The sequence below is a fragment of the Taudactylus pleione genome, unplaced genomic scaffold (genome assembly GCF_031769625.1).
Source record: "Taudactylus pleione unplaced genomic scaffold, aTauple2 ptg000245l, whole genome shotgun sequence".
In the NCBI taxonomy this organism is placed as follows: domain Eukaryota; kingdom Metazoa; phylum Chordata; class Amphibia; order Anura; family Myobatrachidae; genus Taudactylus; species Taudactylus pleione.
The window spans coordinates 528,722-600,810 of NW_028284647.1; the positions used below are offsets into that span (position 1 = coordinate 528,722).

The 72,089-nt window shown below is 47.1% G+C and overlaps 3 protein-coding genes across 4 annotated transcripts; 2 read left to right on the top strand and 1 right to left on the bottom strand.

Annotated features, from left to right (window-relative positions):
* Positions 1–17,266: 17,266 nt before the first annotated feature.
* Positions 17,267–25,782, bottom strand: LOC148516597 (solute carrier family 2, facilitated glucose transporter member 1-like). The gene is made up of 10 exons (XM_088479776.1): positions 25,756–25,782; positions 25,126–25,224; positions 23,189–23,349; positions 21,283–21,523; positions 20,868–21,030; positions 20,295–20,476; positions 19,642–19,746; positions 18,402–18,503; positions 17,704–17,907; positions 17,267–17,377 (listed from the first exon to the last, which is right to left on the bottom strand). The coding sequence occupies exons 1-10, from the start codon at positions 25,780–25,782 to the stop codon at positions 17,267–17,269; spliced, it is 1,395 nt and encodes a 464-aa protein (XP_088335902.1).
* Positions 25,783–57,087: 31,305 nt separating this feature from the next.
* On the top strand, positions 57,088–59,591 carry LOC148516598 (tripartite motif-containing protein 6-like). The gene is made up of 3 exons (XM_088479777.1): positions 57,088–57,186; positions 57,284–57,847; positions 59,547–59,591. The coding sequence occupies exons 1-3, from the start codon at positions 57,088–57,090 to the stop codon at positions 59,589–59,591; spliced, it is 708 nt and encodes a 235-aa protein (XP_088335903.1).
* A 3,433-nt stretch (positions 59,592–63,024) lies between these two features.
* CREBZF (CREB/ATF bZIP transcription factor) lies at positions 63,025–67,554 on the top strand. Of its 2 annotated transcripts, XM_088479795.1 has the most exons (3): positions 63,025–64,038; positions 64,520–64,594; positions 65,687–67,552. In XM_088479795.1, exons 1-2 carry the CDS (start codon positions 63,122–63,124, stop codon positions 64,533–64,535), a joined length of 933 nt encoding a protein of 310 aa, XP_088335921.1. In that variant the 5' UTR covers positions 63,025–63,121; the 3' UTR covers positions 64,536–64,594; positions 65,687–67,552. The 2 variants fall into 2 exon arrangements, with proteins under 2 accessions (XP_088335921.1, XP_088335922.1); XM_088479796.1 differs by having other exon boundaries at positions 63,025–64,594; positions 65,687–67,554.
* The last annotated feature ends 4,535 nt before the right edge of the window (positions 67,555–72,089 follow it).

The window sequence follows — 72,089 nt, forward strand, 5'->3', positions numbered from 1 at the left end:
TCTTACCACAAAAATCTACATGAGTGACAGAGTGGACATTGCCAAATTAGTCCGCTGGTACGAGCGCTTGCACTTTATTATTTGTGGTTTTGGTCACATGGTCTGGAGACATATCTGGTTGCACAAAGCACTGTGCACTTTTGTTGCTGTGATTCTTTGGATTTCGTGCACAAACACTGTGCACTTTAGGTTTTGATAGGTGGTGGTTTATTATATTTAAGAAGAGATTTTATGTAAATGGTACACAACTAATGCACTGTATTATATATTTTCTACCCTAGTGGCTGCAAAAATATCTCTCTGGAGTCTTAATTGAAAGAAATTTGGATCTTAAACACTAGATGGCGCTGAAATTTCACAATTGCCGAACAATATATATATATATATATATATATCTATATATATATATATCTGTCCAAATATGCGACACAGGTTATAACATGGCATATGCTAAATACCCATATAATTGGATTGCTGCATCTCCCCACTTCCAATTTGCCTGATATCTCCCAGGGTAGAATTTCTGTGAAAATAGAGGAGGGGGGCGCACCATAGTGCATAAAAAATATTCACAAGTTTCATAGTAATGTTCACATGAAATTGCTTAACTCTTTGGGCTGGTTACCACATGGCTTCATACTACATCAGTCGGGGCAAGCTGCTTCCACCACAATCTCCTCGGACTCCCACACTACGCCGGTCACCTCCAATAGAATTTCATCTGAGCCCTCTGACAAAGTCGGTGACGAAATGCATCAGGGCCATACCAGTACGGGACTTTGTGACATTGTGGTTGCGAGTTGCTCCAGCATGGAGGAACTTCTATTGGAGGTGATTTACGTGGTGTAAGAGTACGAACATTACTATGAAGCTTGTGAATATTTTTTACGTCTGCGCTATGAAAGAAATTATAGAGATATATATATACACATAGACACATATATAACAAATATACTTATACTGTTATGTATAGGGCTACATTTAAATACCTAAATAACTACACTAAAGTTTTATTTTCATGTGGCTGTACAAAACATTATTAGTGCATAATTTCCCGATAGCGTGGCTAAACCTGACGCCTATGTTAATCCCTACGTCGGGACCCCGACAGGACTCCGGACCGATCGTCCAGTGCCGGAGGTAAGTATCAATATAGCCGGGGATGGGGGGTTAGGTTTTGGCACCCCCCAGGGGGACTTAGGGTTAGGCACCTCCCTGGGGAGGGTTAGGCTAGGGGAAAGAGGCGTTAGGTTTAAGCACTGGGGGGAGGTTAGGGTTAAGGTGCCCATACACCTACACGATTTCGGGCCGATTGCCCGATTTTCAATGAGTCATAAGATGGATCTTGTGAAAATCGTGTATTTTAGTAAGATACGATCCGATGCGCGCTCCCGCAGCTCCTATAATCGGATCGTATAATCAGATGTGCAGCACATCTTGTCCATCGTATCGTGTGCAGATAGTGCCGTTTATTTTGTTCATGCGATCCATCGTGCAGCAATTCAAGTCATTTCAATGACTGTCTCCCTAATGAGCCTGTGAGACACAGGATCGATCTTACGACAGATCGTGTGCTAAGAAAAACAACAAACATGCTGCCGAGACTGCCAGGGAGCTCCGGGGAGTCGTATAGGAATAGGATCTTATGCTGGTCGGGTAGGTATATGGGCAGCATTAGGCACCCCACCCCGGGAGGGTGGGTTAGGTTTAGGCACTAATGGGGGGAGGGAAGGGTTAGGCACTAGGAGGGTAGGTTATGAGGGGAGAGGGGAGGGTTAGATTACTTACCTTAGCATTCGGGATTTCCTCCACGTCAGGCAATCGCTGTCGGGATTTGAACCAGCGGCTACACAGTCACCGGCATTTCAATCCCATTCCATATATAATATATATATATGTATATACAGTGCCAGATTAAGGTCCACATGGGCCTGGAGCTGAAATTTATGAATGGCCTATTGTGTGGCGCTGCAGAGGAGTGTGATAACTTCTGTGGCAGTGTGACCAGTGATGTGGTCTACACAGGGGGCATGGCTATGTCCATGGGGGCAAAACTTGCGCCTACCTTTAACAAATTTATAGTGGAGCTATAACAAAAAAGTTTTGTTTCTTTTGTGAAAGTGCAAACACAGCTGCCATCCGCGGCCTGCGGCACCTCTGGAGGTTATGATTGATCATAATCACCCCTCATAGATGCAGCAGCTCCCTATATGCATACACACAGAGACATATATATATATATATATATATACACACACACTGTATATAAAGACTAATATATATATCAATGGGTTGGGTATGGGTTTCCAGCGCCGGCATCCCGCCAGGGTTAGGATAACAACACTTGCTGGTCAGTATCCTGACCCTCCCCCCTAGTGCCTAATCCTATAGTGCCTAATCCTAACCTCTCCTCTCTGCACCCGTAAACCTAACCCTCTCTACTTAGTGTCCAACCCTCCCCCTAATGCTTAACCCTAAGCCCGGTACTTAGTCAGAATGCCGGCGGTCAGGATGCTGGGACCAGGATTCTGACAGGTATGAGGATTCCAGCGCTGGCATTGTAAGCACCGGAATCCCGACTGTCGGTATAATGACCGCATCCAATACCAGTGAAGGCGACACTCTGACTGCAATTGTGGATCACACAAGACCCCCAAGATGCTTTCAATGTTTCAGAATTCTTTACTTAGGTTCTTTAATCATGAAAGAACCTAAAGCCAGGTACACACTAGGTCGATGTTGGACTGACCCGCAACCTGCTGATTTTTAAGTGTATACACACTTGCCAATCATCTGCCCGATGACCCGGCCTTGACAGCTGCACAGCAGATCGGATATGTCTGTGAACCATGTCGTTCACAGACATATCCGCTGTACACACATGGTGATGCACTATGGATATATCGCCTGTTCAGTGAAATGGGGGATATATCTATCAGTGTGTACCCAGCTTAAGTAAAGAGTTATTGTATTTTGAAAGCAATTGGATGTCCTGTGTGGTCCATAATCACCATCAGGGTCGCATTTATTGGCATAATTGTGTGGATGCCAACCTATTGCAGAAGTTGGCAATAAAGGAGGACACTGGCGCAAATTCTATTTACGAGCATGCAGGGGCGTTTTAAGAGAGGAGGGGGCCCGTGTGCACTCCTCGTGCGGGGCCCCCTCCTCTCTCCCTGGTGGCTGGCCGCCGACTGACGCGGCTGGCTAGCCACTGGAGCATTAGTCGACTCCGGGCACTAGAGTGTGCCCGGAGTCTACTACAAATGCGCAGAACACCGGAAAATGGGCGGGGCAGCCATTTTTCCGGTGTTCTGAGCAGCAGTGACCCCCGACGCGGGACCTCGGACAGGTAAGTTTAAAAAAAATATGGGTGCAGTGTGTGCGGTGCAGGGCCCCCCTGGACCCGGGGGCCCCACACCGCACACACTGCACTCATTATAGATACACCACTGCGAGTATGGGAGTGCCAAGTTCAACAACTGATCTATATATATATATATATATATATATATATATACCCACACATATACAAAAACATATACATATATATATTTACATACATGTGCACACATATACAAAAACATATACATATATATATACACACACACACATTTTATATATATATATATATACATACACACACACATTTGTGTATATATACACATATATACATACACACACATACACACACTTAATAGATGCCAGACATTACACTGACCTGTGGGAAGGAACGCTGGTTATGCATGCTGGCTTCTTCTCACAGCAGCTCAGCCTCTGCACTCTGCTCAAAAGGCTAACCTTATAGTTTAATTTCATTGCGCAGGGAGAAGGGGAGTAGTGGCCCCTTGGGTGAAACGGCTGGGCTTCAGATGACCCAGGGAACCGGAGCCAATTTCACATGGTCAGGGAAGCTAGTACGACCGGCGGGGCGGAGCTTTGGGCGGCATGGGGGCGGAGCTTCGGGCGGCATGGGGGCGGAGCCTCAGACTGCAGGGCCAGGGAGAGAAATTGGACAGTCAGTGACGGAGCTTCGGACTGCCGATGCACGGAGGGGGGTGAATGGACCAGACTTCGAATCCTCCATCACTGCAATGTCGGATTCAAAGTAGTGCAGACAGTGTTCACAGGGATTTTTTTTTCCTGTCTGCACTGCGTTGGGCCTATTTGAATGGTTGGCCTGGAGCTGGAGCTCCACCCGGCCCATTAGTAATCCGGCCCTGGTGAGACCCATGTGGTAAATGCCTGGTGCCTTTGGAGAGGTCAGCGATACCTGCAAGGTTCCCAGTCTGCCCTTGGAACCAATTGAGTGGAACTCAGGACCTCATTCAGAGTCGGTCGTTGCGGCCGCACGGTCGTACGCCACCGATGTTCGCTAAACTGCGCATGCGTAAAGTTCACAATGCGCGTGCGCAAACTAGCTGTTATGATCAGAAATTTCTCTCTCCTTGAACACAGCCAGGTCGTTAGTTTGAGTGACAGGATTAGGCATTTGTGGGTGGTAACAGGGGAAGGTGCTTGTGAACGGGGGAGTGGAGATCCGAACGCAGGCGTGCCTGACTTTGCAAATGGCATTTTATGGGAGTGCATAATTAACAAAGTAGTGTCATAGCACACGTGACATGGGAGGTTTTTACACTGACATGATCGTAGTGCTTAAGAGAGGGTATGGTCAACCTTAAGCTCTACGACCAGTTTCGATGGTTCCCGATGGTCTCGATTAATCCTTATATGCCCGGAGATGACGTGTAATGCGTACGAGAAGGGGGCGTATTTTTTAGTGTTACGGCCGCATCCTCCCCTTGGTCGTCCAGCTACCGATCCGATCTCAAGGACACAACTTGCGAGTGCATCATTTGCATATCCGGCCCCTTTTCCCTTACAACCGTGCGGCCGCAACGACCGACTCTGAATGAGGTCCTCAATCCCCACCATGAAAGTAGGGATAAGTGGCTGGAACCAGTGTTTGAGAACTCCCTGAGTATTTCCTCAGCAGCTCTCTCATTGGCGGTCCCTGCATTGTGCTGTCCTGCGCTGCAGTAGCAACAGGGCAGACAGACATGGAGATACACTGACAGCAGATGCTGCTTCTATCTATTTCTGAGAGCCATTGTGCCTGCTCTCTCATTCCCTGTTCACTACTTTGTATAATAGGGAACAGCAGAGGCAGCGACTTATAAGTGCTTCACTCTTTTACCTATAACACTACTTTGTCACAAGGCTAAAGATTTTGGGCCTGATTCAGAGCCGCTCGCTATTTGCGGTCGTTTGTTCTAAAACAAGGGGTGGCTATTCAAATGAACCGTTCGCTAATTGCGGTCTGTTCACGCCTCTAAGTCTGAACGAGCGAGCAAAACTTGCGTTTGTAATTTTGAAAAATACGCCCCCTGGCCGCTCGCATCCTACGTCATGTCCGCTATTTATTAGATTAATCGAGCACATCGAACAGCGTATCAACTGCTCGCTATTCTTGTGGCTGGTTTTTTCAACCGCTATTTTGCTATCAGTTCGGGGTAAAAAAAAAACAAGTGACATGGTCAATGACGCTGCTGTATTAATTATGCACTCCCTTAAAACGCCCGTTTTGACCTTTAAGCACGCCTGCGATCTAATTCCACACCCCCGTTTTCAAGCACCTTCCCCTTTTACCACCCACATACGCCTCCTTCTGTCACTCAAAATAGCAGGCATTCGCTATATAGCGAATAAACGATTTTCGGCCGCACTGACTGGTTCGCGCATGCGTATTACAATCCATACGCATGCGCAGATGTGCGAACATCGGTCAGAACGAACGAGCGGCCGCTTACGAGCGGCTCTGAATCAGGCCCTTTATCTTCTAATGAATATTACACTAGTAAATGTGATAAGTGTTCTATGTTTGTAAGCAAATGTACAGGTATGTATTGTATACTAATTAAACATCACTGTATAAGAAATACATCCTGATTATAGGCACTCTCCTGGTAGGCCAAAACCTGGGAAATACTGAAAAAATGCATTACCTGCTACAGACAAGCTTTTGTGAGCTAAACAGCATGTTCATACCTGGGAATACTGAATAAATGCTTGTGATTTACCTGTGATTCACAATTGATATATGCTATGCACAAACCTGGCATATACTGAACATTTATTTGCATACATTTGGTCCTATGTGGTTTAGCACTACCTAATAAGCACTCTGTTTAGATATAGACCCTTATTGCAGGCTATTCTTTGGTATGCTGAAACCTGGGATAGAATACATACTCTACCTGCAACATATAGGCCCTCATTCAGAGCCGCTCGTTAGCGGCAGTACGCTCGTTCTGAGCGATGTTTGCACATCTGCGCATGCGTACGGTTTTTAGTACGCATGCGCGAACCAGTCAGTGCGGCCGAAAATCATTTGTACGCAATATAGCGAGTGCCTGCTATTTTGAGTGACAGAATGAGGCGTATGTGGGTGGTAACAGGGGAAGGTGCTTGAAAATGGGGAGTGGAGATCCGATCGCAGGCGTGCTTAAAGGTCAAAACGGGCGTTTTATGGGTGTGCATATTTAAAACAGCAGCGTCATTGACCACGTCACTGGGTTATTTTATAGCCAGAACTGCTCGCAAATTTGTGGTAGCAAACACCAACCACAAGAATAGCGAACAGTTCATACGCTGGTCGATGTACTCGATTAATCTAATAAATAGCGGACATGACGTATGGTGCGAGCGGCCAGGGGGCGTTTTTAACAAATAAACGAGCGTATGTTTTGCTCGCTCGTTCAGACTTAGAGGTGTGAACAGACTGCAATGTGCGAACGGATCATTTGAATAGCCACCCCTTGTTTTTGAACGAACGACCGCAAATAGCGAACGGCTCTGAATGAGGGCCATGGTTTTCTGTGATTCTTTTATGATTAACATGATGTAATATCGTATGCTTAGGTCTGGGATATTCTGAATACATGCCTTATGATTTTCCTATGATTCACAGGACTAAATATGGTATTATCGGGGGCGTGGCCTGGCAACCATCTTGACCAGACGTGTTGGACTGGTGCTCCGTGTCCTAAGCACCAAAGATCTGGTTCCTCACCTCTTCATACCTCACTGTGGTCACTCTGACTGTCCTCAACTGTCCTCACATACCTGCGGGGGCCTGACTGACGGTTCTGGTGCCTCTCTGGGTATCCTGCTGCCTCACCGCGGATCGAGGCCTGTGACTGCCGCCCAAGCCGGGGACTAAATTTCTGAGCGGTGACTCACACGAGTGAGCGCCGCTACGTGTGATCGGGCAAGACATCGCGGCGGAGGTGCCGCTCCCTTTACCTGCTGCTGGGTGGTGAGCGACTGCAGGAGCACAATACACCCCCCGCTCGGGACTTCCTCCCCTCGGCCTGCCGCTCTTGTCCACATCCAGCATCTGACCTCCGGAGACGCCCGCCATCTTGGCTTACCATATCCCCTGCAGCCACAGGCATCTGTAACGCTGCTGTTATCAGGAGGGGAGAAGAAAAGCGGCTTGAACAGACGGATGGCCCCACGGTGATCCACTGCACAGGCACCTGGGGTAAGAGAGGTCTGCACCTCTGAGTTGCTTATAGGGACTTCCCTTCTACTCTCCATCCAGCTTCTCTTCCCTGCTGCAAACCACTAAAATATAAATACCTACCTGGAACTCCCGCTATAAGAGACTTTGCTGTGACACTCCAGCGGATCTCCCCCTCAGCGAGTACTCCCTGCAGGGTCCCCTGACCTGTGCCCTTGGAGTAGTACTGCGTCAGCCCCTACTTTATAAGCGGTAAATCGTCATCTGTGCTGATATGTTGCAGGACTTGTGATTACCCACCACAAAGAAAGAGAGCCAGTGGAAAGTACCCAACAAAAAATATTGTGCCACTTTGTCGGATAACAGATATATTCCTTACGCAAGCAAACCCATACGTGTTTTTCCTTTCTTCCAATATATCTCCTTTCATTCCTATGAGTGTGTATTGATACTATAACATATTTGGGTTTGGAGCTCCCCCGTGTGGCCACGCTTGTAACTTCACGCCTCCCTATTTACAAAAGTCCTCCTGATTGATCTCACAACAGGTGTCTATAACATATTGTATTGCCTAATATTACTATTATATCTCATATATTGCGGAGATAGATGTTGTTTTCTATCGGCTGACACGTACGCTACTAGATGGCCATGAACCCCTGATTCACCCGTATACTATGGGGATTGGTACGTGGTGACCGCGTCCTGGGAATGTACCTTCTGAGGCTATCCATGTATTAATATTTTTGTACTACATATCTGCTGTGCTTGCTCTTTCCTCTTTCTCCATGTGTGTGCTTTTTTTTTTGTCTCTTCTGTCTCTATCTCTCTGATGGGAAAAACTAGGAAGACAGTGCGGACACCTAGTGCAAAGAAGACTGCGGATACATCATTGCAACCTAATCTATTTCGCTATCTTACCCCTGACGGTGGTGCTTTTGAAGATAACGCACGTTCTGATTCTAACCCATCTACATCGTCTGATAATACTGGACTTATGGAGTCTCCAACTCATACTGGTTCCAGAGATATATCAGATACCGCTATGGCTGAGGTTCTAACGCACTTACGCTCTCTCCCCACGAAACAAGACTTTCTAGACCTTGATAGGAAAATTGGGGCCACAGTCAAGGCGGAAATTGCTACTCTTCAAAAAGAAATTGCTCATGTTGCTCACCGGGTGTCTGACATGGAGACACACATGGAGGAAGTTAGTTCTTTTCAACAAAAAGTTCGGGACATTGTATCTACGCATGCACAAGAGATGAGAGTGATGCAACGGAGATTAGATGATCTCGATAATAGAGGTCGCCGTAACAATTTACGTATCCGGGGAATCCCGGAGGATGTCCAAGGTCCTGCTATCGTTGACGCACTAACCAAAATGTTCAATGAACTCACAGATGCAGAACCAGATAATACCATTCTTTTCGATCGTGCACACCGGGCCCTAAGACCAAAGGGTCTCCAATCTGAGGCTCCCAGAGACATTATTTGTCGACTTCACTACCATCATCTTAAGGAAGAGATTCTCAGCAAAGTACGCAAACTGGATGGTGTTGAATTTAACGGCAGTAAAGTTCAAATTTTCCCTGATCTCTCCTGGAATACACTCCATCAACGGCGTCTTCTTAAGCCTCTTACTGACATTCTTAAACAGAAAGGTGTCCGTTTTCGCTGGGGATTTCCTCTGAGTGTCCAAGTCATGCACGATGGTCGCCAACTCGTCTTACAGACACCGGAAGACCTGGATAATTTCTGTGACGCACTCTCTATTTCAATACCTCCTCTCCAAGATTGGTTCCACCTGTTCTCACGTCTGGACCCACCCGTCTCACCTGTTGCAAAAGCTCCTTGGACAACAGTGAGGGGGCAGAGGCATACCTCAACTTCTCCATGAGTTGAAAGGACAGCCTCTGGCACCTGACCACTTGCGATATTTAAATGTGATTTTTTTTCTTTGCTTTTTTGCTTCTTTGTTGGGCTTAGACGGGATACATGTCCGGAATTGCATCCTTTTGATATTGTTGGGGGTCAGTTCGCTCACTGATCATTTGATGATTATAGATTCTTATAATTGTCCTGGTACTACCCTAACAGTTTAATGCTTTCTATTTGTCATTTGTACGAAAGGAAAGAATTTACTTATGTTTTTCGTTCTCACCACACAGCAGATTTTGTAAGGTTGTGTATGTTTTAGTAAGTTTCTTTACGAAATTCTCCTAGAATTGTTCTATGGATGTGCCTCATACATTTATGATACTAATGTAGATGGTACTGTTATTCTTATTATGTAGATATATGTATGTATATATATATATATATATATATATATATTTTTTTTTTTCTCTCTCTTTGATATTGCCGTTTACAGGATATATGTTAGTTCTTTATTACCGGGGGGTGGTTATGGCTGCCTTACCCCAGTTGGGTCGTTCCGCATTTTCGACCTTGGAGCATGGGCCGACTACCGTCTCCTGCTTGCTCCAGTAGCGGAAATTTTTCCTCATGGATATATTTCTCTGTTTCTTCTAATAAGAGTCTTTTTCTGTTTCTCTTGCATAATTTTATTTCTTTTTTTTATTCTTGTTTTTATTTTAATATTTTTGTTTTTATTTTTTCCCTTTTTAGTCGCTACATCTCTATTGCCCATGTAAACCTTTATAAGATTTATATAATGCCTCACTCTTTATCTATGATTAACTTCTTCCACAGCCACTGCCATGGCCTCCCTTAAGTCAGAAAACATAAAATGATGTTCCTTTAATGTTAAAGGTCTTAATATTCCTGAGAAACGGTCCACTTTACTGCGAGAACTTCACCTAGAGAGAGTAGATGTAGCCTTTGTGCAAGAAACACACTTTAAACAGCTAGTTGCTCCTAAGCTTGGGAATTATTATTACCCCCATGTGTTTTGTAGTAATAACTCTCAGAGTAAATCTCTGGGAGTGGCTATACTTCTTTCCCGTAGGCTCGCTGTTACAGATATATCTCATCATATCCTAATGGAAGGAAGATGTCAGATATTGAAATGTAAGTTATATAATCAAGTATACACTATTGTAAATGTTTATTCTCCCAATCAGAAACAGAGGCAATTTTTTAACAAGGTCTTGAAACTTTTGGAACCATTGAGAGAGGGATGTGTAATAATAGGTGGGGACTTTAATTGGTCTTTGGACCCTGTGTTAGACTGTTCTTTGGGATCGCCCCGAGTCTCCTTGCGGGACCATCGCAGAGTACGTCAACTCTTTTCTGAATACCAATTGATAGATTTATGGAGGACTCAACATCCAACGGTTAGAGATTATACGTTTTACTCTAACCCGCACTCTGTATATTCACGTATTGATTACTTTCTTGTAGATCATAGAAACCTTCAATATTTTCCCCATAGTCAAATAGGTCATATTACTTGGTCTGACCATGCCCCAATTTTTGCAAATATATGTTTTCCTAACTCGACACCCAGACCATGGACATGGCGCTTTAATGAGATCTTACTTACTGACCCCTGTACTAAAAACGATCTTCTCAAAGCCATCACTGAATATATCGATATTAATGACACTCCAGATGTGTCTAAGATAATGGTGTGGGAGGCACACAAATGTGTGATTAGAGGACACTGTATCCAACTGGGTTCTAGATTAAAAAGGGAAAGGATGGCTCAGCGGCAACAACTTCTAGCCCATATTAAGTCCCTGGAAACATCCCATAAATCCTCTTTAGATGCAACTACATTGAGAGAACTTACTGAAGCAAGACAGGCTCTTAATAAGCTTCTTCAGGATAAAACTAAATTGGATTTACAGAAATGCAGGCATAAATTTTATCAATGGGGAAATAAGCCTGGCAAAATGCTTGCTAGAGCTCTAAAAACTCAGAGGTTAAAATCTTCTGTCTCTAATGTTCGGGATTCAGGGGGGAATGTTGTCCATACCTTTCCTCAGATTGCATCTGCCTTTCAAAACTATTATTTGAAACTTTATAATTTAAGTAAGGAGCAATCGCCTACCCATTCATTAACGCCTCATGAAGCGATCAGAAATTACCTCTCTTCAGTTGATTTCCCACAACTTGATGAGAGTGATCTGACTTCTCTCGATCGCCCCTTTACTTACGAGGAACTAGATCTTGCACTATCAAATACCCCTCTTGGGAAAAGCCCTGGCCCCAATGGTTTTCCTGTAAGTTACTATAAGACGTTTCGAGCTATGCTGTTGCCCCTTTTTTTGAAAGCCTGTAATGAAGTTTCCGATAGGGTAGGTTTTTCCCCTCAGACACTTGAAGCACATATTTCAATAATCCCTAAAGAGGGGAAGGACCCTGCCCAGTGTGCTAGCTATAGGCCTATTTCTTTATTAAATAATGATTTAAAATTATATGCTAAAATGCTGGCAAATAGGCTGGGTTCTCTTCTCCCTGGCTTGATACATGAAGACCAAGTTGGATTTATTCGCGGTAGAGAGGCTAAAGACAATACCTCTAAGATTATTGATATAATCCATTTTGTTAGAGGTACTGGGTCCCCTGTTATCCTACTCTCAACAGATGCGGAGAAGGCCTTCGACAGGATTGATTGGCAGTTCATGGAAGGCCTTCTTCGATATATGGGGTTAGGCTCTCACTGTCTTCATCGTATTTTAGCCCTTTATAAATTTCCCACGGCCAGAGTACGGGTCAATGGGGCCCTTTCAGAGCCTTTTCCGATCAATAATGGTACACGTCAAGGATGCCCACTGTCTCCTCTTATATTTGTACTTTGCATGGAGGCATTGGCGAGGGCTATCCGGTGTAATGGGGATATTAAAGGTGTGCAGATTGGAGACCATGAGTACAAATTGGCACTATTTGCTGACGATCTCCTTGCTACTATCTCTTTGCCAGTGACCTCTCTCCCTGCCATCATGCATGAGTTTGATAGATTCAGTAGGATCTCTAATTTTAAAATCAATTATTCCAAATCCATTGCCATGAATGTATCAGCACCTGACAGCACTGTGACAAGTCTTAGAGGTGCTTTTCCCTTTGTTTGGACTTCTTCTAGTCTTAAATATTTGGGTGTTCTTCTATCCCCTTCAAATAATAATTTGTACCAGTTACATTTTCCCCCTCTTATTCAACAATTTAAGACAGACTTTCAGAGATGGTCTCTATTGAAGCTATCCTGGTTGGGTAAAATTAATACGGTTAAGATGTCTATTTTACCTAAGGTCTTATACCTGATACAAGTGTTGCCTATTACCATACCAGTTTCCTTTTTTCGGGAATTGCAAAGCTTAGTGGGACAATTTGTTTGGGGCTCAAGTAGATCCAGACTATCACAGGCTGTATTAACGCAAAGCCGTTTGAGAGGTGGTTTACAATTACCCCACTTCCTTACTTATTACCATGCAGTCCACTTGTCTAGGATTGTTGAAATGTCTCGTCTACCTGCAACCAAACAATGGGCATGTGTAGTAGGTCATACAGTAGGTAAACCACCTCATGTCCTTCCTTGGATTGTTAAATGTCCATCTTTATCTCACCCGACACTAGGCCCCACTCTACGCTGTTGGAATAAATTTAGAAACCTCCCCTTGTTTAGCCCATGCGCCTCCTTACCTACTCCGCTGGTAGATAACCCGGATTTTCCCCCAGGCCTTATGGCATCTAATCTATCTAGTTGGTCCACAAAAGGTATTACACGAATATCCCATCTAGTGACAGCTAGTGGAATACGATCCTTTACAGATCTCCAGCAAATATATAATCTCCCGGCTCGTTCTTTTTGGGTATTTCTTCAACTAAGACATTATGTGAATTCTCTTAAGGCTAATGAACCCCGCTGGACTCCAACTAAATTTGAAGTTTTATGTATGGCAGTAGACCCCCCAAGACACCTTATTTCTTCCATATATCAAATATGTCTTGAGTGCTCTAACCCATCTCTACCCTCTTATGTCTCTGCTTGGCATAGTGAACTAGGGAGGGACCTAACTGAGGTTCAGTGGTCACAAATATTTGATTTTACTTTTGCTAGTTCCTCTTCACTCCAAGTTCTAGAAACCCAATATAAGATTTTGGCAAGGTGGTATAGATGCCCTGTTCACATCCACCGGATGTTTCCAAATTTATCTGATTTATGCTGGCGTTGTCAACAGGCAGTGGGCACTCCTTTCCATATTTGGTGGCAATGCCCGGTGATAGCCGAATTCTGGAGGAAGGTTCGACAATTATCGGAATTAATCATTGGTCTTCCTTTATCTGATAAACCTGAATTTTGGTTGCTAAATTTATCTGACCTTCCAATATCCATATATAAAAAATCCGTGTTGCGTCATCTGGTGAATGCTGCGAGGGCTACTTTACCGTGTTATTGGAGGTCTTCGACTTGTCCTCCCATCTCTCGATGGTTCCAGAGAATAGATCAGTATATGCATATGGAAGATCTCTCATTGTCTAAATCATCTCCCCTAGATTTTACTGACATTTGGTATTGCTGGCTGAACTTTAAAGAGACGGCTGAGTACAAAACAAATACTTAAGTGCTTCTTAGGATACTTTTCCCCATTATTTTATTATCTTTCTTTCTCTCTATTATTTTCTTTCTTAAATTCTTATGTTTCTTATTTTAGTTGAATAGTTATTTTGATTTTTGCTTTTATATTGTTTTTTGTTTTTCATTCTACTTCAGTTAGTAATATTTGACAGCACGTTTAAAACTAAGCGATTTAAGACTTATTCTTTCTTGCTCCTTTATTTTATGTTGTATGAGTATATTTGTCCACTGAATACATATTGTTATTTGACTTTATTTGATGTTTCTGTGGGCCGTTGTAGGCCATATATGTACTGTGCTGTTTTCGTTTTCAATAAAAACAGATTACATAAATATGGTATTTTCAAAATTGGAATATACTGATTACATGCTCTATTTGGAACATATGGTCCTATGTGGTTTACCTGTAAATTTATAGATGACTTCACACTTTTGATTAACGTTCTTATGTATATTCATTGAACTATCTAAACCTTATAGACTCGAAGGCAGTGTGTAACGCAGATATTTTGTTTTTGTTTGTGCTCATTACTGTGTAAAGGTATTGCACAATTATTGACCCTGAGAGACCGATTACTTGCTAAGGCCCTCATTCAGAGCCATACGCTCTGAGCAGAGCGCACGCTCTGAATGAGGGCCGGCCTCCATAACTATGGAGCGTCCTCCTGGACGCTCGTATAGCTGTGGGTCACCACCCACAGCCTATACGAGCGTGCAGTTTGATGGCCACGATGGTCTTTACCATCGCGACCATCGAAATTGCGAGCCGGAGCCTGCGGTTGAGGTTTTCAACCGCAAGCTCCGGAGTGATTTTGGCTCTATCAGAGCCAAAATCACTCCCACTGACATCACTAGTGATGTCAGTGGGCCGGCTTCTGACGGGAGGCGTTCCCTTAGGAACGCCCCCGTCAGGGAGGCACGCCCCCGGCACGCCCACCAAAGGGGGCGTGCTGTCAATCAACATTGACAGCACGCCCCCTTTGATCAGACACAACGAGCGAAGGAAAGTCCTTAGCTCATCGCGTCTGGCGCATGCTCAGTGCAGAACATCGACCCACTTGCGAGCGGACAGCCGCTCGCGAGTGGGTCTGAATCAGGGCCTAAGTTTGATATATATTGTTCAATTTGTGAGTAGCTGTCTTTTCTTTTAATCTGAGTGTTCTTTGACTTTCTATTTATTCTTATTTCCGTCACATATATATTCGCTGTCTCTCACATATCTCATATTGTCAGACTGCTCCTTCATTTAGAGAATCTTTCTGCTTTTACCAATAGGACAAGTAGCCCAGGGTTATGCTGAGATTACTGCCAATATCTGGATTAATTGAGGTTACTCATTGTGATGATAACTCACCAGAACTTTGGCCTTTCTTCTCCATGGTTGTCTGTTATAAGTGTACTGTAGGTCAAAACAATTATTTAATAACATTTAATGTTATATACCGTGTAATATGCTGTGATATTGTGTGCCCAGCTTTAGTAGCACCTGTCACTCCTATGTGTGTTTCTGTGTATGTATCTGTTTGGCTTCTGGGAGCACCCGGCCTGTTTTATATACTCTCTAGTATCTACATAAGGTGGTAGACATAACACCCTTTACCAGTGCCAGGACAACACCCCCCTGTACAGCTCAGGGGACAGGACAGTGGGTAATTCAGGTAAATTGGTAGCCCATCTGGAAACAGATGCTGCAGACCGATTGTCAGAGCTGGGTCACCGGGGCCTAAATCCTCAAGGCGAAGTCTAGGTCCAGCACCCAGTCCCCAATAACCAGAACGCTGTAGCACAAACACTCTAGGAGAGGACCCGCAGAGCAACAACCACCTCAATAGAGTATAGATGGTATAGTGTAGTGAGTACCAAAGTAGGTCAGGAGCTGCAATTCTGAGTATAATCAGTGTAATGTATTACAGAAGTAAACTGAAGTACAGTGAGGATAAAGTCCAGTTGAACCTGCAATGAGCAGGAGAGATGTAATCAGGGGACTTGCTAGTAGATGAGGTCACTGTGGCAGAAGACTTGGCACTGGAAGCACTAGGAATGTCTTTGTAATGTCCAGGAGACTTCAAATTACCACAGGCTGGAACCACAGAATAACTCACAGACTTGGACGACAGATTGCCCGGGTAAGAACCGGGAGGTCGTAGATGTGGAACCAGGGGCTTGAACCAGACTGGGACTGGAGGTAACAGCTAAGTGGCCAGAGTGGAACTGGAAGCTTGAACCAGACTGGGACCGGAGAGAGCAGCAGCCAGCCGGAGTGGGACCGCAGGCTTGAACCGGAATGGGACCGGAGATAGCAGCAGCTAGCTGGAGTGGGACTGCACGCTTGAACCGGAGTAGGAGGGATCAGAGTGACAGTAGTTGAACCAGACTGGGACCGGTGCTTGAACACAGGCTGGTAGGTGCAGGCTGGCACCAGCATACAGCGCAGTACTGCAGAGCAGATGAAGTAGACTCAGAGGCAGCAGCTTGCAGGACTCCAGTAGCGCAGGCTCAGGCAGTGGATCAGAGGTAGCACTTACTATTGAGTGAGATCACTGGAAGGTAAAGAAGCACATTGTCAGGGATAGGATGAGGTGGTCATGTGAGCACAGGAGACAGATAGAGACTGGACACTGGTGCTCACCTGATCAGAGACAACATGGCTGTGCTCATGAACCTCAGGGAACGGATTGATAGCACACTGGGACAGAATGGCTCACCTTGGTAAAGCACTGCCAGACAGGGTAAGAGTGAGCACAGCCGCCAGAGGTGAGTGACCAGGACGTCTCTGGCTGATGGTAACACCCTTGTTCTTCATGGGCCCCTGCCACCAGCTGTTACACACCTGGCTTGGGCTGCCTATGGTCTTCCTTTGTCTCAGCATAGCAGAGCCCAGTATACAGAGCAGCTGCTACCTGGACTGTGGCGAAAATGATATATATGTAGGGTCCCAGCGAGCCCTGTGGGAAGAATAGTAATAATGAGAGAGGGGCTATGCTCTACACTACATGCATCACTTACTTACACTTGGGAATATACATGTATCTATAGAGGATAGGTTATATTATAGAGGTTCCATCTTTAGCAAGACACAACTGGCAGCTCTACAGGGAAATACTCAATTATAATACGTGACCAATGGCAGCAAAATTACTCATAGAGAAAGTTTGAAAGTTACAGATAAGGTAACCAGAATAAGCTGCACAATGTTACTAATAAATCACGTAGGCATCTGACGGACTGTAACCCCAGCGTGGCTTGGAAATAGCGTATATCTGGGCCTGCAGGTACGGAACAATGTAATTTCCACTGGTTCTGCGCTTCTACCAGAAAGGAATATAATATAGAGCTTTACATGTAGAATCGGGGAGCTAATTGGTTTTACCCATATGTACATTTGTTATTACATATTTATACATTAAAGCTATTTTATAACTAATATCACTTCTCCCATTCAGAAGCGCTTGGTAACGACATCATCTCCAATTGACCACTGTAACGCCAGAAGACCTGGGTCTGGTGTGAAAGGCTGGACCCAGGAAAAACCCAGGTACAGCTGCCTGTGTGAAAGGGGTAAAACCCGGCTCCGACCAGTGCTCAGTGTCCCTGGTTGGAGTTGGGTTTCTGGTGGAAAAGGGGTATTACTTACCATGAGGCTTTGGAAGCTGATGACTATAATGAACTTCATGAGCCAAGTCCAGCTGCTGGTCACCGCCATGGCCATAGGGCGTACGGCTGGGATGAATAGTTCTGCTGCTATGTACGATGATATGGGCCCTGGTCCTATTTGATAGGCGAATACCATAAGGTACAATGCCACTAGCAGCAGGTATTTCATCCAGCTTAGACTTGGCTGTGAGAGAAACAAAATCATTAAAATAAGTTATAACAACTACTCACTGTGTATCTTCATCTATTAATGATCTATTATTTCTACAACATTTGCATTCAATGCTTCATATTCTACTATTCCCCTCATCAAATCATGTCACTGTCCCTGTCACACGTGGTCCTATCCTCACTGACACGTCACTCATCTCCTGATATACTCTGTGCTGCTGGGGACCCTGCTCCTTCCACTATTTAACTCTCAGTCTGTGGCTTCATGCTGCCTCCATTCCCATCCTCACATCATGTCACTGCCCCTGTCACATGCAGCCCTGTCCTCACTAACACATCCCTCATCTCCTGATATACTCTGTGCTGCTGGGGACCCTGCTCCTCCCACTATATAACTCTCAGTCTGTGGCTTTCTGCTGCCTCCATTCCCCTCCTCACTTCATGTCACTGCCTCTGTCACATGCAGCTCTGTCCATACAGCAATATGTGTTCTCCTCTATGACTCACCAATGTGGCCCCTGATACCACCAGCAGGATATTACAGGCAGCCAGGGTAACCTGCCCGATCATGAGCAGGGTCTTCCTTCCCGCCTTCTTCACCAGAAGAGCCTAAATAAAGACAACAGATATGTTTTGCATGTTCTGAGGAAGTGTCCTTCTTGATGATGAAATACTGGTCACCCCAAGGTTATCCCTGTACCACAATCTGGCCCTGATCTGATTTGTGTCATTCTAGTTTCCCCATGTATACAGCAAAAACAGAATCATGCCAACAGCTGGAGAGAGAGAAGGACATGCATGTTCTACTGCTGGAAACATGGTTCCCTGTACCTGTGGCCCCCTTTAGCACTCTGTACCAGCCTGTGGTCCCCTTTAGTACTCTGTACCAGCCTGTGGTCTCCTTTAGCACTCTGTACCAGCCTGTGGCCCCCTTTAGTACTCTATACCAGCCTTTGGTCCCCTTTAGTACTCTGTACCAGCCTGTGGTCCCCTTTAGCACTCTGTACCAGCCTGTGGTCCCCTTTAGTACTCTGTACCAGCCGATGGCCCCTTTAGCACTCTGTACCAGCCTGTGGTCCCCATTAGCACTCTGTACTAGCCTGTGGTCCCCTTTAGCACTCTGTACCAGCCTGTGGTCCCCATTAGCACTCTGTACTAGCCTGTGGTCCCCTTTAGCACTCTGTACCAGCCTGTGGTCTCCTTTAGCACTCTGTACCAGCATATGGCCCCCTTTAGCACTCTGTACCAGCCTGTGGTCTCCTTTAGCACTCTGTACCAGCCTGTGGCCCCCTTTAGCAGTCTGTACCAGCATGTGGCCCCCTTTAGCACTCTGTACGAGCCTGTGGTCCCCTTTAGCACTCTGTACCAGCATGTGGCCCCCTTTAGTACTCTGTAACAGCCTGTGGCCCCCTTTAGCACTCTGTACCATCCTGTGGCCCCCTTTAGCACTCTGTACCAGCCTGTGGCCCCCTTTAGTACAGGAACAGGGGAAGAGGATAGATATGCAAACGTAGGCCAAATTCAGACAGGATGTATACATGTGTTTTAGACTAAATCAGAGGTGGACACATCCGCAGGTATCGGTCTTGTCCATGGATAGTAACAATATAGTAATAAAATCAGATGTTCCCACAGTACAGGGTCTGTCCCATATATGAGACATACAATGCGGCCAGGCACTTCCTCAGGACATGACCCCTGTGTGCCTATACTGAGGGATCAGGAGACCTGGTGCCCCAGCACTTACACATAAGATGATAGCAATGATGTTGATGAGACCCAATGACAGTGCGATCTCCTGGGCATGAGGGAGGCCAGCGCTGTGCAGCATCTTAGTGGAGTAGTAATTAATCTGAAAGAACAAGATGATAAATAAAAGGATTAGGAGTACACAGACCTCCCAACATGAAGACATCTATCATTACATTGTTTCTGTTACCTGGTCACTGAGGAGACTTGTGGAATATACATATAAAGGTGGTTTATGGACCTGATAATATACAGGCTGGTAACATTTCATTCCATGCAAATTCTCCTAATTGTTCTCGTATCACACAGCAACAGGCTCGGCCATGCTATTACATATACCCGTAAAACTTTACTCGGCTGCAGTTTTGGGCTAACAGATCATGAAGGTTCCATGATAGAGCCCAGAGCCAGGAGCTTGGGGGTAAAAAAGCAAGACTGGGGTAATTTGCAGAAAGACTGCTGGTGCTCAGTGGCTAAAATTTGTGGGTGACTGAGCTGGACTGTGCCCCTCCCCCTTACTGTACCCCAGCAAGTGCCATCCTGACCAGCCATTACAGCCCAGCTTCCTGTTACCCCCATAATAATGACATATCCCATTTCTTTATCTATTCCTCATCGTCACTATAGCAATTCTCCTAGGGAAGCACTTACTCCACTACAGCCAGATAACTGTGTGCAGGCAGTGATGATGAAGGCCCTGGACACTGGCTTCTTGTACTGGGTGAACAGCTGGCACAAGGTCACTTCTTGTTTCCTCATTATCTGGGTCACCTCATTCCACAGATCTTCCACCTCCTCCCAGACGTCTGATGTCCCCCGGAGTCTCTGCAGCCCTGAGAGACAAGAACAGCTTCTGGTCACTGTGTCACAATGTTCCGGTACATGAGTTATCACACTAATAGCTGTATTACACCGACTGGCATGATGTACCACTACATAGCAATGTTCCACACACATATGTGTCATTGTACCATTACTATCATACACATTACATACAGTATCTCTCTGACCCCCTGCATAGTTATCTCACACGCTGCATAGCTGGAGGCTGTGGTTACTACAGTATATATAGTGCCCCCACATAGCAGGGTGCAGGTATGTATTATGGAGGAGACCATAGGAATCCTACTGACTTCCACCCTTTGTCACTATCACACCACACAGCTATATGTCCCCGTATCACCCTACATGGACGTATTTACTGACTAGTAGCTTCTGTATTACCCATTACTGCTTCTTCTTCTCTCTTGCAGTTGATGAATAGATAACGGGGACTCTCAGGACACAGGGGCAGGGTCACAATCTGCACAAGGCCAGGAACTGCTGACATGCTGAGCATTAAAGGCCACCACTTATCTGTGCCCAAAACGCTTTCCAGACTTGTCACCTGCACGTGAAAGGAGAGTTCTCAGCCAATCAGGCAACAAGGAACATAACACAAGATATGTGATGATCAGGAGATAATTATACATTGCATACAAAGATCAGTACAGAATGACAAACGTTCTTAGATGAGGTTCCACCGGCGTCACAGTATGTACATGATGTCAGTACTTCCATTATATCACACCAGACGTGTACACAGACTACACAGTGTGACATAAAGTATCTTCCTCAGTTATTATAGAAGGTGCATTACCTGCCCAATGCAGATGCCAATGGTGAAGGCCAATGGATGGATGGTGGAGAAGGCCGCTCTGAGGTTAGTGGGTGACAACTCCTGAATGTATAGAGGTGTCAGGGTCATTGTTAGGCCACAGAAGAGACCCATTAAGAAGCGACCCAGAATGAGCATCTCAATGGAGTTTGCTGCTTTGCAGGATCCCATCAGCAGCGCAGACGTCAGTGAGAACGCGTTGGTGACCACAATGGACGTCCGTCTAAATGCAGCCATAAAAGAAAGAATATAAGGAGAACTGAGAAGAGGCCGCTGCACCAGAAACAGGTTATTCCCTCACATTTACATATATACTACACGATTTACATATGTACTATATCACACAGACAGCACTGAGTAACATCACACTGACAGCACTGAGTAACATCACACTGACAGCACTGAGTAACATCACACAGACAGCACTGAGTAACATCACACAGAGGCCCTGATTCGGAGCCGGACGCTCTGACAGAGTGCTCGCTCTGAATCAGGGCCGTCCCTCTGTTTTTTTTGAGCGGCCCCCTGGCCGCTCGCATAGCTGTGTGTAAACACCCACAGCTATAGCGAGCGGCCAAAAAGATGGTCAAGACCATCGCGACCATCGGGCTTGCGACGAGACCCTTGTGGTAGGGTCTCATTGCCGCAAGCCCAGGAGTGCTTTCGGCTCTATCAGAGCCGAGAGCACTCCCACTGACATCACTTGTGATGTCAGTGGGGCCGGCCCCAGACGGTAGGCGTTCCGATGGGAACACCTCCGTCTGGGCAGCCACGCCCTGGCACGCCCACCAAAGGGGCCGTGCTGTCACTCACCATCGACAGCACGCCCCCTTTGTATCGAGACCCGGAGCGACGGCTTGGCCGTCGCTATCCGGGTCTCGCGCATGCGCACGACGGAGCCGGCTCCCTCGTGCGCATGACCACTGGGCCAACATCGACCCGCTTGCGAGTGTTCAGCGCTTGTGAGCGGGTCTGAATCAGGCCCAGACAGCACTGAGTAAGGTAACCTAGGCCCTGATTCAGAGCCGGACGCTCTGAATCAGGGCCGGTCTTTTTTTTTAGAACGGCCTTGTGGCCGCTCGCAGAGCTGTGGGTGACCACCCACAGCTATAGCGAACGGCCAGGAAGATGGTCGCGATGGTCAAGACCATCGGGCTTGCGATGAGACCCTTGTGGTAGGGTCTCATTGCACCAAGCCCCAGAGAGATTTCGGCTCTGACAGAGCCGAAATCTCTCCCACTGACATCACTCGTGATGTCAGTGGGGCCGCCCCCAAACGGAGGCGTTCACATGGGAACGCCTCTGTTTGGGCAGCCACTCCCCCGGCCCGCCAAACCAAAGGGGGCGTGCTGTCACTCAACATCAACAGCACGCCCCCTTTTTTTGCGAGACCCGGAGCGACGGAGTGCCTGTCGCTATTCGGGTCTCGCGCATGCGCACGACAGAGCCGGCTCCGTCATGCGCATGCGCCCTGGCCCACCATCGACCCGGTTGCGAGAGCACAGCGCTCGCAACCGGGTCTGAATCAGGCCCATAGACAGCACTGAGTAACATCACATAGACAGCACTGAGTAACATCACACAGACAGCACAGAGTAAGGTAACATAGACAGCACTGAGTAACATCACACAGACAGCACTGAGTAACATCACACAGACAGCACTGAGTAACGTCACACAGACAGCACTGAGTAAGGTCACATAGACAGCACTGAGTAACATCACATAGACAGCACTGAGTAACATCACACAGACAGCACTGAGTAACCTCACACAGACAGCACTGAGTAACATCACACAGACAGCACTGAGTAACGTCACACAGACAGCACACAGTAAGATCCTGATAATGTAAAATATTAATGACTTAAAAGAGTGTAGATCTTACCTCCCATATTTATTTGCCATCCGAGAAGCAAAGTGAGCTGATATAAAGGCCCCAAAGTATAAAATGCTGACCGTCATGGACCACAGTATAGTCAGGGTTTGCGGTGAAATATGTTTCCCATAACGCGTCCAGCATGAGCCAATAAAGAATTGCTCAAATAGCTGGGGAGAAAGATTCTATTATTCTGAGGAACTAAACAGCAATACATGCACATATCCCATTTATTACAGCTTGGTATCAATTCTACAGTATGTGGCTCCTCCCAACTACCTAGTAACAGATACCACCCAATGTGCCCTGCAGACAGTGGGAACACGTCTGTCTATGGCAGGGGTGGGGAACCTTTTTTCTGCCGAGGGCCATTTTGATATATATATAACATTATTTGTGGGCCCACTGTAGGCCGCGCCCCCTCTGTGTGATGTCACATGGTGGCGGGGTCACAATCGCCGGTGATTACAGCAATGCCCGGAGCATCATGAGGATGCTCCGGGGAGCTCTAAGGGCAGCGGTGTGACCGTCTGAAGCATCCTAAGGACGCTCCAGGCAGCACTGCTGCATAGATTCTGGCTGCAGGGTGCCATTCTAGGCACCAGGCTAGCCAGATGAGGCTAACAGAAAAAAGCTCAGAGGGGCAGGCCAAATGATTCCGCGGGCCTTAGGCCTGAGTTTCCCCATCCCTGGTCTATGGCAAAGGTTCTCCTGTGTGAGAGTAGAGACCCAGGAAGGATCCAATAGTAAGTTACAATGAAATGTTATTTATATTAATTGTTCCAATCTGGGTTTTCCCTCTTTTTCTACTTTAACAGAAGAATCATTTTTGGATTTTATAAATTCATGCCGTATTTTACCTGTGTAACTGCAGTAACATCTATGCTGTTCCCAGGAGCTGGCATCCCCTACTCATCTATACTAGTATCTTAGTATTTAGTATTTCAGGTTATCAACAAGTTTTGTAATGTACTAACCATTGAGGTCTGATACCCAGGGTTATAGAGGGGTATAATCCACCCTGTGCAAAGAAACCATCGATGGTTTCACCCACCGATGGTCATCCCTGCTTTATTACTAGCGGGCGGCGGGCCAATCAGAGTTGGGGCTGGGGAATTGCGAGTTGTGTCAGGGGGCCAAGCTAGATCCCGTGTCCAGGCGCCAAGCAGAAAGAAAAAATGCATTGGGGGGCTCTGAGCCATCAATGCTGAAGAACCATTGGCTCTAAGCCAGGGGTGGGGAACCTTTTTGATATATATAACATTATTTGTGGGCCAGGTGCAGGCCACACCCCCTCCATGTGATGTCACACGGGGAAGGGGACACAATTGCCAGTGATTACAGCAATGCCTGGAGCATCTGAGGATGCTCCAGGGAGCTATAAGGGCAGCGGTGTGACCGTCTGAAGCATCCTAAGGACGCTCCAGGTGGCACTGCTGCATAGATTCTGGTCTTAGAGTGCCATTGTAGGCACCCTGCTATGCAGATGAGGCTAGCAGAAAAAAGCTCAGAGGGCCAGATCGAATGATTCCACGGGCTTTATACGGCCCCCGGGCCTGAGGGTTCCCCATCCCTGTTCTACGCCATCGATGGCAAAACCATCTACCATCGGTCGTCGGCCATCCCTATCCTAAGGACGTTTTGAACAGCTCTGCCGCAGCTCTATAGACTGCAGGGTGCCATTCCAGGCTACATGCAGGTGCCATGGGTCTGTGATGTTGCTGCCCCGATGGCACTGCTCGCAAACCCCTAGTTATGGTGTCGCTGATACCTAACCAAAATCTTAACCCATATACAGTAATAATCATTTGTACACATGAACCTCATATGATTTTCCACAATTGAAATCTTCCATGTCCTGGCTCCAATTACATTTAGCATAATTCCTGCTGAAAATGATAACACAAGAAAAGCAGAAAGAACCAGTGATTGTGCTGTTTTCTCACCGAATGTGGGGAGTTGAGGTTTCCTGAGTGGTATCCAACCTGCAACGATCCCAATACTGCACAGACCACGGAACTGACCAGCATCCACGTGACTCTATGCTGAGGAGGAAAAGGACAATCGTCACAGCAGCCATGACAGGAGATATTACACAGGGAGAAAATCTGGTGCAACTATTCCACATTCATTGTATTTAGCAGCAATAATGCAATAAGATAAAATGGGTGTCCTGATGCTGCCATTATGGAATGCTGAGCCTATATATATTGTGACTCATACAGAGAAAGTACCTCAGGTAGGAAACCTCAAATACAACTATTACACTGATATTGGTTGAAATCTGCATGGTGCCCCCCTTCTCACATGGGCGCCAGGAGAGAGAGGGAGTGGGTATTATTTATCAGTTTTCTTTTTTTTTTTCCCAGTAAGGGGCTTTACCACACTTCCTGGATTTGGCCACTCCCCTTTCTGTACCCAGGCCCTGTGGCTGTCTCAGTGGCCCTGTCCCTACATTCATATATATGGGCCCTGGCTAGTATTACTGTTACACGTCCTATTGGGTCTCCATAAGTCCTACTTCTATCTGGCTGCTGAGAGTGAGAGGTGACTAACACATTGCAGAACACAGGTACCTGTAAGCCCAGAGATTTCTCCTCCATCTCTCCGGGTAATTAGTGTCTCCTCCGCTCTTCTCCCTGTTACACAATTGAAATTTATAGTCACATAAAGTCCTCAGTCGTTACACTCAGAGCAAAGCTGCTTTACTGACATTTCCTACAGTGATCAGATGTCTGGCTAGCATGAGAGAAACGCTATGAGGGACATCACAGAAGGAGACACAATGACTAGGAAATCTACCAGTATAAAAAGTAGAATGGAAGCTGGACTGTGCCGTCCTTAGTGATATTTGGAATTATAGATATAAGTTCTTATCAGCATAACAACGTGGGTGACATTGATCAATAAATATTATGTGTCAGTCAGGTTCTTCTCCTGTAATATAGAAGGATCCCAGCTGTATATGTCCCCTGTAATATACATACATGCCATTACCAATAGATATATCTTATATAGATAGATGGATAGGACGCTGGATCAGGCAGGTGCAGAATACAAATGTCAGCCAGGGAGAGATGGGAAATTAGGTCACTGACCGACCGGCTCCATTTAGTAACAAGTTTATCTTCTACAAAAGGATAAAAAGCTCCATCTGTCCTTACGGAATCGGTATGAAATACCGCCGGCCGCATGGCCGGTGGTTCGATTCCTGGCTGGGGCAGCCCGACACTGGAACAGATCCTGGCAGTGGCAGGCCGACAGTGCTGGAAATCCCGATCATCCCTAGGTAAGTATTAACTAACCTACCCCCCAATCCTAACCCCAATCCTCCCTCTAAGTGTATAAACCTAACCCCCCTTCCCCGCTACCTAAACTTAAGTCCCCCGGGGGGGTGCTTAACCCTAACCTCCCCCCCGGGGGTGCCTAACCCTAACCCTCCCTCCCCCTAGCTTAACCCTAACCTCCCGGGGGGGTGCCTAACCCTAAGTCCCCCCTGGGAGCCCTAAACCTAACCCTTCCCCCCGTAGCTGTCTGCTTGCGGCGCCCGGCATCCCTTCGATTGGGATGCCGGACGTTGGTGAAATGAGCGGCGTCTACATCTAGACACCGGGCATTTCACCTCACCGGGATATGACAGTCGGGAAGCCGGCTGTTGGTATAATGTCAGCCGGCTTCCCGATTGCATCCTGTCCTTACATATTGTAATAAATACAATGAATCACAACCTGAACAGACAATGACATCGCTGTGTGTCTCTGGGCCTCCCTGGACCCTGCACTGAGCTGTATCCTCTCTCTCCCTGCATGAAATGCCGCCGCTATACAGCAGCCAGCCGTAGTGGCCAGGTAAGAAGTGTTCTGGGGTAAGGGGGGGATCACACTGATTGCCCCACCTGGATCCGCCCTGAGGGGCAGCAGTATGCAAATGAGGATCAGATAGATTGTGTTACTGGTATAAAGGTCTCAGGGAACGTTTTTACTGAGCAGCCGCATCTAAGCGTAATTCTGTCTCTGAGGAACTTGGCGCACTACAATCGCCATCATTACAACGTCACTGGATATAATATGCTTTAGGCCTTGTATACTGCTCTTCCATAAATATTCACTTTATACATGGTAAGGATCACATACAACAAGCAGATAAATGGGATTATATTGTGCTGTTAGTCATTACTGAGAAGTAGGAGAATTTCCAGGGACAAAATGTTCTGTGACAATCCCTTAAATGTCGGGACTGTCCCTGGAAATTAGGGACAGTTAGAAACAATACAGACACCAAGTGCATTGCTCGGCCACAATCTGATGGACGCTGGCACTGCCCATATTCCATGCTGTATATGTAACAAGTGCACCTAATGACACCGATGTATTTGTCTGTATCGGTGATAGATGATCATTAAATAACCAAATTCTTCAAAGTTTACCACATACAGAGAGATTTATATAAGAGCTGGTGACAGATGAAATAATGACGGATTGGTTATAGCAGGAAACGTAATATGACAATGTCTCAGGCTATAACCAAGACCCGTCCTCCCCTCCCCCCCTCAGCTACCACTCACCTTACTGAGCACAGCAGCGATGCTGGATGTTGAGCTGATGCTGCCTGGATCAGTTTCTGCACCGGAGGAAATAAAATGTCGCCTTTTCCTTCTATATAATAATAGAGGACAAAGCTAAACGCCAATAGTAACGAATCTGGTGAGAGACAAATTAATGCCTCTAAACAGTCTAAGCAACTAGATCACCAGTGACTCTGGGTAATGTCAGACAATGTCTATGTTACAGCCAGAGCCACTGTGATGTCATGCACATGACATCACAGGCCCTCACCTAAGCAGGGCTTCTGTCTCCTGTATAGAGAAGGGAAATATACAGAGCTTATAGGAGCGGCTTGGTTTGGGTTTATATCTGTATATGATTTATATAATACATGTAGGAATAATTATACTCTGCAGAGAACCTCATGTCCTATATCTGTGCTTACTGCTGGGGGGACGCCCATCACAGCGACTGTTACATTTAAAAAAATATCTCTGTCACAGAGTTCTAGCTGGAATATGGGGGCAAATGAGATCACACCCCCAATCTGACCCTACCATGAGGAGGCACAGTACATTTATTATGTGGGCAATCATTTATTGAATAAAATGGGAAAAACCTTAATAATTATCTTATAGCAGCAATATTATTTAATTAATATATTAGTTGGACAAATTAATGAGTAATTCAATTAATATGCCAATTAATGAAGTTAATATAATTGGTGTAGCATTACTGCCTCACAGCCCTGAGGTCATGGGTGCGATTTCCTCTACAGCCCTAACAGTGTGGAGTTTGTATATTCTCCCCGTACTTGCGTAGATTTCTTCTCACAATGAAAAAATATACTAGTAGGATAATTGGATCCTGACAAAAATGAACCCTATTGTGTATATGTGTGTGTACATGTGGTAGGGAATATGGGGCCTGATTCAGAGCCGTTCGCTATTTGCGCTCGCTCGTTCAAAAACAAGGGGTGGCTATTCAAATGATCAGTTCGCAAATTGCAGTCTGTTCCCACCTCTAAGTCTGAACGAGCGAGCAAAACATACGCTCGTTTATTTGTTAAAAACGCCCCCTGGCCGCACGCACCATACGTCATGTCCGCTATTTATTAGATTAATCGAGTACATCGACCAGCGTATGAACTGCTCGCTATTCTTGTGGTTGGTTTTTGCTACCACAATTTTGCGAGCAGTTCTGGCTAGAAAATAACCCAGTGACGTGGTCAATGATGCTGCTGTATTAATTATGCACACCCATAAAACGCCCGTTTTGACCTTTAAGCACGCCTGCGTTCGGATCTCCACTCCCCATTTTCAAGCACCTTCCCCTGTTACCACCCACATACGCCTCCTCCTGTCACTCAAAATAGCAGGCATTCGCTATATTGCGAGCACATGAATTTCGGCCGCACTGACTGGTTCGCGCATGCGTATAACGATCCGTACGCATGCGCAGACGTGCGAACATCGCTCGGAACGAGCGTACTGCCGCTAGCGAGTGGCTCTGAATGAGGGCCATAGATTGTAAGCTCCACTGGGGCAGGAACTAATGTAAACAGCAAAATATTCTCTATAAAGCGCTGCAGAATATGTGAGCGCTATATATATATATGGAATTAACTGAGTGGTAGCAGCTTTACTTATTTGTATCGTATAAGACCCGGAGTGCTGCCCATCATTGCCAGACTGTGGGGCCTATTCATCAACACTAAAATAACGTTTTTAAGGAAATTTTCCTTAAATAACGTTATTTTAGTGTTCATGAAGATACTTAGCACAGGAGATAACACTGATATCTCCTTGCTAAGTCCCCCTGCGTTAATTTTCACACTCCCCATACATTAGTACATTAGTACATTAGTACATTAGTATGGGTACATTAGTACATTAGTATGGGGATATGGAAATTATGGTATTCATCAAATTCCGAAAATTATGTATTTTCGGAATTTGATGGAGTTACTATTCGCCACTGTGAGGTGGCGAATAGCAGGTAACACTTACCTGTGTCAGCGTGTGCAGGTCCCCCGGCGTCGACCTCCGGCGCTCTGGTCTCTCCTCTGGCTCCATCTGCTATGCTGTCATGTGTTCTCCCCAGCAGAGCGCAATAAAGTTTAGAAAAAAAAAAAAAAAAGTTTTTTTTTTTATAAACAGTACTGTGTGCTGCTGGGGAGAACACATGACAGCATAGCAGACGGAGCCGGAGACTGCTGCGCGGGCAGGTAAGTGCTGAACGGGGGGGGAGGTGAGTGGAGGGGGGGACACAAACTTACCGCATCTGTAGGCAGTGCTGCGCATGCGCTGGTTTTACAGATGTAACAGCGCATGCAGCACAGATCCCAGCTGCGGTAAGGTAGAGCAGGCAGGGATAACTATCTATTTCCCGAAAAGCTGTCATCGCAAAAATGACAGCTTTTTGGAATAGATACTGATGGAGAGGAGGAATGATGAATTCCTCCGGTAATTAGATAGAACTCCATGCGAGTAATAAAACCTAATTACCTCCTAGGAAACTTTAGTTATGATGAATAGGCCCCTGTATCATATTAATTTTGGGGAGGGCACCCAGGCAACATACAGTATCTTCTACACTGGAGTGCTGGTTCATCCAAATCTATTATGTATATATATATATCTATAATATATATAAATATATATATATATATTATATATATATATATAAATATATATATATATATATATATTTACACTGGTGGACAAAATTGCAGACACATTTTGAAATTTGAATGTTTATCAACTTCGAATGGTTATAAAAACTGTTTCACTTCACGCAGTGCAATGATTCATATGTCAAATGATAGGAAATTTAATGCTGAATTCAACACAATAAACAGAGGTCAAATATTTGCATTACACGGGAAGTTATGCCTTGAAAACAACACTTAGGGTGAAAATCCCTGTGTACTTATGATGTTACTGTCCTATCAGTATTTCGTTGGGTATCCTTTATTTTTCAAGACCGCAGCACAGCGATGTGATCCAGGATTGTAGTGTTAAGTGAAAATGGTCTTTCGTATGCAGCAATTGCGAGAGAAATTGGTGGGAATGTGACAACATCAGGAGTACGAAAGTTTTGTTTACGCTATTAGGAAACACAATCTATACAAAACAAAGAAGGAAAAGGCCGGAAAAAGTGCACAACAGCTGTAGATGATAGGAGAATAAAACAAATTTGCGTCAGGGATAGATGGATGTCATCTGCGGCCTTTAGCAGTGACCTGAGTGCAACTGGTGTCTTTGTCAGTGTCAGTGCAAGAACGGAACGGAGAAGACTAACGGAGGTTGGCCTAAAAGGTAGGATTCCCCGAAAAAAGCCATTGCTGAATAAAAAGCAGCAGCAGAAACGAATACAGTGGGCAAAAGAACACATTGCATGGACAGAAGGTCAGTGGAAACAAATGATATGGAGTGATGAAACTAAGATATCGATATTTGGTAGTGATGGGAGAAAATGTTTGAGACGTCGCATCGGGGAAGAGGTACATCCAGATTTTATTCAAGTGACAACAAAGAATCCTACAAGTGTTATGATCTGGGCATGTATGACAGCAGATGCTGTAGGCCGCCTTTATGTCATAGATGGCACACTGAACAGCAGAAAGTACATCGACACCATCCTACAACCAAAACTTCTACCTTCTATCAGGGATCTTTTTCCAGATAATGCCCCATTTTTTTCCAGCAGGATTCAGCTCCCTACCACCAGTGCCAGATTAATGTCCACATGGGCCTGGAGCTGAAATTTATGAAGGGCCTAATGTGTGTCGCCAGGGCGGTGTGACCAGTGTTGTGTGGGTGTGGTCTACACAGGTGGTGTGGCCTGTGCTCCTGAGTGCCGCCTTCGTTTGCCTCATGTATGTATATCTTTATATATATATATATATATATATATAATGTATATATACACACACAGTATATACGCACACATGGTGGAAGCTAGGCTTTCTGTCACTTGAATACAGACGTCAGCATTGTAATTGTAATCTAATACCTCTTTTCCACTGCCCAAAATACCTGGGTTATTACCGTGTCAACCCGGCAGCGGCTCAGAGGAAAAGGGTCCTAGGAGGCTGTAATCTCTCTCTGCCCGGTGACAGCTGTCACAGACAGCCTCCCAAATGACTGCCCCCACTAGGAAGGACCCCCTCCCCTGGTGCCCGGTTTGCTCCGGTCCGGCATTCAGGGTGGAGTTTCCGGGACTTAGTGATGCCGTCATCGCCAAGCGCCAGCACAGCACCCGGGTGCAGTGTGAACGGAATCGACCGGGTCAACGCCATAATGGAGAAGGGGTAAATCCCGCATCTGACCCGGCTTGGAACCATGTTCCAAATCCCGTGTCAGACCCAGGATTTTTGTTGGGGTATAAGTTCCTAGTGCATAACCAGAACTACTTCTGCTAATAGAGTATAAATTTAGAGAGATATGCTTTAAAAATAAACTAATATAACACTAAGGGGTCTATTTACTAAGCTGTGTTAGGAGATAAAGTGAAGTGTGATAAGGTACCAGCCAATCAGCTCCTAACTGCCATGTCACAGGTTGTGTTTGAAAAATGGCAGGTAGGAGCTGGTTGTCTGGTACCTTATCACCGTTCACTTTATCTCTTAACACAGCTTAGTAAATAGACCCCTAAATAGGTAAATTATGAGTAGTTTATCAAATGATGTAGGGGCTTACTTTTCAAATAATATTTGGAGGATATTCCCCGAATACACTAGTTTTTGGGAACTACCCCAAAATATTAAGGATCCCTTGAATGTATGAAGGTTCTTCCATTTCCGACAGCAGCTGCAGCCCCCATATGTTTCTATGGGGCTGTGAAGCTGTCAGATGAACCTTTCACATTTCGGAGCTTTCCCCGATAGGATAACGGCATCTCCAGATGGCGTTATCCTATAGTAGCCTATGGCCAAAAATTACAGGGAGAGGCCACCTCAGAAATGGCCTCCGCACATGCGTGGTCTGCTGACAGTGCATGCGCAGGACGGCCCCGGATATAGAAGGGAAATGATTCATTTTGTGATCATTTCCCTTCTTTACACATCGCAGGGACGAGCTCCTTTTGGAGTCCCTGTTCCTGCAGTTGATTTTTTTGTACATTTGGGGGAAAGTTAATTTCTTATTGCCGCAAATAGTGGCAATAAGAAATTCTAATTATTGGGTCTGAAACCTGATATGCCCCATAGAAATAATTGTAGATCTTATAGTTAAATAAAAATTAGAAATGTATGTTGTGATGGCCTGATACTGGTATACAAATTACACACTTACGACACAACATATAAGATTCATACAAAATTGTCAAATTAAAAAAATTTAAATATAGTTAAAAAAAGGAAAAGTCCACTCAGCCACTCAATAGGATTAGGCAGTGTAGACAGTGCTTAGAAGCTCCTGTAGAACCCTGTTAGTGAATTATACCCTTCTCACAGGTCCCTAATGTATATGTAAAGTGCTCTGTAACTCTGGGCCTGATTCAGAGCTGCTCGTAAGCGGCCGCTCGTTCGTTCCGAGCGATGTTCGCACATCTGCGCATGCGTATGGGTTGTAATACGCATGCGCGAACCAGTCAGTGCTGTCGGAAATCATGTGCTCGCAAAATAGCGAATGCCTGCTAATTTGAGTGACAGGGTGAGGCGTATGTGGGTGGTAACAGGGGAAGGTGCTTGAAAACGGGGAGTGGAATTCCGAACGCAGGTGTGCCAAAAGGTCAAAACGGGCGTTTTAAGGGTGTGCATAATTAACAAAGCAGCATCATCGACCACGTCAGTTGGTTGTCTTTTAGTCTGAACTGCTCGCATGATTGCGGTAGGAAAATGCAACCACAAGAATAGCGAGCAGTTCATACGCCTTTCGATGTACTCGATTAATCTTATAAATAGCGGAGATGACGTATGATGCAAGCGGCCAGGGGGCGTTTTTAACAAAATAACGACCGCATGTTTTGTTCGCTCGTTCAGACATGGAGGCGTCAACAGACCGCAAAGAGCGAATGGTCACTTTAAATAGCGTCCGGCTCTGAATCAGGCCCTCTGGCCCTGATTCAGAGCCGGATGCTCTGACAGAACGCTCGCTCTGAATCAGGGCCGGCCTTCTTGTTTTTTAGAGCGGCCTCCTGGCTGCTCGCATAGCTGTGGGTGACCACCCACAGCTATAGCGAGCGGCCAGGAAGATGGTCGCGATGGTCAAGACCATTGCGACCATCGGGCTTGCGACGAGACCCTTGTGGTAGGGTCTCATTCATCGCAAGCCCCAGAGAGCTTTTGGCTCTAACAGAGCCGGAAGCTCTCCACTGACATCACTCGTGATGTCAGTGGGGCCGCCCCCAAATGGCAAGCATTCCCTCGGGAACGCCTCCGTTTGGGCAGCCACCCCCCACAGCCCGCCCACCAAACGGGGGAGTATTCACTCAACATCGACAGCTCGCCCCCTTTGGTGCGAGACCTGGAGTGACGGATTACCCATCGCTAGCCAGGTCTCGCGCATGCGCACGACGGAGCCAGCTCCGTTGTGCGCATGCGCTGTGGGCCACCATCGACCCACTGCAGCCATTTTCCCGGTGACCAGCGCATCCTCTATAGACTCTGGGCGCACTCTAGTGCCCAGAGTCTATAACTCCGGCACTGGCCGCGCACAGCTCAGTGCGCTGCCGGACAGAGAGGAGGGGACCCATGTCGGAGACTGCACACGGGCCCCCTCCTCTCTAGAAACGCCCCTGGGTCCAGGTCACCACCCCCACTCGGTCTCCCAAACGCCACAGTATGGGACTGTGAGTGACCACGCAGGACTCGCATGCACACACCCACAAACATCCTAGATGTACATAAACCAATGGGACTCTGTATATCTCTGAATGTTCTTAAAACACAATATGCTGCCTGCATTACAGACAACTACAAGGAATACAACGAAGTACAGTAAGTAAAAATCGGTTGTACCACTGACTCACCCCTCCTGGGTTGCAGAGTTACTGTACAATGCTGTACTTGGTCCAGGGTCCAGGAACTGCTGCTCCCCGATTGCGGGGTTTGGAGGGTTTTGCCAGAAAAAAACCAGGGGACCAGGGGGCTCCCACACTAGTGGCACATTTTCCAGGAGACCAGGGGAGGAGCTTAGCGAGACCAAGGCATAGAAGCACACTGAGGACACAGTGTCGTATGCCGGGGGCGGAGCTTACTGTGGCCAGGGGGCGGAGCTTACCTCGATAAGTGGGCGGAGCTTAAAGTGACAAGGTTGCTCCCCCGCTGTGGGAAAGGACTTCGGAAAGGCCAGGGACGGATCTTAGGGCAACCAGGAGGCAGCGTTTACCGCGACCAGGTGGCTCCTACACTAATGACACAAGTTTGGGGGCGGGGCTTAGCGCGAGTAGGGGGCGGGGCTTTGGTGGTCAATGCAGGGGGGGGGGGTATGGAGTGGACGATGCCTTTGCCGGTCTGGAGGATAATGTGCTGGGCTGCTGGTGGTGACAGGAAAAACTGTTTCTGTTACCACTGTTACTGTGCACTGCAGGGGATCCTGTGTGGGCCTATTTTCATGGGAGGCTTGGAGCTGAAGCTCCACCCGCCCCATTGTTAATCCGGCCCTGCCTACCACACTGCATGGACATACAAAAAAAGGTTCACAGAGAATGACATACAGGTGCTGGGATGGCCAGGAAACAGCCCAGACCTGAACCCCGTAGAACATTTGTGGTTCTGTTTGAAAAAACTGGTACATCTGAGGTGTCCATCCAATAAAAGACAATTTATTGAGGCTATAATTGTCTCATGGCACCACATAAAAAAGAAGGAAGCGCTCCAAACATTGGTTGGCTCAATGACACATTGCTGTGCTGCTGTCTTGAAAAATAAAGGATACCCAACGAAATACTGATAGGACAGTAACATCATAAGTACACAGGGATTTTCACCCTAAGTGTTGATTTCACTGCATAACTTTCCTTGTAATGCAAATATTTGACCTCTGTTTATTGTGTTGAATTCAGCATTACATTTCCTTTCATTTGATATATGAATCATTGCACTGCGTGAAGTGAAACAGTTTTTATAAGCATTCGAAGTTGAAAAACATTCAAATTTCAAAAAGTGTCCGCAATTTTGGCCACCACTGTATATATGGGAAGCAGTCGGGAAGTCGACGGTCGCAATGCCGACCACCGGCTTCCCGACTGTCTGTAATCCCGGCAAGGTTCAAATGACAGGCGTCGAATTCCCGACGCCTGTCATTAGACCTACGCCGGGAGCCCAACGCCCGGCTTACTGATCAAAGGTAAGCCGGGCGCGGACAACCGCAGGGGGGGTTAGGTTAGGGGCTCCCGTGGGAAACTTAGGGTTAGGCACCCCCCCCGGGAGGATACGGTTAGGCTAGGGGAAGGGGGGTTATGCACCCCCGGGGGGAGGTTAGGGTTAGGCACCCCCCAGGAAGACTTAGGGTTAGGCTGCGGGAAAGGGGGGATTAGGTTTAGGCACTTAGAGGGGGGTTATGGTTAGGCACTTGGGGGGGGGTTAGGGTTAGGCACCCCCAAGAGAGGGTTAGGGGAAGGAATAACTTACTTTAATGGACGATTGGGATTTCCACCTCTGCCAGGCTGCAGCTGTCGGGATTTGAACCGCCAGCGGTAAATCATACTGATTCATGTGTATATATATATATATATATATATATATATATACATATATATAATTATATATATATATATATATAAAATTGTTAATAAATAATGAATAAGTTGCCAATATGAAATGATTGCCAACTGCTAAAAATATAGTTATGATGGAGGATACAATTAATACTCTATGGGCATAATGCAATCACAATTCCATCAGCATCCAGAAATCTTACTACGAGAACATCTGTCTGTATGCAGAGTCAGATGCATCTATGCGATCCCACCGCTCCCAGCCCTCCGCTTGTAAGCACAGCCGTCATCACTATTATCTGCATGTGCGCCAGCACCATGCTAAGTACAGGAGATCTGACTGTGAGATCAGCCGCCATCACTATTATCTGCATGTGCACCAGCCCCATTCTAGGTACAGGAGATCTGACTGTGAGATCAGCCCCATCTCTACTATCTGCATGTGCACCAGCCTCATCCTAGATACAGGAGATCTGACTGTGAGATCAGCCCCCATCATTATTATCTGCATGTGCACCAGCCCCATCCTAGGTACAGAAGATCCGGCTGTGAGATCAGTCACCATCAGTATTATCTGCATGTGCACCAGCACCATCCTAAATACAGGAGATCTGACTGTGAACGCACCCTATATCACTATTATCTGCATGTGCATCAGCCCCATCCTAGATACAGGAGATCTGACTGTGAGATCAGCCCCCATCATTATTATCTGCATGTGAACCAGCCCATCCTAAGTACAGGAGATCTGACTGTGAGATCAGCCCCATCACTATTATCTGCATGTGTACCAGCCCCATCCTAAGTACAGGAGATCTGACTGTGAGATCAGCCTATATCACTATTATCTGCATGTGTACCAGCCCCATCCGAAGTACAGTACATCTGACTGTGAGATCAGCCCCATCACTATTATCTGCATGTGTACCAGCCCCATCCTAAGTACAGGACATCTGACTGTGAAATCAGCCCCATCACTATCATCTGCATGTGTACCAGCTCCATCCTAAGTACAGGAGATCTGACTGTGAGATCAGCCCCATCACTATTATCTGCATGTGTACCAGCCCCATCCTAAGTACAGGAGATCTGACTGTGAGATCAGCCCCATCACTATTATCTGCATGTGTACCAGCCCCATCCTAAGTACAGGACATCTGACTGTGAGATCAGCCCCATCACTATCATCTGCATGTGTACCAGCCCCATCCTAAGTACAGGAGATCTCTGTGAGATCAGCCCCATCACTATCATCTGCATGTGTACCAACCCCATCCTAAGTACAGGAGATCTGACTGTGAGATCAGCCCCATAACTATCATCTGTATGTGCACCAGCCCCAACCGAAGTACAGGACATCTGACTGTGAGATCAGCCCCATCACTATTATCTGCATGTGTACCAGCCCCATCCTAAGTACAGGAGATCTGACTGTGAGCTCAGCCCCATAACTATTATCTGCATGTGTACCAGCCCCATCCTAAGTACAGGAGATCTGACTGTGAAATCAGCCCTATCACTATTATCTGCATGTGCACCAGGACTATCCTAAGTACAGGAGATCTGACTGTGGGCCTGATTCAAACCCGCTCACGAGCGCTGAGCGCTCGCAAGCGGGTCGATGTTGGCCCAGTGCGTATGCGCACGAGGGAGCCGGCTCCGTCGTGTGCATGCGCGAGACCCGGATAGCGACGGGCAAGCCGTCGCTCCAGTTCTCGCTACAAAGGGGGCGTGCTGTCGATCGTGAGTGACAGCACGCCCCCTTTGGTGGGTGTGCCGAGGGCGTGGCTGCCCAGATGGAGGCATTCCTATGGGAACGTCTACCGTCTGGGGCCGGCCCCACTGACATCACAAGTGATGTCAGTGGGAGCGCTCTCGGCTCTGATAGACCTGGTTGATTTTGCTTTTTAGATAATTGCTGCTTTAAACATTGGCCAAACTCGCTGAGAACCCGCCTATGCTCTATCTCGCAGGCTCCTACATTTACCTCTATGGGTCTATTATATTTTGCCAGGACAGGAGGGATAAGTCACTGACAATAAATAAGGTGTAATTTGTGTGAGCACTGCATAAAGAAATGACTGATGTTTATATTGATGCAACGCAGAGGTGTGAAAAGACTCAGTGGCAAAGGGGTTAATAAAACTAGCACAGCCAACTATGGCCCTCATTCAGAGCCGTACGCTCTGAGCAGAGCGCACGCTCTGAATGAGGGCCGCCCTCCATAAAAATGGAGCGTCCTCCTGGACGCTCGTATAGCTGTGGGTCACCACCCACAGCCTATACGAGCGTGCAGTTTGATGGCCGCCATGGTTGTGACCATCGCGACCATCGAAACTGCGAGCCGGAGCCTGCGGTTGAGGTTTTCAACCGCAAGGCCCGGAGTGATTTTGGCTCTATCAGAGCCAAAATCACTCCCACTGACATCACTAGTGATGTCAGTGGGCCGGCTTCTGACGGTAGGCGTTCCCTTAGGAACGCCCCCGTCAGGGAGGCACGCCCCAGGCACGCCCACCAAAGGGGGCGTGCTGTCAATCAACATCGATAGCACGCCCCCTTTGATCAGACACAACGAGCGAAGGACTTTCCTTCGCTCGTCGCGTCTGGCGCATGCGCACGACGGAGCTCCCTCCGTCGTGCACATGCTCAGTGCAGACCATCGACCCACTTGCGAGCGGACAGCCGCTTGCGAGTGGGTCTGAATCAGGGCCTATATTTTTTCAAGATATATGTTTCAATCCAAGTGCAGACTCTAAACATTTTTTTTCCCTGTGTATTCTTTTAGGGGGATGTAGGCAGAAATCTCCTGTTTTTTTGGTCAGCAGCTGTGGATGTAATAAGCTGCATACACACACACAACGATTTTGTTACCAACGATTTTCTGAACGATTTTCTGTCAGATTATCTGTCAGATTTTTTAAAGTGTAATGAACGATTTTTTTGAACTACAAACGATTGTTGCATATTCCCTTAATGAGTTGACAAGTCTGACTGAACTACAAACGTGAACGCGCATGAACGATAATCGTTCAACTCAGAAAGTGAATGATTTTTTCAAGCGATTATCATTAAATGATATAGTTTACCGATAATCGTTCAAAAAATCGTTGTGTGTGTATGCAACTGTAGAGTTTTCCACTCTACTAATTAGCGCACCTGGGCCCTCATTCAGAGCCGCTCGTTAACAGCAGTACGCTCGTTGCGTTCCGATGTTTTGACACCGCGCATGCGCCGGTGTAACACTGCGCATGTGCGTACGGCAGATTGCGAGTTTTTTTTTCACTCTTTCGGCAAATTGCGAACAGGAAGTGACATGTCAAATGTGATTGACAGAACAGGTCGTTTTTGGGCGCTGACAGGGGTGGAGATGGAAAAACACAGGCGTGGCGAGGCGTTTTTGGGGCGTACATAAATTAGCTCATGCGAACGTCTAATGTGTTCGTACCAACTCATACGTCACTGGCTGATCCTCTTTCCGTTCAAACTGCTCGCCAGCTTAGGGTCTGGATTACTCGACCACAATGGCGATGGCCTTGTCCTTTTGCCCGGGCCTCCACGATGTTTCATCGATTTATCACGGCTTGTCAGATAAACAATCAACTTTGGATTGAAAACCAGCTTGTTTTTTTTTTTTTTTTTTCCACTTTGTAATAGCACAAAACCGTACACAGCTGAAAATCTCGGCTGCTAATTTCAGGATTACACAATCAATTAGCGCTTTTTGGTAGTAATGTATTTTACAATTTGGTTAGTATTTTTGCATTTTGTAACAATATTTTATTCATCTTTGTGTGTATTGTAACCTTTTGCAGTTTTTTTGTTTTTTTTTAACATTTATTCCAAAGTGTTTTTTAAAGTAACATTTTGTTTTAACCCTTGATTTTTTGAAAGTCCCAAACTCCGATTTAGTTTTTCCCTTGTGGGCCAGAATTAACTATAAAACAATTGTCAATTAATGTCACAATACAGTTGAGAACAATTTGTAGGTTTTATTTGCCAAACACATTTTTAAAAAAATCATGTGCATTGTCATGTACATTTTTGGGGTCCTTGTTACCCACTAATATTGGACACATATTTTTGGATTAAATTATATTGTTTGCACACAAACGAAAAAAAAAATAAAAACAATTCACAAGAAAGGAGAGGGAAGTTTTGGCCAGAAAGGAATATGGGGCAAGCACAGAAGGTGTGTGGGCAAAGTAGCCAGTGCTGTCATCGTTTCTTTCCCCGTTTGGCTGGGGTAGGGTGGGTGCCAGACCGGCTCCGGGATGTCCTCTGGCTGGCCTGTCCAGAGGCAGATGTTGTGGCCTCTGGACTAGGCACAGGGCTAGGCACATTTGGAGGAATGGCTGTTGTTGTGCCAGAGGTGGAGGATCCTGATGTTCCGGCAGGAAGGGAGGTCGGCTCCACCATGTGCTGACGAACGAGCTGCTCCAGGGCATTAGCGATTCGGATGTTGGCCCTGGTATTTTCAGCCAGGGCCTGACCAATGGTCACGTTGGCCGCCGCATTTTGCTCCAGGGCCTCAGCCACCCGTAGCAGACTGGCGTCCATCCTCTGCAGAATCTCCGTATGGGAATCCGATTTAAAATTGAGTTCTGTGAGGAGTGCCACTGCCTGCGAGGGGGATTGCCCAGGACTGGCTTCTGCAGGGTCCTCAGCCAGATGTACTGGTTCCTCCCCTGCAGAAATTCGGCGGCCAAGGCTCCCCTCTGGAGCAGACTCATCCGCCTGTGTCTCTGTGAGAAAAAAGAGAAAAGAGGAACATTACAATCTACATATTGTCACAATAACATTTCAGAGTTGGTTACATCACAACATTTACCTGGGACAACATGAGGAGCCGCAAAGTCTGGCATGTCCGTATCCATGTTGGACACGCCAAACACCTCCACATCCTGCACACACCCCTGTGCCAGCTCTTCCAAATCATTAAACTCCAATGACACAGGGGTGGGACCCCCACCTGTCCCCCTTGCATGCCTAGCCCTGTCCACCATTTTTTGTTTCAGGTGATATTTGAAGTCTTGCCATCTGTGGGTGAAAAAGTAGCCATTATTCCTGGTTTTGTTTATTTTTTGGTTTTAGGGTGGTCAAGTTTTTACTTACCGCCGTTTGACATCCCGGGCTAGACGGACATAATCACCCACCCTATTGACAGCACTGGCTATCTCCTCCCACATTCTCCACTTCTGGCTTGCACCCATATTCCTGTCTGCCTGCGGCAGGATGTCCACACACTTCTGAACCAAAACCTCCATCTCCTTTCTTGTGAATTGTGGCTGCCTTTTCTTTTTCCCTGCTTTGCCCGGAATACTGGGCCCAGCAGCCTCTTCCATGTCATCCTCCACACCTATTTTTTTAAAAATTGAGAAATTGTAGTGTGCAAATTTTCACTATATTATGTTTCAAAATAATCCTTGTTTGGAAATGCCTGAAAAACTTACCGGCCACCTCTTGGCCATTGTTTGGCTGGTCTGTAGCCATTTCTTATAGCAAAACAAGAAATACACCAGACCGTTTTTTTTGGGTCGTGACGTATTTATACATGCGTCCTTATTTTTCGGCCGCATCATTGATTGTGCGTTCCTATGATCCCTCCTTAATTTGAGCGGGAAAATAAACACTATTTATGGCTTTGGCCATCTCGAGTCTAGGTGGCGGGTGTTGGTTGTTGGAGGTTACGTTGGTCGGAGTGGATTGTTGGCGGGAATTGTATTTGGCGGTGTTTGGCGTTTTTTTCTGTGCGTTTTTTTGGAGTTTATCTTTCTGTTCGCTTTTTTTGGTGCGGTTCTTTTATTTGTCGTGTATTTTTTTTGTAAGTTTTTGGCCGTCTTCCTTTTGTTCAATTTGGCTATCCTTCTTTGTTTTAAATTTTGTTCACTAATTTAAAAAAAAAATATCCTTTGGTAGGTTTCTTTTGGCTCTGCCCCAACGACCTTTTTCTCCGGTGACTTATATATCCTTTATTGGTAAGTTTGGATTTTCACTTGTTTATTAAGTTCATGTCATTTTTTTCTCAACTTTTGTTCACCTTACAGTTTTTACCTTTGGTTTTGTGTTTCCTAAACGTCTGAACTAATTAGCGCATTTTTGTCTGCTTCTTTTCTGTATTGTAATTGCGAACTAATTAGCGTATTTTTGTCTGCTTCTTTTCTGTATTGTAATTGCGAACTAATTAGCGCATTTTTGTCTGCTTCTTTTCTGTATTGTAATTGCAAACTAATTAGCGCATTTTTGTCTGCTTCTTTTCTGTATTGTAATTGCGAACTAATTAGCGCATTTTTGTCTGCTTCTTTTCTGTATTGTAATTGCGAACTAATTAGTGCATTTTTGTCTGCTTCTTTTCTGTATTGTCATTGCGAACTAATTAGCGCATTTTTGTCTGCTTCTTTTCTGTATTGTAATTGCGAACTAATTAGTGCATTTTTGTCTGCTTCTTTTCTGTATTGTAATTGCGAACTAATTAGCGCATTTTTGTCTACTTCTTTTTTGTAGTTAAATTGGTTGAGATTTACCGTTAGCAATCTTGTTTGTTTTTTGGGTCCCAAATTGTGGTAGTCTGCACACTGTCATTTTGCTCTTTGGAGAAATGTGTTTATCCCCTTTTATGTTTTGTATTTTACCCAATTTTGAATCCTAAGTGGCCACCCAAAATTTTCCATTGTTGTTATTTTTTTAGGCTTGGTAAATCATGACAATACCCCGGCATGTAAGCATCATTGGATTGTATCGTAAAGATAAGTAATTTTTGGATTTTTTGGGGGCAAACAAACCTTACATTCAATTCTTGCCATTTCAGGTTGATCTTGGTCGGATTGTTGTGGCCATGCTCCGGGAAGCCGACCAACCTCAATCTCGTCCCAGGCGTAGGCATCGTAGGCATGCAAGGCCCCAGATATATCGAACACGTGTCACCCTTTTTGGAATGCCTGATGATGAGGTGTTAAGATGCTACCATCTTCCGCCCCAAATCATCATAGACACTCTCTCATTAATAGAGAGTGATCTTGAGCGGCAAATTGACAGTCCTACAGCAATACCACCACTTACGCAATTTATGGCGGTGTTACATTTCTGTGCCTCAGGATCCTTTCAAACCACGGTGGGAATAGTTGCGGGAATCTCCCAATCCTCCTTTTCCAGGATCCTGAGGGCAGTGATGGAGGCCCTTTTCAAGCACCTCCATCATTTTATTAAAATGCCTTTGGATATAGGTGCCCTTAGTGTGGTCAAGGCCAATTTTTACCAAATAGCTGGCTTCCCACACATCATAGGGGTTGTGGATGGTACTCACATACCACTTCAGCCTCCAGCATGGCTGGAGGCCATTTTTAGGATCCGCAAACACTATCACTCACTGAATGCAATGGTGGTATGTGATGCCTCCCTCCAGATCCTGTCCCTGAATGCAAAATTACCCGGGAGTGCACATGACTCATTCGTCATCCGGCAATCAGGGATATGGCAAAAATTAGACAACCTACAAGCTGGTGATGTGTGGCTTCTGGGTAAGTGGAGACCTTTAGTACATAACAATGTTAAGCTTGATACACAGTGATCCTGATGTTGTCACTTCTTTTTCACATGAGACAGTGGCTACCCTTGCACGCCCTGGCTGCTCACTCCTTATTTGGCTCCCACACCAGGGCCACAAAGTAATTTTAATTCCGCACTTACAGCCACCAGGCAAGTGGTGGAGCGCTGTATCGGCCTTTTAAAAGGCCAATTCAGATGCCTCCACCGCTCTGTTGGCGAGCTCATGTATTTGCCGGATATGGTTTCGAAAATTGTGGTCCTGTGTGGGATATTTCACAACATCGCCATAAGGAGTGGTGTCTCAATGCAGCCAGAGGATGCCTTGCCTGAGGATGGCCCCCCTGAGGTTGGTCGGAGGTCAGTATGTGGGGGGGCCATACACGATGATGTGGTGGCCAGATAGTTTAGGTAATTATTGGCACAAAAGAAGTTCTGACACAATGTGGTACGGATTTTTGGAGACCATCTAATTAATTTGTTTATTATTTCCCATCTTCTGTTTGATTTCATAATCTTTTGGACTGAAACGATGACTACTTCCTGCTACCCAAAACAAACCTTCATGGGGACACATTGGATATATATTCTGGACCCAATATTGCAACGCCACATTTGTGGAATCATGTTGGCATGCTCATTCGTCAACCAGTTCTTGATTTATCTTTAATTTTTTCTTATGGTGTTTGATGGTTTTTACATTTTGTTATCACTGTGTGTATTGTTTGTGAGCCAACACTTTGGTTTTTTATTTATGTGGTGAATAAATTTTTTTATTTTGTAATTCCCAAAATTTTCTTGAACATTACAAGCAAGTGTAACCAGGTTCACCCATGTTAAATTTGCTAAAGGGTTAATCCTGTAATGTCGCAATTTGCACAATATTTAACTATGCTTTCTGGGTCCAAACCAACACCAAAAGGTATTATGTAGAATCAGTATGCTTTGGAATCTCGGTCTAAGCAGGTTTCCCCCAAAATTGGAACATGTAAAATGTACTAAGTGAAAAAATGTAAACCAAAAAAATGCCCCAAACCGATTGTTAGTGTTAGCTGTTTCATGTGCCTGTTTTCTAAAAATCAACAACACACAATCTTAGTGACATTAGTTGCAAATACTTGCTGCAAGAGTCTACTTATGTAAGTGTAAACAATCTAAGATTTGGAGACAAGGAATGAGACTGAACTCAAAATGTAACTTTTTAATTCTGAAAAATAATTTGCATAGAAAATAAATAAATTATGGACGTAGGATCCCTGCCATACGATCCAGGACCACCAGCAGGCCGATCACGTGGCCCCGCATCACTTGTACGCACCCGGCTAGGTCCACCAAACGCCTCTGGTCCTCTGTGGGTTAGAAAATTGTGGGGCTTACTACATAATTTAAGAATCTCCCAAAAAACACAAGCAAAAGAGAGTTATCAAAAAATGACAATAGTGTGACCAAAAACACATTTTTAACAAAACCCAGAAGGCCCAAAAAATGGACACACAAAAAACAAAAAAACAAAAAAAAAAACAACAGACAGAAGTTTGACTGTTTTGCCATGTGGGATATGTGTATGGGGAAATCAGCAGTAAAATGTAAATACAAACAGATATATAACAAAACTTTTGACAAACCAAAAAAAGGAAAAGGCACAGACACAGGATTAGATCAACACATTTTAAACAACAAAAAAGGATAAAAGGGAAACATACCGTTCTGAATGACAGCTGGCCCCGAAACAACACCCTCATCCTCCTCGGAGGTGGCCAAATTTCCCAAGGAGGTGGGAGGGGTGATGACCGATTCCGGCGATGGGGTGGTCAAGAGAGGGGTGGTTTGAGGGGAGGGGGAATTGGGATAGAGGGGAAGTAGCACAGAGGGATGGGCGACAGGGTCTGGGGAGGAGGGGGAATTTTGGGTATTTTGGGGAGAGGATGTTTGGCTGGGGAGAGGGGACGAGAGCGCCGTCTTTGACGGCGATGGCGCCGTAGTCTTCGCTCTGCCCCTAAATGATGGAAAACAAATTGAGGTTAGTTTAGAACATCACCTTGTTAAACGCTAATTGTTGAACCCCAAAAAATGAAAACATGCACATGCAGATATGAGTACAAAGAATAAACAGGCCATACATGAAAACATGCACATGCAGATATGAGTACAAAGAATAAACAGGCCATACATGAAAACATGCACATGCAGATGAGTACAAAGAATAAACAGGCCATACAAGAAAACATGCACACGCAGTTAGGGCCACAAAGATAAACATGAAAAACAAAGTCAAATAAACTTACTTTCCGCTATCTGCATGTGAAAGCATGCCAGCAAGCGGGGCGTCCGCCGCTGAAGGTCGGACCACCTACGCTCCAGCTGGCCGATCTGGCAGCGTGAGCCGAAGGAACGCAGGCGTCCACGTACCTCCGCATATGCGGAACGCTTTTCACGATTGGTGATGGGGGGAGGCTGGCTGGTGATCCGCCTGTCCATCACCTCTGTTAATACCAGGAGCTCGCGCTTGGTGAATGCAGAGGCTCTCATGATGGCAATGGTGTATTTTGAATAAAACAGTTTTAATAAAGACCAGAAAATAATTTTGATTGGCTAATGTATTTGGGTAATTAACAGGACCAATTCTATTGGTTAGTGTATGAGTCATGTGTTCGACAGGGCCAAAAATCTATTGAGAGTTATGATAGGCTTGATGCAGTGACATGCGTAAGCTAATTTAAATAAAGAAATGAACCCAGTAAAATATGCGTGGGTAAAAACACAGAAAACAAACTGGATAATTGGCTCAAACATGTATTTTGACAAATAAAAGCAAATGTTTAAGCCGTACGTATTCTGCGGGTAAACACAAACACGGACAAGAGTAAAGTTTATTGCATGTCAAAATAAAAAAAAATAAAAATTGTGACGAGCAATTAAGCTCATTGATATATTGATTGCCATGATACGATTGAGGGAGGTAGGCAGAATAAACGAGCAGGTAATCGGAATCTGACAGGCCCACTTCCGGTTTGTACTTGTGCATGCGTTCCCTGCAGGCCACATTGGGGATGTACGCTCGCTATTTGGCTCGCTCGTTAGGTAGAGGAGGGGTCAGTAGTCTTTGGGGTGGATTTTTGGGTGCGTGCGAAATTACGTGTGAGCGCTTAAATTTACATATTTCGGCACGTACGCCGAACGTACGATCGGCCATTTGCGTCCGGCTCTGAATCAGGCCCCTGGTCTTTAGTACTAGTATCCTTGCTCTGGTACTAGTCTTCAGCGGGGCCCTTCTGTTGTCCCTTTTCCCCAAGCCTTTAGTAATTGGAAGACAAATTATTGCCACTGGTCCACAAGTAATGATAGTCTGGGAAAAAGTATATTCAAATCAATAATGGTGGAGGATATTTTAATATCAGAAAGTTATCTCTATCAATACTAACTCTACATTAGCTGTAGCAGTGGTAATATCACAATAAGATCAATGCCACAGAATTGTGATATATCCATGTGCAAATTGATAACATTAAACACTTAGGGAACTATGTATTGATAATCGCGGCACTGCTGCGATTATTAAAGATCAGTTTCTCTGCAGATATTTGCATTTAAAAAAAAATATCCCCGCTACTGTATGTAATGTAGGGACAGCGGCTGCGGTAACCACTTTCCCTGCGAGTTATATCCCTGGGATGATGTACGGGGAAAGACTCACTTTTGTGAAAGACGTCTCCGAGGGAAGATGACGCTGCACAAGTGCGCGGTGTCAGTTTCCGCCATCGGAATGGTGGAGAAAGCATCTGCTGCCATCTAACTTTGCTCATTTTTCCTCGCACCCCATAGAGGAAATACCTTATAGTAGTAAGTGGTAATGTCCAGACAGACATTGCAGTGATGTCCGACGTCACATCACCAAAAATGTAATAGGCTACACAGATTGTATAGGCAGGTAGTTCTGGTGATGGCTTTCCAGGCAATATAGTGCAATGTACGTTTTCTGCTAGCAGGAGTGGTGCAGCCATACGTGTGCTCCTGGGACCTCATTAAGGGACTTATTCTCAGATGGATTGCTGTGCATAGGCGCAAATGGCGAGCTTTTTCATACAGCATCTACAGGGTCCACTAAGGACGTCCTGATGACTTCCGGCTGATCCTGCAGCACTTCTGGCAGTGAGTATATCCCTCCCCCTAGTGCCGAATCCTAACCCTCAGCTCCCGCAGCCTAACCCTATCTCTCCCCCTAGTGCCTGACCCTAACCCTCTCCTCCTGTAGCCTAACCCTCCCCCCTAGTGCCTAACCCTCTCCTCCTGTAGCCTAACCCTAACACTCTCCTCCTGTAGCCTAACCCTCCCCCCCTAGTGCCTAACCCTAACCCTCTCCTCCTGTAGCCTAACCCTCCCCCTTAGTGCCTAACCCTAACCCTCTCCTCCTGTAGCCTAACCCTCCCCCTAGTGCCTAACCCTAACCCTCTCCTCCCACACCCTAACCCCCCCCGTGCCGAACCCTAACCCTCTCCTCCCACACCCTAACCCTCCCCCCCTGTGCCGAACCATAACCCTCTCCTCCCACACCCTAACCCTCCCCTCAGTGCCGAACCCCTAACCCTCTCCTCCCGCAGCCTAACCCTAACCCTCCATGCTTAATTTGTACATTTTGCATGTCAACATTGTGAACATGTTGACATTCTGCAGATGCCGACAAGTTTAATGTCAACATTTCAACAAAGTTGACAACAAAACTGTTGGCATTATGGGGGATACTTACTGAAGTGCGAGTTTTTAGAAGTGGAGATATTGCCCATAACAACCAATCAGATCCTACTTAACATTTAACTCACACCTTCTAGAAGATAATAGCTAGAATTTGATTGGTTGCTATGGGCAACATCTCCACTTCTAAAAACTCTCATTTTAGTAAATGTACCCCTATGACTGCAATCCTCTGCTGCATCTATTGCATGTAGCAGGGGGCTGCTGCAAAGTGCAGATACTAATGATGACGGATGTGGCAGATGGCATAAATACTACGGTCGGGGCAGCTTCCAGCTTGCAGACTCCAGCATTAGCCCTACGGATTCTATCATTAGTGTAATGTAGTAAATCTGGCTTTTGTGGCTACCTGCACTTTGTGCGCAACTATGGGGGCAATTCAAATGTTTTTTGGGTGCCCATGCCATGTATAGCAGCTAACCCCGTCTAAAGATCAGCTGTGGGTGCCCAAACCCTTGTTTCAGTGACCAAACAGCTGACTGATAACACATTTCTGCTCCTCACTTCAGGAGGTAGCGAGAAGAAATGTGTCTAACCGCGGTTATGTGTGCCCGAACAGAACAACAATGGCATTTCTCTGTCAGGCGCCCATTCATTTAGGCATCCTATAATACAATTGAATCGCCCCCTCAGAATCAGCCCCCAAGTCTACCCATACAAACTGGGCACCTTTATTTCAGAAGATTTGCAGTTACTCAGAAAGGTATGACACCCTACGTTATGCAAAGAGTTTCCAAGTGTTCTAAGTGTCATTTTCCACTATTGTGCCACCTTCTGGAAACTACTGTGCATCACAGTCTCGGATTAGAAAAGTAAGGAGCTCATTCAGACCCGCTCACAAGTTGCAGTCTCTCGCTAGCAATAAGGGGCCGGATAGTTTAATGAAGTGCTCGCACTGCGTCGCATAAGGACGCCCACTATGTTTTAGCGAGCTATGACAAAGTGCGCCCGCAAGTGTCTAAAGACGCCCCCTTGCCACTCGCAACACACGTCATCTCCGGGAAATGTAGAATTAATCGGGACCATCGTGAGCCATCAGAGCTGCTCGCAGCCCTTGGGGTTGCCTTAACCCGCCGCAAGCACAGTGATCAGTGCTAGCTGAAATACATGCAGGTGGCGTGTACAATGACGCTACTTTGCTAATTATGTACACCCTTTAAACTGTGTTTTGGCAGCCTGACACGCCTGCGTTCGCACATCCACTCCCCCGTTCACAAGCACCTTCCCCTGTTACCATCCACAAACGGCGCTATCTGTCACTCAAAGCAGCGACCTGATAGTGGCTTACGAGCAACCAAAATCAGATCGCAACGATTGGCTTGTGCACGCGCATTGCGAATTATACGCATGCGCAGATGTGCGAAAAATCGCTCAGAGCGAGCGATCGCGCCTTAGTGAGCAGGTCTGAATCAGGTCATAAGTGTATATAAAATCTCAGGAGTATGACAGGGGAGGCTCAGTCTACCCTGACTGCACGTCCCTGCCAGCAGCCTACCCTCCAACATGACTCGTTCCATTAGGTACTGTGGCTGGAGCTCGACGACACATGTACAAAATGGCCACTGCAGCACTGAAGGGGTTAACCCTCTTGCTGCGGCCCCATTTAAAAAACGCATTTAACATGGTATGTGCAGCACTGAGCCAGGACAGCAGGTCCTGGACTCCAGTGCTGCAGGGTGCAAAGCCTGAGGCCGTGCACAGGCATGAAATGTATTCACAATGTATGATTTTACATGTATATTTTGTAAAGAAAATGCACTTCTTGGATATGCCTGAATACGACATGACAAGCTTCTGGGGCTGCAGGAAATTAGATGCTGATTGTCATCTCCTAGCAGGAGGTCTGTTGAATAGAAAGACCTGTTGTGGTCAGCGAACTCTGGCTGGAAGGTTTCTGTGTGAAGGTGTGAATAGTGTCATATGGCCAAACCCTTCAGGTACAGCACTTCCTTTGAAAAGACAATTTGTTTGTTTTTAAGAAGCCCCTTTTGGATGTCACTGAGGGGCCTATTCATCAACACTAAAATAACGTTTTTAAGGACATTTTCCTTAAATAACGTTATTTTGGTATTCATGAACAGACTTAACACAGGAGATATCACAGATATCTCCTTGCTAAGTTCCCCTGCGTTAATTTCCACACTCCCCATACATTAGTACATTAGTATGGGGATGTGGAAATTGTGGTATTCATCAAATTCCGAAAATTATCAATTTTCGGATTTTGATGCAGTTACTATTTGCCACTGTGAAGTGGCGAATAGCAGAATCCACTTACCTGTATCAGCGTGTGCAGGTCCCCCGACGAGTCCCTCCGGCGCTCTGCTCCGTCCTCAGGCTCCGGAGGCTGGTCTGTCATGTGTGCTCCCCAGCAGAGCACAAGAAAGTTTAGAAAAAGAAAAAAAATATATATATTTTTTCTAATCTGTCATGTGGTCTGCTGGGAAACCACATGACAGACCAGCAGGACGGAGCCGGAGGCTGCTGCGCGGACAGGTAAGTCGGGGGGGGGAAGGTGAGCGGAGGGGGGTGGGGGGGGTACGAAACTTAACGCATCTGTAGGCAGAGCTGTGCATGCGCTGGTTTTACAGATGTAACAGCGCATGCGCAGCACTGTTTCCAGATGCGATAAGGTAGTGTAGGCAGGGAAAAGTATCTATTTCCCGAAAAGCTGTCATCGCAAAAATGACAGCTTTTCGGAATAGATACTTATGGAGAGGTGGAATGATGAATTCCACCTATAATTAGCTAGAACTCCATGAGAGTTCTAAAGCTAATTATCTCCAGAGAATTTTAATGTTTAATGAATAGGCCCCTAGATGTGTTAAGGTTGGAAATGCCAAACTGATAGATAGTTCCATTGGGAAGGATGAATGTCATTTACTATTTCCTGTGAAATGTTATATCAACATTTTAGGAGACAGTTATACTGTATGATAAATCAGTTTGTGTTTAGGTTTAGGTGGTAGATTAGAAAGTAGGAAATTGGGTGACTCCTTTGAAATGTAAGATGTGGTTATCTATATTATGTGAGAAAGCATGATTGGTTAAGAGGAACACAGGGCGGATTTACCCCCCTGTGATATTGTGTGTAAGAATGATATAAAAAGAGGGCATGTGAGCCCTGTATGTGGACAACCCTGTAAATTATTTGAGGAGAAGAACTGCTGATAAGATTCCTGTATGCTAATGTACCCCTTCATTTGGAAGGTTGAGTCTTTTTTAAGACTTTGAGCAATAAACATCTTGCCTAACTTCAATTGCATCTCAATCCTGCGACCAACAGAATTGCGCCAAATGCTATTCCGTTCTCCGGCTGTTCTGGGTAAGAGCTCAGCGTCTCCAAGTTGAAGCCCTCTGCCAGCTACTGTGCAGACATGGTTCATTGCGAGGGATCAGGAGGAATCAGCCGACACCAATCAGGGGGTGTGGCCGCAGCTAGTCAAACGCATACGCAGCAGAAGCGGTTCCAGGTACCGAGGTAGGAGCCTGGGTTTTCGAAAGCGGTTCCGAGTGCCGATAGGAGGAGTTTGGTGGTGGCAGCATAGTTACATGCCCAAAGCACAGTGGGCGGAGTCAGTGACAGGCAGTCACTGACAGTGAGCGGGAATCCCTGATACCCCAAGGTCTAGTGGGGATCGAAACCCCAACCTGTGATCAGGAGTCCAGGCTGGAAGCCATCCGGTTACAGGTACAACATGCTCTGCTCCTGGATTTCCCACCTAATGTATAATTGCAGTCACCTGTGTTGAACTAGGTAATTAATGAAACAGTTGTTTCAGGTCAGGTGTCTGCAAACATAAATTAAGAGGGAAGTCCAGGAGCAGAGTATTTTGCACCTAATGGAACATTTTGGAGCCCCTCCCCCCCACACACACTAGTGTAATGCCCCCTAACTGTGCCCGCTACGTTGGTGATAGTGGCTGGGCAGCTACAGCAGCTGCTGTTCCTGTTGCCACGCGGGTGAGACCTCTGTTGAGCCGGGAGATAAGGAGGTGGCATCAGGGAGAGCCGCAGACCCATCGCACCCCAGAGGCAAAAAAGGCATTCCTGCTATTCACCTAAGCCAGCCCACCGCCCAGAGGGCCTGATTCAGACCCTCTCGCAAGTGCTATGCACTCGCGAGCGGTTCCTTGTTAGGCCACTGCGCATGCGCACACCGGAGTGCGGCTCCAACGCGCGCATGTGTGAGACCCTGCTAGCGACGGGCGCTCCGTCGCTCCTGGTCTCAAAAGGGGGCGGCTGTTGATTTTGATCGACAGCTCGCACCATTTTGGAGGCGTGGCGTGGCTTCACAAACGGAGGCGCTCCCATGCGAACGCCTGCCGTTTGTGGGCGGCCCTCACTGACATCACCAGTGATGTCAGTGGGAGAGCTTCCGGCTCTATTAGAGCCAGAAGCTCTCTGGGGCTTGCGGCCACGAGACCCTACCACAAGGGTCTCGTCGCAAGCCCGATGGTCTTGACCATCGCGACCATCATCCTGGCCGCTCGCAATAGCTGTGGGTGGCTACCCACAGCTATGCGAGTGGCCAGGAGGCCGCTCAAAAAAAAACAAAAAAAACACCCTGATTCAGAGTGAGCGCTCTTTCAGAGCGTCCGGCTCTGAATCAGGGCCAGAGTTTGTTGGAGGGACGCCCCACTCAAGCCGCCCCACTCAACAGTGACTGGGGATCGAGGAGGCATGGCTCCCCAGAAGAGGGTCGATCAGGAGGTGTGACCCAGTACTGAGTCCCCAGCCGTGACAGCCTGGAGGAGGTCCAGGAGCTAGGCAGTCAGCTGTAGATGACAGGAGAAGGGGCTAAGGAGAGGTTGGTATTTGCCACACGCAGCCTGTACACTGTACACTAAATAGCTTCCTCAGGAACATTTTACTAAGGAGAGCAGTCCTATTAGGAGCCAGGAGCTTAGGACATATTTTACAGCTCAGCGATAGGTCTGCAGAGGCAATAGTAATGATTATACATATTTAGGATTAAACAGACCTAACCGGCCTCAGCTCAGTATTGAGCCGCCAGGATGAAATACCGACTCCGGAAGCCGAACAGAGGAGGATCCCGACAGAGCATGTAAATACCCTAAGCCTACCCTTCTCCCCCCTAATCCTCCTTTAGGGGTGCCTAACCCTAAAACTACCGGGGTGGTGCCTAACCCTAAGTCCCCTAAAACTAACTCCCCCCCCACACCTAACCCCAAATAGGAAGAATAACCAAAGTGTTTCATCTTTATTCCTGTCTAGTTTAAAAACGATCCTTGCACCCAGAATTACATAGCGTAACAGAGTTCATCTATATTTCCGATTTTATTTTAGGGAAAGTATTTTTTAAGTGTAACAACATAAATAGCAGATTTTATTGTTGTGAAAATGTACAATCTTGATTAACCCTTTATTTGAGGGGTTCAGGATCCATCATCGAAGTGATCCAGTAAAATAAAACGAAAATGTCTTATTTTTCGTGTCATTCATTGTGTTGGGATTTGGGGGGTCCTCTCTGATGTAAATGTAGAAAGCACAGAAGATACCAGGTACGTTACAGACAGCACCACACAACACCAGAATGCTACACTAGCAGCACCTCACACATACTGTACACCAGGGGTGGGGAACCTTTTTTCTGCCGAGGGCCAGTTTGATATATATAACATTATTTGCGGGCCTGGTCTAGGCCATGCCCTCTGCGTGTCATGTCACATGGGGGCGGGGCCACAATCGCCGGTGATTACAGCAATGCCTGGAGCATCCTGAGGATGTTCCGGGGAGCTGTAAGGGCAGCAGTGTGACCGTCTGAAGCATCCTTCAGGTAGCACTGCTGCATAGATTCTGGCTGCATGGTGCCATTCTTGGCACCCTGCTAGCTAAATGAGGCTAGCAGATAAAATCTCTGAGAGCCAGACCAAATGATACCGAGGGCCTTATACCGCCCCTGGGCAGGAGGTTCCCCATCCCTGCTGTACACAGACAACCAGCAGCACCCCCACGCACACACACACACACCTGACAGCTCTCACACACACTGACTGACAGCAGTTCTCACGCAGCTGGGGGTCACACCGACACCAGCAGCACCCCACCACACACACACACCTGACAGCTCACACATACTGACTGACAGCAGTTCTCACACAGCTGGGGGTCACACACACCACAGACACTAGCGGCATCCCCACACACACATCAGCAGTACCACAGAGACACCAGTAGCACCCCCCACACACAGACACCTGCAGCACCCCACCACACACACCTGACAGCTCACACACACTGACAGCAGTTCTCACACAGTGGGGCGTCACACACCAGCAGCACATCAGCAGTACCCTACACACACAGACACCAGCATCACCCCACATACATACAGACACCAGCAGCACATCAGCAGTACCCTACACACACAGACACCAGCATCACCCCACATACATACAGACACCAGCAGCACATCAGCAGTACCAAACCCACACACACAAGCAGCACTCCACACACACACACAGACACCAGCAGCACCCCACACATACAAAAAAGCAGCACCCCCCCACAGACACACACACATCAGCAGCACTCCACGCACAGACACCAGCAGCACCCCCAACACACAGGCACCTGCAGCACCCCTACATACACACACCTGACAGCTCACACACACTGACTGACAGCAGTTCTCACACAGCGGGGTGTCACACACCAGCAGCACCCCACACACACAGAGACACCAGCAGCACCCCACACACGCAGAGACACCAGCAGCACCCCACATACCCACAGACACCAGCAGCACCCCACAAACAGACACCAGCAGCACCCCACATACAAACGACACCAGCACTCCACACAGACACCAGCAGCACTCCACACAGACACCAACAGCAATCCACACAGACACCAGCAGCACCGCACATATAAACAGATACCAGCAGCACCCCACATACAAACACATCAGCAGCACCCCACATACAAACAGACACCAGCAGCACCCCACACACGCCAGCAGTACCTTACACAGAGACACCTGCAGCACCCCACATACATACAGACACCAGCAGCACACACCCCACACACAGATACCAGCAGCACCCCACCCACACACACAGATACCAGCAGCACCCCACCCACACACAGACACCAGCAGCACACACCCCACACACAAATACTAGCAGCACCCCACACATACATACACAGGGGTGTTTCAAGAGAGGAGGGGGCATGTGTGCAGTCTCTGTCATGGGCTCCCTCCTCTCAGTCCGGCGCCCGGCAGTGCACCGAGGGCAGTGTGGATAGACTCTGGGCATTAGAGTGTGCCCAGGGTCTATAGCGCATGTGCAGGTCACCAGAAAAATGGCCGGGTTGGTCATATTCCCTGTACTGTGCATGGGTAGTACAGGGGCAGGAAAATGGCAGCGGTGGACATTTTCCAGGCATTTTTACAGTGCTGACACCGGTGGCAACGTGGGACTCCAGAGAGGTAAGTATAATATGGATGCAAGGTGTGCGGTGCGGGCCCCCCTGGACCCAGTGGCCCGTGTGCACAGTACAGCACACCCTGCACCCATTATAAATACGCCCCTGCACATAGAGACACCAGCAGCACCCCCCACACACATATACACCAGCAGCAACCCCCCACACACATATACACCAGCAGCACCCCCCACACACATATACACCAGCAGCACCCCCCCACACACATACACCAGCACCCCCCACACACATATACACTAGCAGCACCACCCCCACACACATACACCAGCAGCACCCCCCCACACACACATACACCAGCACCCCCCACACACACACACATACACCAGCAGGACCACTCACAGCAGATGCTGGGAAGATGGAGGAAGACTTCCCACTTGTCGACGAATCAGAGGAGGAGGACAGCGCTGCCAGAATTAATTAAGCTAATTAAAAACTTCCAATTGATTAATGGGGGGGGGGGGGGGTATCCAGAGGGATCAGAAGGAAGTCCCGACAGTTTTTCCTAAAAATAAAGATTTTTTTACAATTTGGACTTGTTCTGAATGTGCTTAAAAAAATAAATAAATCTCTCTCCCTATTGAAAAACAAAAATCTCGCACCTGTGGGAAAAACTTTTGGTAAAGTCGCACCTACTTGAATATGCCCCTATGGGTAGATTAGCTTTTGCCATACCAGGAGGAATGAGAAAAGATTCACACAAAGAATAAGGTATGATTAGTGTGATCGCTGCAGAAACAAACTGATATTTACGTTGGCTCAGTCATGGGTGTGGGAGTGAAAAGACTCAGCAGTGAAGGGGTTAATGACACTAGCCTAGCTGTGTGCAATCTATAAGTGCTGTGCAGGTTAAATGACCTTTATCAATTGCACCAGCCCCATCCTCTGTGGTTTCCTAGCGTCACAGACTTTCAGTTTCATTTCTCTCCTCTGCTGTCAGCGATGGCGTCTGCTGATCTGAGAAAGGAGCTGGACTGTTCCCTCTGCCAGAACATTTATACAGACCCAGTAACCCTGAGCTGTGGACACAACTTCTGCCGGGTCTGTATTCATCAAGTGCTGGATACACAGGAGGGGTCTGGAGTATTCCTGTCCTGAATGCAGAGCAGAATGTAAGGAGCGTCCTGTACTGATACAGAACATTCCTCTGTGTAACATAGTGGGGAGTTCGCTGTCTACTCTGCCAGATCAGGAGGAGACTGGGATCATCTGCACTTACTGTGTAGACTCTCATGTACCTGCTGTTAAATCCTGTCTGCACTGTGAGGCTTCTCTGTGTGATAGACACCTGAGAGTAGACAGCAAGTCAGCAGATCATGTCTTATCTGATCCCACCACTGCCTTGGGGACCAGGAAATGCTCCGTCCATAAGAAGATCCTGGAGTATTACTGCACTGAGGACGCTGCCTGTATCTGTGTGTCCTGCAGTTTGGCCGGAGAACATCGGGGACACCAGGTGGAGTTGCTGGATGAGGCCTCTGAGGAGAAGAAGAAGAAACTGATAAATATTCTTCAGAATCTGACAATAAAGAGAGAGGAGGCTGAGAAAAGAGCCCAGAGCCTGGAGGAGTGTAGGAAAGATGATCAGGAAAAAGCAGCTGGTGTGACAGAGACAGTCACTGCCCTGTTTAGAGACATCAGAAGACAGCTCAAAGACCAGGAGAAGAGAGTCCTGAGTGAGGTCTCCAAGCAGGAAGAGCGCGTTTCACTCTCAGGGGCCTATTCATCAACACTAAAATAACGTTTTTAAGGACATTTTCCTTAACGTTATTTTGGTATTCATGAACAGACTTAACACAGGAGATATCACAGATATCTCCTTGCTAAGTCCCCCTGCGTTAATTTCCACACTCCCCATACATTAGTATGGGGATGTGGAAATGATGGTATTCATCAAATTCCGAAAATTATAAATTTTCGGAATTTGATGCAGTTACTATTCGCCACTGTGAGGTGGCGAATAGCAGAATCCACTTACCTGTATCAGCGTGTGCAGGTCCCCCGACGAGTCCCTCCGGCGCTCTGCTCCGTCCTCAGGCTCCGGAGGCTGGTCTGTCATGTGTGCTCCCCAGCAGAGCACAAGAAAGTTTAGAAAAAGAAAAAAAAATTTTTTTTTTTTCTAATCTGTCATGTGGTCTGCAGGGAAACCACATGACAGACCAGCAGGACGGAGCCGGAGGCTGCTGCGCGGACAGGTAAGTCGGGGGGGGGGGGGAAGGTGAGCGGAGGGGGGAGGGGGGTGGTTCGAAACTTACCGCATCTGTTGGCAGTGCTGCGCATGCGCTGGTTTTACAGATGTAACAGCGCATGTGCAGCACTGTTTCCAGACGCGATAAGGTAGTGTAGAGAGGGAAAAGTATCTATTTCCCGAAAAGCTGTCATCGCAAAAATGACAGCTTTTCGGAATAGATACTTATGGAGAGGTGGAATGATGAATTTCACCTATAATTAGCTAGAACTCCATGAAAGTTCTAAAGCTAATTATCTCCATTGAATTTTTACGTTTAATGAATAGGCCCCTCAGTCTCTAATCTGATCCAGCAGCTGGAAATAAAGAGGGACGAGCTGTCCAGGAAGATGCGTCACATTGAGGAGCTGTGTAACATGTCTGATCCAGTGACTGTCTTACAGGAACCAGATACAGGTGACTGGTGTGATGGTGAGGACAGAGAGAGACATGATAACCAGGTCCCTGGTGTAGGAGAGCTGGATGTGGGTCACGTCTCAGAGACATTACACACATTATATGATATAATAACCGGTATAAAGAAAGGGATCTATGTGCAGGAATCTACTGACAGACCTCAGGATGTAATCCCAGCGGGTAATACAGAGTCTGATATAATCACAGCTGTAAAGAAAGGAAACAATGGCCCTCATTCAGAGCCGTACGCTCTGAGCAGGTTAGGCTTGGGCACTAGGGGGGTAGATTAGGGTTAGGCACCGGGGAGGGAGTGTTAGGGTAGGGGTTAGTGGGAGACTTACCTTTAGTTCCTATGGGTGTCGGGATGCTGCTGATGGTATTCTGACCAGTGGCATCCTGACGGACGGGATTTCAATCCCATTCTGGCACAAATGATCATATAATAACACATCTTCCTATAAGCTGACACCCTAGCTCCCCCACTGATATTAATATATCTCTGCCCTGCAATTAATACCCGATCTCCTCCTGTCACATTCATATTAATAGATCCATTTCGGGTTGGGTACGGGATGCCGGCAGTCAGAATTCCGATGCCAGCTTCCCGACAGGGTTAGGATACTGCCACCTTGTTGGTCAGTATCCTAAAACCTCCCCTCCCTAAAGGTGCGTATCCACTAAAAGACATGGAAACGACAGCACGATTACGACATTGTCTTTGATGCGCCTACACTGAGCGTTCTCTCGTTTACTTTAGGCACATCCATCATCCCCGTACATGCTGACGAGATCCTCAGGTTGACCAGCATGTACGGGCAATGATAGATGTCGGAAACGAGCAGCGGGCGCGCGCATCGCTGGTCGTTTCCAATCAAAACCTGCGCGATTTGCAAGCGATTGCACGATAACGACGTTATTGTGCAATCGCTTGTTTAAATCGCTATGTAGATACGCGGCTTAACCCTCCCCACTGCCTAAACCTAGCATATCCTCCTATTGCCTATACCTAACCTCCCGCAACCTAACCCTCCCCCCTTAGTGCCTAGCCCTAACCTCCACCCAGTCCAAGTACTTACCTTCAGGATGCCAGTGCCAGGATTCTGACAGGTGTTGGTATTCCAGTGCCAGCATTCTAAGCACCGGCATCTCGACCTTCGGTATTATGACAGCATCGCTTCCATCCCCCCACCCCACATTCACAGATCCCTCCATACACACACATTCACCTGAATAGATCCCCTCCCCACATTCACATGAATAGATCCCCTTCCCACTTTCACATAGATTCCCTCCCCACTTTCTCAAGAATAGATTCCCACACAGGTATTCACATGAAAAGATCCTCCCCTCCCCTCCAGCGGCATTGCAATCAATACATTTAGTAGGAGCTGCTAGAGTGAGCTCCGAACAACACTCACAGTGTCATGCAGCTCCGGCGTCGGCTCCTCCGTCCGTCCGTCCGTCCTCTGTAATCACTCTCCCAGCACGACTGCAACTGGCTGGAGCGTGAGCTGGGTGCAGGAGGAGGCGGTCCCGGGCACTAGCACTGCACTCCTGAATCCTTGGCCTGCACCGGTGACCCATGGTGGCCATCCCCGCCGCCGATGCCGCCATTAGTGTGCCTGTGTGATTTGCATCTAGGCTGGCCGCCCACCGCTATCCACATCCCCGCAGTGGCCGGCTTTTACGTTACATGACGTCACGTGCATGCCCCGCCCCCAGAATTTCCAGTTTCAGAAACCGGGAGATGAGTTATAATTTTCGGGGCTGCGGGATGCTACATTAAAAATCGGGAGGCTCCCGCTAAAAGCGGAAGGGTAGACAAGCCTGCCTCTTATGCGGGGGCAGTCTCTCTACGGCAGTAATTCCCAACCTCGGTCCTCAAGGCACACTAACAGTCCTGGTTTTAGTGATATCCATGCTTTAGCACAGATGGTTAAATAAAAAAAACGGAGGTACTAATTAAGTCACCTGTGCTCAACTATGGCTATCCTTAAAACCTGGACTGTTAGTGTGCCTTGAGGACCGTGGTTGGGAACCCCTGCTCTACGGGTTAGTGTGGTTATACAATGAAAAAAATCAACCTCACTGCTGGTGATAGCTATAGCCTCAGTGGTGCTTCACTGCTTCAGGATATGGTTGTACTGATCTGGATTCATGTTTTGTACATTATCAGATTACTCTGCTATCATTTGGTCATTTGTTATGTCCATAAAATTGTAATGGAGTATGCCAGGCAATCCATGGGTCACGTGATGATAGGCCATGTGATTTTAATAGCACATGAAATTGAAATGTCATATAATATTATAGCTCGTGTCTCATTTATATAAGCAAAGCACCTATCAAAAAGTTATTATTTTAGGCTTATTTTCCACTTATGTGCAGTGGGCCTGATTCAGAGCTGAACGCTCTGACCAGAGCGCTCGCTCTGAATCAGGGCCCTCCTCCCTAAAAATGGAGCGGCCTCTTGGACGCTCGCATAGCTGTGGGTTACCACCCACAGCTTATGCGAGCGTCCAAGATGATGGTCGCGATGGTCAAGACCATCGGGCTTGCGACGAGACCCTGCGGTAGGGTCTAACTGCCGCAAGCCCTGGAGTGATTTTGGCTCTATCAGAGCCAAAATCACTCCCACTGACATCACTAGTGATGTCAGTGGGGCCGGACTCAGACGGTAGGCGTTCCCATGGGAACGCCTCCGTCTGGCAGCCACGCCCCCGGCACGCCCACCAAAGGAGGCGTGCTGTCAGTCACCATCGACGGCACGCCCCCTTTGGTGCGAGACCCCGAGCGACATATTCCTTGTCGCTCGCTGGGTCTCGCGCATGCGCACGACGGAGCTCCCTCCGTCGTGCGCATGCGCATTCGGCCAACATCGACCCGCTTGCGAGCGTCCTTCGCTCAAGAGCGGGTCTGAATCTGGCCTAGTGTTCATTACTTTTTGGGGCTGACAGTGCTTAGTGCACTTAAGAATTATCTATTTGGATCCAATTATCACGAGGGCTCCTAGGCAGGTGACATGATTTAAATGTGGAGTGCAGGTCTGTTTTGCTAATATATTTAATCTTTCTCTCTCTATAAAGATATATCTGTATACTGTGGATACTACTCTGTGATAATACTGTATAAATATTTGTAATAGTAGTTTAGAACTACAATTGTCCCAACAGGTGAATGTGCTTTGTGCATCACTTGTTTTTACATTCACCTCATTACTACTGTAATGTATTATGGATTTAGTGTCTGATTCACGACGGATCGCTATTGCCATCGCAGCTGCAATTACGCACGCAGTCTCACTGCGATAGTATGGTAATCCATTGCGATGGCTATGACGCCGCCGCAGCACTACATAAGGACCCCCGCCTTACCTCCCACACATCCGTAATTACTTAGCAAGCCGGCGGAACCATCGCAGCCTCACGCACGCTTGCACACAAGCCCTGACCTTACTCAGCTATCTTCCACGCACGCTATGAGTACTCAGGCTGCGCAGGGCATCGCAGTGTATAATTTATGCACGCCCCCGCAACGCTCTACAAACGCACCGTCATGCCTGCATTTCACCAACTGACCCCCCCCTACAAACGGCATTTCCTGTCAATCACTATGCGTAGTCTGAGATCGCAGTCCCGACTGCAGTGGCCTGTTTGCGCACCGCGATGCATACGCATGCGCAGAACGCAACATTCAGCCTATTATTGCGTGCGTATTCGCACTTGCGATCGGTAATGAATCCCTCCCTTCATTCGCAGTTACATCAACACCAAAGATAACGGCAGTGTGCGGGGAGGGCGATAGGAAACATGTATGTGCTTCATGTTATGTATGTTTCAAGCAGTGCTATCAGTACGTACACTGATAGGACACGACTACTGTAACCTCCACCAGCTGTCAGTGTACACCAGTGGTGTCAAACTCGGGCCCTCCAGATGCAGTGGAACTACACATCCCAGAATGCAGTGCCACAGTTTTGCTATTAGGCCATGCTAAAACTGTGGCAGGGCATGCTGGGATATGCAGTCCCACAAAAGCTAAAGGGCCCGAGTTTAACACCACTGGTGTGTACACACAACGGCAGCAGACAAGAAGCCGCAGTACTATATGTACCACTACCTATGACGTTAGGTGGCGGGCTCAGGCTGCTGCTGATAGGCTGACTGGAAAGTGGCGGGAGGGAAGGGAACGAGTGACAGGGGCGGGCCGATCACGTGACCGCGGCGGCACCGGAAACTGGAAGTTGGTGAGTCTCAGAGGAAGGGCGGGGTCAGACGCCATCACAGCGTTGCTCAGAGTTACTGCGGGTCCGACAGTATTGACACAACCACCATGAGGCACCGGTTGAGAGAGCGGCCACAGCCAGCAGCGGGGGCGGCCAGCAGCAGCAACAATGCCCGCAGGAAGGTGAGGAGGAGGAGGAACCGAGCCGCACCGGCCGAGGAAGAGCTCTCGCCTCCTCAGACCGCCATGATCAGTGACTGGGCCCCATCCTGCTGCGAGGGGACGTCACTGCCGGAGCTGGACGAGCTGCTGACTGTAGATGAGACCGGCGGCTGCTGGTGGGAGGAGGACGATGAGCTCCCCGAGGACCCCGCACTGGCAGACCTCCTGCAGCACCTGGTCGGCTGCGGGGACGCGCGGCCTAGCAGCACGGGGGCCGACGCTTCCACGCCAAACATGGCGGCCTCGCACCCCACAGACAAGATGGCCGCCGCTGCCCCACGTCCCACCAGCAAGATGGCCGCCTCCTCGCATCCCACCACCACCACAGACCAGACCGACAGACGCCGCCGCGGCGGCCCCAGCAACCGGAATGCCCTGGCCGCCCGCCTGAACCGCCTGCGCCGGAAGGAGTACGTCAGCGGGCTGGAGGGCCGGGCGGTGCGGCTGGCCGGGGAGAACGCGCGGCTGGAGCGCGAGCGGGAGTCCCTGGGCGCCCGGGTGCGCGAGCTGGAGGAGGAGTCGCGCTACCTGAGGGCGGTGCTGGCCAACGACACCGCCCTCTGCCAGCTGCTGGGGCGCCTGACCGGCCTGGGCGGGGTCCGCATGTCAACGTCACTTTTTCTCACGCCCCGCCCACCGCGGCCGGCCGACCACGACTACGCGCTGCCCAGGGCAGAGGAGGAGGAGCCGGAGGAAGGAGCGCCGCCCCCTGGCGGAGGAGTCTGCCTGCATGTGGACAAGGAGAAGGTATCGGTGGAGTTCTGCCCGGCCTGTGCCAGGATGGCATCGTCTGCAGCCAAAATGTAGGGTCAAGTAACTGCTCTGACTTTGTGTGTGCTGGACATCTGTGGACAGACCCCAGCGATAGACACTCGTTACTTGCTGGTGTACTGGGTATTGAGTGCCCTATGGGACCCCCCCAGCCATGAGCATAGTGGGCCGCTGCTGCTGTGGGACCACAAGTACCAGAATGTTGTCTCAGCCTGATTTGTAGTTCCAAAGCAGCTGCAGAGCCACAGATTCCTTAGAACTGCACGATGATGGTTCTGTAATATGTCGTGAGCAATCCCAGTGACATATGCTATGTTCTGCTCCATGTCATTATGAGTGGTGGGTCTGGCGGTCAGCCGGGGGAGGGCATCTAGGTGACTGCTATTGAATTTACCTGTGGTTTATTATAGTTGGATGGTTAACCTGACTAGAACTGTGTATCGCTTTGACTGGCAACTGCATGACATCTGTATCTGCCTCCATTATACCATACTAGTAAACCTCTCTTGACAGTTTCTTTTTTAGGTGAATTGTCGGCTTGCTCCGTTGCAGGAGTTACAGAGCAGTCCTTTTTCGCCTCGCAACCTGGTAAGGATCTCAGTCATTACCTAATGCAGAACTAGCCTTGCATATTAAGGTGGACAGACTTTTTCTGTTCATCTCCAGTAATATTTAATCCCATATATAAATACTGAAGTCATTGCAAATAGTTCTCATTGTATATTTACATCATGCTGTATGTCAGGTGTATCTTTCCAACCTGAAAAGCAATGTGTGAGGAACACCTTCCCCCATTACCCTCACCCTTGTGCAGTTTATACGTTTACAAAATTGCCAAAAAGCTGTTTAGTTCGGAGATGGCCTCTATGCCTGTAGTATCCCTGTTACTTTAAAACAGCGAAGGCTTTTGTCTAATGGCTTCTTTTTCTAATCACCTTTTCCAACAAAAGCATGATCTAGCTCAGTGGTGTCACTGGAGCCCTCCAGCTGCAGTGGAACTACACATCCCAGCATGCAGTGCCACAGTTTAGCTATTAGCGCATGCTAAAACTGTGGCAGGGCATGCTGGGATATGTAGTCCCACAAAAGCTGAAGGGCCATAGTTTGACATCACTGATCTAGCTCATTGTTGGTCTCGCACAGAAGCCCAAAGTGTGTGCTCACAAGAAACATTCGTGCCCCCAGGCTGGTACTTGTCGTGCGCATTAATGTGGCGGTCTCTAATAAGTCATGTCACTACTCTAGAGAGCGTTCAATTGAGACCATTTTTAAAGGGGCGACATGTAGAATACATTTGTATAATGATTAAAATTGTTTGTAAAGTGAGATTTCAGAAGGTATGATAGATGCAGCAATTTGTATGCATTGATTCACTAAATCTTGGCTACACTCATCCTATAGCTTCTTATTTTGAATACATTTGGTGAGTTACGTAATAAGTTTACACCTTACTTACCTGCCCAGGTGTTCACTTTGTTGACTAGAGAAAGCTGTATAGCCACATGTTGTGGCACAAAGCCTGTGATGCATTGTGTAACATTCCCTGCAGTCACTCATTGATTTTATGACTCCTCTATACAAAGGATTTAAAGTGAATCGGTAGAATACAGACCTTATGAAATCTCGCTTCTCTCCGATGAGTATGTGTATTTAGCATCCTTGTTTTTTTTTATGCTAAAGTGGATTCAGCTGTATGGGGCAGAAGATCCGGGACCTGCTACTGACCACATATCCTGCTTTGTAATAAAAGGTAGTATGGTACATGAGGAGAGCGGAGGTAATGCCGGGGCTTTTTTTTTTATCTTACCTTATGTGCGCTTATGTAAAGGTGTTTGGAATATGGGAGGTTTGTGGGGTGTATGAGGGAAGCTCAAGGTCTTGTTTTCTGTGGGGCTTGGGTATAAAAGCAGATTTATTACTGGCTAATTATATTGCCAGAATCAGCCCCACACACTGTAAAATCTGTTTTATTTCCAAGGTCAAACGAACATACAAATGAATGCATGTATAATTGCATACAAACTAATTTACAAGAGCTCAAAGGGAGTCTACCCATGCTAAAATAAGTGATCAGGACATGTGATGACCCGGGATTGTATTTTTTTTTTTTTTGTGTGGGAAGGATTTAGGGGTGGGGGTAAAGAATAGATCAGTAGGGAGATAGTGGACTAAAATGTTGAATGGGCTTAGAAAAGAGGCAGGGGGTGCATTATGGTGAGCCGCACATGGTCCCTAGGTCTTACTGAATGACTTTGCCGAAGGACTAATAATTGCTGGCGGTATTTTTTGCAGTACAGCTGTGATGGGAGGCTTCCCGTCAGCTTCTAATAGGGGACTGCTTCAAGTCTTTATTTTTTTTCGCCCCTATGAATAGTATGATTAGATTATAATTAAGTTGGGTAGTAAGGGAAGTTATTGGTTTGTTATACTCCACAAAAACTGTGGTTTTAAGTACATCTGAAAGGGGTCCATGAATCCCACTACCAGATTTGCATTTGCTATAATCTAAAACAAATATATGTAGATGGGTTTGTGTTTTAGGCAGAATCTTATTTAATATATATACTTAATCTGCTTTTAAACTTAAGCCCTGCACAATCTGAAAACACATGCACAGGACAGGGACAATGCATGGTTACCTGTAGTAATACGTAAAGGTCTCGAGTGCTTTTTAGAAAATTAAAGCAAAATTCTGATGCGCTGTTATGGGTAGGAGTACATTTTTCCTAAGTCTCATTAGCTTTGTCTAAGCCAGTGGTTCTCTACCCTAACTAATTTCCCAACAGGTCATGTTTTGAGGGTTTCTGTGGAAGCAGAAGCGATAATTACTGACCCAGCAAAATAGATTCCCACCTGTGCATGATTAAAGGAATCCACAAAACATGACCTGTTGATGGTACTTGGGGACTGGAGTTGAGAACCAGTGGTCTAAAATCAATCTTATGCATTGTGTGTTCCTTTTGTTTCTCTGGGATTCACTGTAATTGAAATGCGAATGAGGTTGTGTAGTTAACATGTTAATATATTACTTTCTGTATGTAACAAACACTTGATTATTTTGGAATACTTGAATCTTGTACATAATTTTGGAACCAATGCAGCACCTCTATAAAACCTAGCTACCTTGTTCCATAATGGTAGATATTATTGTTCAGGCTGTTATTTGGATTACATAATATCTTCTATACTAGTCTGCCTGTAGTATGAGCAGGTTCTGTAATAAACTAATTGCTGCAAAATGTGTGTTGCAATTTCTTACAAATAATTGTGGGGTTAATTGAAGCTTTACATGGGGTAATGGAAATGAAATGTGAAATCATAATCTATTAATCTTTCCTCTTTTCTTCAAACAGCTCCACCCCCAGCGCCCGTGTCTTGTACGCAAGGTGGTATCAGTAGATTGCGTGAGGGCAATTGACTGGCGTGTCACATCTACAGTGTAGAGAAATGTGTAGTGCTTTATCTTTCTAAAATATCAATCTATAAGCAATGGGATATAGAAGAATGCGATCTACACACCCTTATTTACCATATGTATGAATGGTGCTACCCTGCTGTTAGTGGTGACCTAACATAATTAAACAAAGGCACTTATACACACTTCAGTGGTAGTAATAAAGTGTGCACCTCCTGTGCTACATTTGCAGGTAATGTAATATGCACATATTGATTTAAAGGGCTAGTTCTGTTGCCTGGGGTCCCTGCAGTTTGGTTGTAATATCAGACCTCAAAGGCGGGAGACGTTTACAAGAACACGAGCTGCATAGAACGATTGATAAAGCTGACAGAACAAACTGCTGCAGCTGTAAAGCTGGCCATACACCAGACCAATTTTCCTCCCAACTAGTTGGTTGGAATGAAAATCCGGTAATGCACGGGAGCAAATGACAATCAGCAATTTGCTCCCAAACACCGTAAAACGGACAAAAGCTGCTTTTCAGACCAGGTTGGGTTTTTTTTTTGTCTTAAATCAAACGGGTTAAACCAACTTGCCTGAATGACCTTTTTTGTGTTTTCTGGTGTTTGGGACTAAATTACTGATTGTCATTCGCTCCCATGCATTAACTGAGTTTCCTTCCAACTAGTTGGAGGAAAGTTGGTCTGGTGTATGGCCAGCATTAGACCTGCAACGCTGACAGCTGTTCAGTTCAACTCGTGTACTTTCAAACTTCTGTTTTACAGGTAAGGACAAATGATGGTTATTCAGAGCACCAGACTCTCACCGTTCTACTAGGTGGGATTAAAGAAGCTGATTAACCTGTATATAAACATCAGCCTGGTATATTTGTTCATTCAGAAGGCCTGGCGGAGGTAGTTGCTGAACCAGGTAATGTGTTGTAGGTGAATTGGAGGTGACTGTGAGAATGTAAGGATCGTGTTACCTCTGGTGCAGTCTTCACAACACCTTAGCTCCATTTTATTCAGTGCCTGAAACCTGTATTAGAGGTCTCTGCACTATCCTGCCTACACTGGTTGCATATTTATTTTTTTATACACATTTAGATATAAGAACTAATTATATACATTTTGTTACACTTGCATTTTGTTACCATTCATTTGGTAGGCTTAGGATACCCATCATGTATACATTCTTACATTTCTTATTTGCACTGTATCATATAATAATAACAATAGTGAAAATACAGCTAGAAGAGTGTGACATTTCCAATATACCTGTATGGTACATTATGGACCTATTATTATCCTTTATTTATATGGCGCCACAAGTGTTCTGCCGTGCCTTACATAGTACATTAAACTAATAAGTGAACAAAAAAAACCACAAGTAACTTACAGTACATTCCAGTGAAGGATATTATATACATTGCTGCAATAGTGATTAAACACTCACAATAAGCAGCAGGGAGTTGGCAGAGATGTTAGGTGCCCTTATGAGGAGTAAGGAGTAGCAGAAAGTGTAAGGAGAAGCACATGAGGGAAGAGGTCCCGGCGCGTGAGAGCTTATAGTCTAAAGGGGAGGGGCAGACAGACAGGCGTGACACAGAAGGGGAAGATAGGGAGGAAAGAGCATGAGGTTGGTTAGGATGAGGGCTGGAAGGCCTTGATGAAGTAGTGGGTCTTAAGAGCCCGTTTGAAAATATGCAGTGAGGTGGAGAGGGAGAGTTCCAAAGGTGGGTAGCAGCGCGGGCAAAATCTTGGAGGTGGGAGGAAGTAATCAGTTGGCAAGAGAGGCGGCATGCATTCGTTGAGCGAAGTAGACTGACAGGAGAGTAGGTCAGAAATGTATGTGGGAGAGGATTTGGTGAGAGCTTTGTAGGCGAGTGCAAGAACCTTGAATTGGCATCTGAAGGGGAAGGGGAGCAGATGTAGAACGTCTGGAGAGGAAGATGAGCCGAGCAGCAGCGAGGACCGCTTGTAGTGGAGAGAGACTGGGAGGCCAGCTAGGAGAAGGTTACAGTAGTCCAATCTGGAGATGACCAGTGAGTGGATGAGGTTTTTAGTGGCATCCTGGGTGAGAAAGGGTCTAATCCTGGAAATTTCTACTTCAGGGTCCATAGGGGTCCACAGGGTGACCTTGGGGTATAGCTGGATCCTGGATCCTCGGGCACCACGGAGTTAAAGCTTTTAGCTGCTCCCAGGATGCACTTGGGTCCAACCTCCCCTATACCCCGCCCCCGAGCCACAGGCACCTCAGTTTTAGATGGTGCCCGGCCGGAGTCGGGTCACCCTGCGGGGTGGGCTGCAGGAGCAGCCCCCTAAAGCTTTTAATTTTTTATTGAACTTAGTTAAATTTATTTATTTTTTACTATTAGTTTTTTCTCTAGAGCAGCAGCGCTGGGCTGTCTGTACAGACGCCCACGCTGCCGCTCCTTCTCCCTGCTGGCGCCGCGACGCCAGCACTGAACTGGGGATCGCGGCGGGGGAAGCCAGAGTCTGTACTAGCCGGACTCTGGCTTCCCCCGGGACTGCTGCCGGAAGACGCCGGGGAGATCAGGTAAGCCGCGCACCGCTGATTAGCGGCGGTGCGCGGGTTCCTTGTAAATGCAGTCCCATGCCCCCGGTCTAGGGGACAGACCGGGGGCGCTAGCGGTGGCGGCGGGCCCCCCCTCCAGCGGAGGTATACCCCGCCAGACCACTAGACCACCAGGGTTAATATCGCGGCAAGCGGGATGCCGGCAACCCGGGGGTTAATATGCTAGCCAGGGGAGGAAGCCTTCCCTGTCTAGCGGCTCCTCCCCTCAGCTCAGCGCGCCTTTCAGCTCGGAGTCTGGCGTCGCTGAGCTGCAGATACTCGGCCACTCCTCCTCTGAGGTCTCCAGCGGCCATTTTCTTACTGGCAGCGTGGATACTCTCAGGGAGCACGCGGACCGGTCCCCCTGTGTACCTCTCCCCTGCAGAAGGACAGTGTACACAGCACTATAGCCCTCCCAGACACTGAATCTGGGAGGTTGATTGTAGTGGAAAGGTGCAGTGAGTATATCTTCCTGCATGGTATGTGACTTTTGCTAGTGCTGCCTGTCTGTGTCTTTTTTCTACTTACTGTCAGCCTGTACCTATCCCTTTCCTTCTCCTACAAGCCCTACAGGTGTGCGGGGGAAGGGTGTTTCTACTGACCTCACCTATATAGATCACGTATTTGTGAGGTCCGTCACATACAGTTGTGTGCTACACAGTACCATATTGTGGGCTGTTGTTCAGCACACTGGTGAGTGCGCACGTTTTCTTCCTAAGTCATGTCTGAGGAGGAGATTGAGCACTCCGGGGCTCCAGCATTGTTCTCCTGCAGGCGCTGTTCTGCAGGAGTGGATAGGGAGGATTTGTCACAGGACGGCCTGTGCGGACGGTGCCAGGCGGTCCCTGGTACGTCTAAACCTCCCATTTCGCAGGAGCCACCATGGGCGATGTTTTCCCAGGTGCTGGTGTCCATCGCGGACCGTCTGTCGGTCCCGACTGCCGCCCCTACTAGGGCGTTGCCCCAGCCTGCCATCCCCCATTCCCCGGGTGTCCCACAATTATTGCAGACTCCCCCGGGGTCTCAGCCTGTTGGTCCCTATGCGGGGTTGCCAATGTATATTCAGTCCACCCCTGTGGCACAGCCGGCTGTGGTGCCGTTTCAGGCTCCTGTGACAGCTCCTCCACCCTGGGTGGATGCGCTTTCCCACACTGTCCAAGATTTGGCGGCAGCATCTTCGGCTTTTCAGTCGATGTTGCGCAGTGACGTGCCCTCCAGGGCGTCTAAACGCTCAGTCATGGCACAGGCTGCGCATCTTTCGGATTCTGAGGGGTTCTCGGATGATGGTGAGGTACAGGATGACTCAGCCTCAGATGCCTCAGTCCAGGAGGTAGACACTAAGTCTTCCATCAATGTGCGGGCTCTGGTTAAGGCGGTGCGGGCTATTCTTCTGATTGAGGATGAGGCACCCGCTCCCAAGTCAAGGTATCCTAGTTTTAAAAAAGCTAAGGTTACTTCTACAGCGTTCCCCTTGTCTGATCAGTTGACTGATCACATGGCGGTGGCCTGGCAGACGCCCAGTAAGCGTTTCCTGCCACAGAAACGCTTGGCGTCCAATTATCCATTCCCGGAAGCGCATTGTAAGAAATGGGAAACTCCGCCTGCAGTCGATTCCCATGTAACACGCCTCATCAGGAGTGCTACTTTGCCATTGCCGTCTATATCCTCGCTGAAGGATCCTATGGACAGGAAGGTGGAGACTTGTCTAAAGTCTATTTATTCTCTCTCAGGGGCTGTAGCCCGGCCGTCCATGGCCATCTCCTGGGTGGCCAAGGCCATTGAGGGGTGGGCCAACGCCTTGGAGGACACGTTTACGGATGAATCTCCGGACGTCCAGGGGGCGTTGTTAGGACAGATGAGAGATGCCGCCTCCTACATTGGAGAAGCATCTTTGGATGCTAGCCTGTTGACCTCTAGGGTTTCGGCGGCAGCAGTGTCTGCTCGTAGATCCTTGTGGTTGCGGTCTTGGAGAGCAGACGCGGATTCAAAGAAAGGCTTGGAGGCCTTACCTTTTAATGGGGAATTACTATTTGGTCCGGACCTGGACAAAATAGTAGATACCCTGGCAAAATCCAAGTCAGCCTTCCTCCCTTCAGCTACTACACCTGC

Coding starts and splice junctions, on each gene's coding strand:
- LOC148516597 (XM_088479776.1), bottom strand. CDS start 25,782: ATGGAGGAGAAATCTCTGGGCTTACAG. Junction 19,747..20,294: donor AGTTATCTGGCTGTAGTGGA/GTAAGTGCTTCC, acceptor TTGTTCTTTCAG/ATTAATTACTACTCCACTAA. Junction 17,908..18,401: donor TGGTATCAGGGGCCACATTG/GTGAGTCATAGA, acceptor TTTCTCTCACAG/CCAAGTCTAAGCTGGATGAA.
- LOC148516598 (XM_088479777.1), top strand. CDS start 57,088: ATGGCGTCTGCTGATCTGAGAAAGGAGCTGGACTGTTCCCTCTGCCAG. Junction 57,187..57,283: donor GTGGACACAACTTCTGCCGG/GTCTGTATTCAT, acceptor GTACTGATACAG/AACATTCCTCTGTGTAACAT. Junction 57,848..59,546: donor TCTCCAAGCAGGAAGAGCGC/GTTTCACTCTCA, acceptor CGTTTACTTTAG/GCACATCCATCATCCCCGTA.
- CREBZF (XM_088479795.1), top strand. CDS start 63,122: ATGAGGCACCGGTTGAGAGAGCGGCCACAGCCAGCAGCGGGGGCGGCC.